We start from the raw sequence: 72,089 nt of genomic DNA on the forward strand, positions 1-72,089 counted from the left end.
TTCGAGGCACAGGCTGCCTCTTTTCACTTCTGCTCCAATACTGGTACATCCAGATCCTGAACTACCTTTCATCGTAGAAGTTGATGCTTCAGATTGTGCTGTGGGAGCGAATTGGAGAAAAGATGCAGCTTCATATTTGTGCTTATTTCTCTTGACTAATTGTTTCAGCTGGGAAGAATTATGACATTGGAAACAAGGAGTTGCAGGAAATTAAGGAAGCATTTTCTGACTGAAGGCATCTGATGGAAGGGGCTGAACACCCTGTAACCGTTCCCACGGATCATACAAATTTAGAATTTATTAATTTTGCCAAAAGGTCATCTAGACAAGCACACTGGACCCTATTCTTCTCCAGGTTCAATTTTGTTTTTCATTCTGCCCTGGGTCAGGGAAGAGGAAGGCTAATTCCTTATCTCGGATGTTGTCTGGGCTTCTCCAGGAAAGCTACTCTGAATGTACGATTCTGCCTTATAAAGAACATTCTAGGGGCAACTAGTTCTAAGACATTCTTGAATCATCTCAAGGAGGGATATAAGAATGACCCATCCTCCTAAGGACATTAACCTCAAGTACAAAAACAGCTTTTGGATTTATGCACATTGCCTCTATGTATCAGTTTGGGTAAAAGCCCTCAGGTTGGTTTACAACTCAAAATTTGCTAGTCATTTTAGGATTTCTAAGACAGAAGAACTCTTATCATGTTCCTTATGGTGGCCTGGGTTCAAGAAAGATGTCAAGAGTTATGTGGCCTCCTGTCTGACCTCTGTTCACAATAAGACACACAGATCTCCCTCTCTGGGGCTACTCCAACCACTGTCTGTTCCATCACAACCATGGGGGACAATTTCTATGGACATCATGGTCAATGTTCCCTCTGCAAAAGGGATGACCACTATCCTGATTGTTGCAGAGGTAATGATTTAAGAAGTTTTTAAACTACATGGAATTCCTGATGATGTGGTGTCTGATAAAGGAATTACATCAAAATTTTGGAGAAGCTTTTGCTCAGCTTTGAGTGTAACAATCAATTTGTCCTTGGCTTTTCATCCTTACTCTAACGGTCAGACCGAGAGGACCAATCAAACTTTGGAGTGATACCTTCAATGTTTTGTGAGTTATCTTCAGGATGATTGGGTGGACTAACTTCCTACAGCAGAGTTTGCTTATAATAACTTTAAACATAGCTCCACTTCCCAAAGCCCCTCCGGATATCATCCAGTTTTTATTCCTGATCTCCCTATCTTAACTCCAACTCCTGCTGTTACCAACAGATGAATTACATTACAGGAGATTCAGGAGATATTAATTCATACATTGAAGGAGGCTCAGGAACAAGAAGGCCGCTGACAGACATCATAGATCAATTCCTACTTTTCATGTGGGTGACAATGTTTGGTTATCTACCAAAAATGTGAAGGTTCATGCTCCATTTGCTAAACTTTTTCAAAAGTTTGTGGGACTTTTTCAGATTTCCGCTCAAATCACCCTGCTCACCTTTTGCTTAAAACTTCCTGACAGTATGAGGATTCCCCCTGTTTTTCACATATCGCTACTCAAACCGTTTAATGAAAATCCTATTTTTTTTTTTTTTTTTTTTAAGAATTCATTCACCTCCTCCACCTGTTGAGGTAAAGTGTGAAGAAGAATTTCTGCTGAAGAATAGTCTTGACTCCAGGATCTTTAGGAACAAATTACAATATCTGGTTCAATGGGAAGGCTATGGGCCAGAAGAAAATTCTTGGGAGCCCAAGGAGAATGTTCATGCCCATAGATTAACAAGGGAATTCAACCAGAGGTTTCCTCACAAACCTGGCCCTAAGACATTCAGGAGCCGTATTAGGAGGAGGGGAGTACTGTCAGGGTCTGGACTTGAACCTGGGATCTGCTGAGCCATTTGGAATGCTAAACAGCTCCCTGGAGAATTTCCTTGAATGATCCTGCCTTAAACCTTGTTTGTCTCAAACCTTGAAATCTTTGTTCCTTCCGTGTACTTCCTGATTCAAGCCGCAATGTCTCTGCACTTCCTGTTTGCCAGATTATTATGCTATCTCCAGCCAATATCTTGCTTTTGTTTCTCCTGGCACTGTCTGTATCTATGCTACCATTTGTTACCAATACTTTCGGCGAGTGCTGCTCTACTGCAAAAGCTACTGGCCTCTGAACTCCAGACCCTGACAACCTGATTGGTGGGGGTCAGACAGGAACAAGTGGAGTTTTAAGGGCTGGATACAGAAAGGTCCTTAAAGAGTCTTCAGTCAGGGAATAGCTGATGGTGGGAGTCTACCCACCTTCCCCTGCCGTTTATTCCCTATTTTTGTTAGTGTACTGCTTATGTAAAGTGTTTTAGGTTGGGATGTACAGTCATAACAGATGGCATTGCTTAAGGTGCTTAAGATGGGCAGTATGATAAAATAACACACAATGAGTCACTTCTGCTGTGGAGGATAAGTTCATCCGAGTCACCAGCCTCAGAAATCGCAGGTTAACAGCAGCTCAGATTACAGACCAGGTCAATGGCACATGGAGTTCTAGCAGCAGACACATCTCTAGAACAACTGTTACGAGGAGACTGTGTGAATCAGGCCTTCGTGGTAGAATATCTGCTAGGAAACCACTGCTAAAGAAAGGCAACAAGCAGAAGAGACTTGATTGGGCTAAAGAACACAAGGAATGGACATTAAGACCAGTAGAAATCTGTGCTTTGGTCTGATGAGTCCAGATTTGAGATCTTTGGTTCCAACCACTGTGTCTTTGTGCAACGAGGAAAAGGTGAACGGATGGACTCTACATGCCTGGTTCCCACCATGAAGAATGGAGGGGGAGGTGTGATGGTGTGGAGGTGCTTTGCTGGTGACACTGTTGGGGATTTATTCAAAATTGAAGGCATACTGAACCAGCATGGCTACCACAGCATCTTGCAGCGGCATGCTATTTCATCCGGTTTGCGTTTAGTTGGACCATCATTTATTTTTCAACAGGACAATGACCCCAAACACACCTCCAGGCTGTGTAAGGGCTATTTGACCAAGAAGGAGAGTGATGGGTTGCTGCGCCAGATGACCTGGCCTCCACAGTCACCGGACCTGAACCCAATCGAGATGGTTTGGGGTGAGCTGGACCGCAGAGTGAAGGCAAAAGGGCCAACATGTGCTAAGCATCTCTGGGAACTCCTTCAAAACTGTTGGAAGACCACTTCAGGTGACTACCTCTTGAAGTGTGACTCTACAATTTTCATAGTCATGAAAATAAAGAAAACTCTTTGAATGAGAAGGTGTGTCCAAACTTTTGGTCTGTACTGTATATATATATATATATATATATATATATATATATATATATATTGCACTTTTACTGCGGCAGGGTGGCTCTCCTGCACAAACCGACGTAGAACTACGTCGGTCACGTGCGGGAAGCTAGGGGGCGAACACGCGCCACCAGCGCCGCGCTCCCGCCCCCGCCCCCACTCGGCAGCGGGGAAGCCGATGCACAGCTCAGGTGGCTCCGATTGATGCCTGACACCCGCGATTGCTCCCCGCTGAGAGAGGAGTGATCATAGAGCCCCTGTGATCCTTCTACTGGATCACATATAGGATCACATGTCTCTGTGGTCATTTCAGAAGCCACACTCCCCACAGTTATAATCACTCCCCTAGGCTCACATTTAACCCCTTGATCACCCACTGGGTTAACCCCTTCCCTGCCAATGGCATTATTACAGTAAAAGTGCATATTTTTAGCACTGATTACTGTGGTAATGTCACTGGTACCCCCAAAAGTGTCAAAAATGTCAGTTAGGGGTTTGATCAGTCTGCCGCAATGTCGTAGTCCCGCAAAATGCAGATCGCCGCCATTACTAGTAAAAAAAAAAAAAAAACAATAAAAATGACATAAATCTTTCCCGTAGTTAGTAAACGCAATAACTTTTGCGCAAACCAATGAAAATATGCTTATTGCGATTTTTTTTTACCAAAAATATGTAGCAGAAAACAAATTGGCCTAAAATGTTAAAAAATTTTGATTTTAAATTTTTTTTTTTTGAGAATGTCATATAGCAGAATGTGAAAAATATTGTTTTTTTTTTTTTTTTCAAAATTGTCGCTCTTTTTTTGTTTATAATACAAAAAATAAAAATCGTACAGGTGATCCACCACCACCAAAATAAAGCTCTATTTGTGGGCAAAAAAGGACATCAATTTTATTTGGGTACAGTGTTGCACGACTGTGCAATTATCCGTTAAATAATGCAGTGCCGAATCGCAAAATAAGGCCTGGTCAGGAAGGGGGCAAATCCTTCCAGTCTTAGTGGTTAACAGGCCTGGCTAATAAAGCAATCATCAGTATATCTCTAATGTAAACTTTACATGGAAATTATTTTGTCAGGCTTGGCACACAAACCCCCAATTTGGCACTTGACAAATAATGGAGGCAACTTTGAATTGGCAATTTAGAAAAACCAAGGTATATGATGTAGTGCAGACAATTAATATACAAATATATAAAATATATATAAAGTTTCACAAATTCCATAAGGTTTATAATACTCCTCCAGTGAAGTTCCAGCCTGCATTTATATAGGCCAAAATGCTCTTCTACCAAATTGACCTTTGCAATGCAGGTGGCTCTGACTGACAGCTAAATTGATTAATCGCTATGCAATTTCTATTATTTTCTAAATTCTTTCACCTTTTATTCCAAGAGGTTACACCTGAGATCAGTAGAGCATAAACCTGCATTGCTGCAAGAGCTCTGCAAAGCTTTTTATGATGAAAAAAAAAAAAAACAAATACAAAATGTAAAAAGCTGTTTCTGACTTATAAGAACAGTAAATAATATGTATAAAGTGCAATTAAATTGTCATGACTTACAGAGAAAAATAATTTTGCAACCCACAAGTTATAATATAGTATTTTCAATTATTTGCCTCAAATGTTGCCTATTATGCAGTTTACTATGACATCAAATGATAGAACATTGCATAATCATAGTACACAACTGTGTTTCTATATTTGCATCTGATTTATTAATCTATAACGTAATACTAATTTGAAATATTCTTATATATTTAAACTTTGCAGCAATCTTTCCTCCACAGAAGCATGAACAACTAATTAAGTGAGGAAGAGAAGGAGCCTTGAGAAATTGTGATTGATTAAATAAGTAGTAGAGAGTTTTCTTCCCTTAAAGTCAATGTTTACTTAAAATATATCTATATCTATATATATATAAAGATAAAAAACCTTTTTATTTCTTTAGTTTTGGATATAGGGGTGAGGAGTTAGAACTCCATTCAGGTTTTTTTTCATTGTGTCTTCGCCTAAATTATTCAGGGAGAAATTTAGGGGGGAGATGATGAAAAACGGGTATGGAAAGAGAAAAAGAAAAAGAGAAAAGGGGGAAGAAAGGACCTGATGTCCTGCAGCCAGCATAACACCATCAACATTTTATATATAGTAAAGTAAAGTCAATTAATTAGAAACCTGAAATTATGTCAGCATATTGAACAGATGAGTTGAACTCGAACCAACAGGCCCATATCTTGGAGTGCCAAGAAATTGACCCCTTACTTATATGTGTAAGCTCTTCCAAGAGACATAAATCATCACCTTATGTAGTCATTGGGCTGAGGGAGGAACATAATTCTGTCTCCAAAAAGTAAGAATGAGAGATTTCGCTGTAATCAGCAGATAGGGGGTAATAAACCTCTTATATCGGCTTGTTGGGTCAGTTGCACAATGTAATTATTATGTCCAGTGGTCAAATCATAGACTATTGCCCTATATCAACATGATCAATCAATATACAGTATGCTTGTGAGATCATAGCACTGAAAGCTCTCCAGCATAAGGGTGAGTAGGATGGATATATTGCATAAAGTTTTAGGGGTGTGATGCCATTGGGAGATAAGCTTAAAATTAACTTCTGCCATTTTTTAAGAGCTAGAAGAAACATAAGACAACTGCGATATTTTGTCTTTCTGTTTATCTGTGAGAGTAGAATGGAGATCAAATTCCCAATGAGTGAGGCAGTCAGGGTAAACAGGACCCTGTAATGCGAGAAGGACCTTGTAGAACAGCGACACACAATGTAGCAGGGGGGCCTTAGGATAGAGAATTGTTTCAATTGAATTCAGTTCTCTTACAGAGTAGAGAGGTTGAGGTAGTGAGCGAACAAATTGGGAAAGTGGAGCATATCACCACTGGTCCATGAAGGTAGGATACGAGCCTCCACAGAGAGCTTGTAGTGATTTTATTGTAGAGTCTTGAAGGATGTGATGCAGTAGTTGTTAAAAAAACAAGATTCAAAACCTTTATAAAATAATCTTGGCAAGAAAAAACAATGACTAAGTAGAGGCATTTAAAGGGGACTTAAAACCCCAAGAATAACAAACATGTATTGTATCTCAAATGGGAAGGGAGGATATAGTCAAGGGAACCAACACTCTGAAAGAATGTGAGATCCATGGGGCTACAGAAAGGTCCAATTCCAAGCTCACCCAGAGTTTAGAACCCCGACATATCTCCAGTCAGAGATAGGAGTCAGCGCTATAGCAGGGTAATATAACTTAAAATTTTGGAGTGCTAGGTATCCTGCTCGTTTAGAGGGAAATAGAACATCAAGGGAGATTCTTGGTCTTTTCCCTTTCCACACAAAATAGGAGATAAGTGATTGAAGGGTGGAGAAGAAGCCTAAAAGAACACCCATGGGAATCATTTGAAAAACAAATAGAGCTCTAGGAAGAAAATTTAATTTTACAATATTAATTTTGCCCAGCCAGGAACGACAAAGGGAGGACAAATGACTAAGATCTGATTTTATACAGTTTAAGAGGGGAATATAATTACTCTTGAATAAATGAGAGAGATGGGCTGTGAAATATACACCTAGATAATTGCTCTTAGATTATTGCCACTGAAATGGGAATTGTGGTTTTAATAAATCAACCTCAGTCATGGGGACCGAAATATCACTGAAACTAGAAATGTGTTTTTAAGAAATCGACAGCAGTCATGGAGACCGAAATATTAAGTATTTCAGATTTGGCCATATGTATTGTAAATTTGACAGGCTTTGGAAAACACAAAAAGCAGCCAATAAATTTGGTAGGGAAACTCTGGGTTGCTGTATGTAGAACAGAATATCATCTGCATATGTTGAAAATGTATGGATTCTATGTCCTATCATATTGCCGTGGAGATCAGGATTATGTCTTACTGAGGAGAGGAAGGGTTCCAAAGAAATGGCAAATACAAGTGGGGACTAGGGATGATAGAACGGTTCGGGTCGACCATCGGTTCGACCCGAACATTGGGTGTTCGAAATTTGGCCGGATTTCCAAACTTTTTGCTGTAAAAGTTCGGAATTTGGGTCACCAGAACCGCCCAAAATGCAATGGGACAGGAAGTGGGCTTTAAAAGCCAGTGATTGGCCCAGAAACATCAGTAAAAGCCAATGAGGGGGCAGGAGTCTGCTAGGAACGTGATTGGAGTGACTAACAGAGGGAACAGAGGCCAATCAGGAGTGAATACACCCCCCAGTATATAAATCAGCAGAAGAGCAGTCAGCTTACAGAAAGATTGTCAGTGTAGTTAGAAATACAGCGATTGTGCTGTTTGAGTTAGAAAAAAAAAAAAATTTAAAGGGACAGTGTCAGTTAGAAATTATCTTCTGCTGTATGGCGCTGTTCTTTTAGTGTGAGGAAAGGGATATGCAGTGCAGTTAGGGTACTATATACCACTATAGTTAGATTCAATAATCTAGTTTTTGTAGGGATAGTTTTAAGTGTCAGGGTTCCGTCTAGTGAGCACGTTGCACTGCTGATATATCTACAGCAGGTATACGTGCTTGCTCGTCAGCTATTGTGCAAAATACATTTCAGCGATACACACATCTGCTGTATTTAGTGACAACTTTGGGTCACATAGCAGTGTGCGTCTTGCAGGTGATTTTCACATCGCACAGTTGATAAAGCCTCAGTGACAACTTAACGGCTGTTCTTGTTGTAAGCGTTAATTCCACTGCAAAAGGCTTTGCTACTCTGCGTCACACACATCTGCTTTATTTAGCGACAACTTTGAGTGGCATAGCAGTGTGCGTCTTGCAGGTGATTTTCACATCGCACAGTTGATAAAGCCTCAGTGACAAGTTAACGTCTGTTCTTGTTGTAAGCGTTAAGTCCACCGCTAATCTTGTTCCCAGTGCACTGCATTATGTTCCCATCATACACATTGGCTGTGCAGTTGATTAGGAGCAAAAGAAAGGCACGTTTAAGCAAAAAAGTCATTTTTGAAGGTTTGGCATGCTATAATTCTAAGTTCTGGACATGCTACAGAGCTGAAACTTCACAGGTACACTTTGTAGATCCCCCAGACACTAAATCCAAAGAAATCTGTTTTTTTTTTATTTTTTTTTCAATAATTGACTCTGTATCAAAAATGGCAATTTTTAAGAACTTTTTTTTGCCTGATTCATAGTCCCTGGGGCATGACTTAGAACCCTAGGCACTTTTTATGGGCATTTATTAGGTTTTAGGGCTTCAAAATGGTGTTTATTTATTCCCGAAGTTCGGGTCCCATTGATTTCAATGGGGTCTGGGAATCCGAACCAAACTTTCGGGAAATTCGGGTGTTATGGTCGAACCGAACTTTTCAAAAGTTCAATCATCCCTAGTGGGGACAGGGATGAACCTTGTCTGGTACCACTGTTCAAAGAAAAAAAGATCAATTATTAAGCCATTAAAACATCATGAAAATGCCTAGAACCATTGTAACAATCCTTAGCCACTATGGTAACATGCATACTAACTTGAAAAAACAATAAAGTATTAAAACAACTCATAAACAACTTCTATTAACAATAAAGTATTACGTCAAACTAATGTCAAATAAATTGAGAAGATAATGTGGTTCTTGAGAGGATATATTTCTTTCAAACACGTGGACAAAATAATATGCGTATATCATTTTGGGTTGCCAACCACCTGTTTTCTCATGGACAGCCCCTAAAGCTACTAGAAAATTAGTGATGTGGATTCAATGCTTCAATTTAAGCATAGACCAATGTTTTTTTTTTTTTTTTAACAGATTTTATTAAGATTTTCAACACATGAACAGATATAATAACAGGTATTACAATGCACAAAGTATGACAAGAAGGATAACCGGTACAACAATGTGAAAGATAATGATAAACCAAAAAAGTCTCAGTGGCATGGATCAGTGAGCTAGCAGGCAAGTCACTAGACGATACATAATACCATACAATGATGCATTGCGATCAACATTGTTTGAAAGGGGAGAGGGGGAGGAGGAAAAAGAGGGAGTGAGGATTGGGAAGGAGTAAGGGGAGGGAAGAGTGCTAACACAAGAGTTTAAGACCAGTATTCTTATTACCAGTAATCCAAGCATATGTGGTTAGGGAGGAATAGGGCACGAGAGGCCTGAGTTGCGGTCTGGGGTTCCATGAGTTATATATAATAATAGATAAGGCCGGACTTGAAGTAATCCAATGGTGGGAAAGTATGAAGAAGATGCACGGGGAGACTCAGTTTGGTGGGTTAAGGCGTCACAGGCTGGACTGACATAGGGTTGCAAGATTTCCGATGTGCGAGATGATTGAGTGCCCACCTATTGCCAGGAGCTGCAGTATTAGTAGAAGTTGTATAAGGACTTACTGTCGGTCTTTCCATAAATTCAAGCTAGGTGATGGCTCAGAGGCTAGTTGACCTGTGGCAAGCGGTGGGAGTTTATTGGTCACACCTTAAGGGCTCGTGTTCGTTAATGGGCATAAAAAAGCATTCCATTTGCGATCAAACTTGATAAGATTGGGAGAGTTGGTTGTTTTGATTTCAAGGGCTTCCCTAGCATATAGTTGTTGCAGGCCCACGATCACTTCCGCCAGAGTAGGGGGGGCAGTTTGTATCCATTTGGCTAGGATAGTCCTCCTGGCTATCATGTAGCAGGTTATTAGCCAAGATTTATGGGACTGGACGAGGAGACATTGACTCTTAGTTAGCTTGTAGAGAAGCATGTCCAAGTTTCTGAACAGGAGTGGGTAAGGGTCGCCAAGGGGTGCCAAGCCCGTGACGGCAGTGACATAGGATTCAACTGATGACCAGAAGGCGGAGATTTGAGGGCATGACCAGAGTCTATGGGCAAGAGTAGGTTTGGGAGTCGAGCAAAGTGGGCAGCAGGTCGAGTGGAGGTGTGGATTATTCCGTGAGTATGGTACATAGCTACGGTGCATTATTTTAAATTGTTGTTCCCTCCAAAATTCGTTGGTTATGGCTTTGTGGGTGGCCAGGTACCCTGCCAATATTAGTTGTTGAGCGACTGGGTTAGGGAAGTCCTTGTCCCAAGAAGTAGAATTGAATGCTGATTTGCTGATTGAGGGAGAAGACATCAGTGTTTTGTAAATGTCTGAAATTTTGTGGAGTTCCTGTTCTAGAAACTTGTCAGTTATGGTCCGCTTGAGCCGGAGTAGTCAGTTAGGGCATGTTTTGACTACAAAACTAATAGCCTATAAAATGCCCAGTGTGTGACCCTTGGGTAATTGAAAGCAATCCATGATGACTGATGTAGGTAGGGGAGTGCCCGAGTCAGGGTCAAACAGTTGGGCGAAATGGTGGAGATCCCGAGCCTGCCAATCTCGGAATGGGAGGTATCGCTGAGCTTGTGGGAAAAGAGGGTGACCTCTTATGGGTAAGTGAGGTGACATGGTAGGTGATGCTTGAGTCTTAAGGAGTATTTCTCTCCATGCAATGTTGGTAACCCTGATTAGGATATTATTCTTCAGTTGGGTCGGTAGGTCCCTATGGGTACAGTGCAAGAAGGCTGCTAGGTCATAGGGTGTGGACAATTGGGATTCTAGCTGGTAATTAGAGTACCTGGAAGTTTTGCCAATCCAGTCCAACCCCACTCTGAAAACACATGCAAGATTATAAAGATGGGCATTCTGAAGTGCCACCCCTCCCTCCCTTCCTCTCTCCGCCACAGATACAGTTTCTGAAGGGCAATGCGAGGCTTCCTGCCTTTCCATATAAAGGTGGTGATAGCTTTGGTTAGTCTTTGCATATCTTTGTGCCTTACCAACAGAGGTATCGTTTGAAGAGGGTATAGTAGCTTGGGGAAAGATGGCATCTGCCAAAGAGGAAGAGGGGAAGGCCCATCCAGGTGTCAAGTGCTGAGGTGATCTTAGAGATAGTAGGAGGGATATTTTGGTGGTAGTTGGATGACGGGGTGCGACCAATTTTAATGACCAAATAAGTGATGGGGGTCTTTGCTATAGAGAAAATTGGTGTGTAGGGCCAAGGGTTATGTTTGTCGTGACGGAGTGGCAGAATTTCGCTTTTAGAGAAGTTGATTTTGAGTCCTGACCGCAAACGGAAATCCTCAAAGATTTCATGAACCAGTGTGGAATCCCTGATCGGATCAGATGTAAAGATAAGGTCGGAGCTGACTATGGGGATACCATGTAGATCAGGGTGGTGAAGAATGAATCTAGCTAGTGGTTCCAGCGCTAAGTTGAACAGGAGGGGGGATAGTGGGCATCCCTGTCTTGTACTTCTACGCAGCAAGAATGGGGCTGAGATATGGCCATTAGCTACTACATTCGCCGAAGGGTTTGTGTACATAGCTTTGATAAGGTGGACAAAGGGGCCCTGGAACCCAAAACGCTGCAAGACCATATGAAGCCAATCAATGTCCACCCTATCAAAGGCTTTTTCAGCGTCTAGGGAGATAATTGCCAGATGATTGGTTAATTTGAGAAGCTTCCAGGGCCACTAATACTTTACGGATATTGGCTGCAGCCGATCTGCCAGAAGTGAATCCTGCTTGGGCAGGGTGAATCAGGGTGGGCATGATGGGTGCTAGTCTGGTGGCTATGATTTTTGATAGAATTTTACCGTCCAGATTCAAAAGTGATATGGGGCGATAGGATCCAGGTTCAGTGGGGTCTTTCCTAGGTTTTGATATAAATTTGACATGAGCTTGGAGACCAGTCAGAAAGTAGGAGTGGCCCTCAAGGATGTGTAGGTAAAGTGATCTAAGAGTCGACGCTATGACCTCAACTGATGCTTTATAAAAATCAGAGGTGAAGCCATCAGGTCCCGGCGCTTTGCCAGGGGGTAATTGTAGAATGGTTATTTGACTGCGACAGTTCTAATTGGGCAGTCCTCAGCTGGACACTAGCTTCAGTGTAGGCTTTCTTAATGGCTTTTTTCCGATCAGCGGCGTAGGAGAGAATGCGACCCCTTAGTACAGCTTTCCCTGTTTCCCAAAACAGCGTAGGATTCGAAAACATGCGACGCGTTCGTGTCTGCAAACTCCTGCCACGTCTCACATATTAGTTTTGCCAATTGGGCATCTTGGGCCAGAAAGGAGGGGAACCTCCAGCCACTCATCTGAGGTTTAGGGGATGGGTCTAAAAGGTCCACCGAGATGGGGGCATGGTCAGAGATTGCCAGGTCGTGGATGGTCGAGTCAGTGATCATGGATTGTATTAAGGAATTGGCAAAGAAGTAGTCTATGTGGGAGTTGTGTGGGTTGGAGAAGAATGTAAATTCCCTGCCGGCAGGGTGTAGCAAACGCCAGACGTCCGTTAGTTGGATGTGGTCAACAAAGTCAGACAAATGGTTGGGGTTGGAGGACCGGCAAGAGGGCGTGGATGGCATGGGGCGAGATCTGTCCTCTCTGGAGTTCATGACTGCGTTTAGGTCCCCTGCTAAAATTAGATGGGCGTGGAGATGTGGAGCTAACTGAAGCTAAAGCCTGAAAGAATTGTTTTGACAGGGAGTTAGGGGCATACGTTGTAGCGAGAACCCATTCCCTTTGACCTGAGGATAAAGTGACCGCTATGAACCTAACTTCCAAGTCCGAATGGGATGGTATGACCGTACATGGGAAGTGCTTATTTATAAGGATTAGGACTCCGGCTTTGCCCTTAGTTTCAGGCGAGCCCAAAACATGGCCCATCCATAGCTTACGCATACGTTCAAAATCTTCTTCTGGGAGGTAAGTCTCCTGTAGTACTGCTATGTCAGTTTTTAGCCGTTTCAAATGGTGAAGAACCGCCAAGCGCTTATGCAGAGGACGAAGACCTTTCACATTCCAAGAGACTAACCTAACCATTGGTGCGAGCTATAAAGAGCGAGATAAAGTGGCAGTGGTTGTATGACTAACCGTTGGTACATGTGAGATGTCGTGTAGAGAGAGCTTGGAGAGTATGTAGGTGAAAAGGCGTTTTTTGAGTGTTGGGATGAGAAGGTAGAGGGGGGTGGAAGGTGGAATGGCAAAACTTTTACAATAGAAATGAGACAATACAAGTAAGTAACATGACATTGCGTGTCCGTGGAAGCACGAACTTTACTTCTTCCCACATGTGAACACAACCGCCTACAGCAGCGCTACCGGGGAATGTCAGACCCAAGCCCGAACGATGCGTCCGCTACCCCACTCACGTTTAGATGAAGACTGTGAGATGGGCCCAGCACTCACATCCCAGTTGTTAGAGCAACAAAACCCCACTGTAAGTGGTTAGTCAAACCGCGGTAGCACCCTGTGAGGAGGTGGGTAAAAAAAAAAATAGAGGCAAAATAGTTATTAACAAACCAACAGTAGATAACATGAACCTAAAAAGAAAATGTGTTAGCCAGCATAGTATGCTGCATATTGGCAACAGGCATTTGTTAACAACACAAGATGTGAGCCATATCATTTAGGGGAGGGGGGACCCGCCTGCGGTAATGCAGATTGATTTGGGTGCACATGGGCAGTGCTATTGCGGGTTCCCACAGCAATTTCAAAATAGGTGGAGTGTGGCTGCGATTCGCAATGAATCACCAGCAGATCCTCGGCCAAGGTTTCATAAAAGTGGTGGTCACGCAGGCTTGAATTTCCCGGAGAGATCCGTGAGCCTTAGCTTCTTTGCCGGTTCTTTGCGGGTGCTGCGTTGGTCCCTGGGGTGCTGATGTCTGATAGAGGGCTGTGTGGGGGGTGTGGATGTGTCCATTGGTAAACGAAGGTGGGAGTTGAGGTAATCCCAGGCCTCATCCGGGTGAGTGAAAGATTTTGAGTGACCTGAGGGATCCGTAAACTGTAGCGTTGCAGGGAATGCCAGGGTGAACTTGATGCCCTGTTGATAAACGGCGTTGCATATGGACTATAGGGCTTTACGGCGTCGGGAAACATCTTGTGAGTAATCGACAAACATTAACAATTTGTGGCCATCTATTTGCAGTAATTTGAAGTTGCAATAGGATTTCATCAGGTTGTTTCTGTCCACAAAGTTTAAGTATTTCACTATCACCGGGTGAGGGGTGCGCCGTTCATTAGATGGGGGACCCAATCTATGCGCACGTTCAGCGACTCACATGTTTGTAATTCCCAGGGCCTGGGGAATACGCTGAGCGCACATATCCATCAGTGAGTCAGCGCCATAGGATTCCGGGAGGCCTATTATACGCAGATTGTTTCTGTGTGACCTGTTTTCTAGGTCATCTACTTTTTCAAGAAGATATTGCTGTGTCTGTTTAAATTGCTTCTCTTGATGAAAAGAGGCTTGTGTTTCCTCTTCAATTTCAACCACTCTGCTTTCTAGTTCAGTGAGCCGCAGTGTGTGCTCACTAATGTCCTTCCTAATTTGTGCTATCCCCACAGCCATAGCCTTATCCACTGCTGCTGTAATTGTTGGAGACAACAGGGCTGCAACTGCCTGTGCGATGCCTGCATAGTGGTCAGGCGATACCGCACTGTGGGGATCAGGGGGGGCCACCGTGGATGCGTAGCTGGGCACAGGGGGATGCTGACTGGATGACTGGGCCGCACCCTCCGCCATCTTGTCTGTCGGCGGGGGGATCGTCTATGCGGTCAGCGGGGGTGACGGTGGCCGGTCCGTGCACCAGGAATTTGTCCATCGGCTAGTCCCCGAGATGATATGGGTGGAGGAGGGTGCCGCTGACTCACCGATCGGGCTGAATAGCAGAATTTAGATGCCGATGCGCCCGGAGCCGCTACTTCCTGCTCATTCACATCTGGCACCGGAACCGGAAGTAGACCAATGGTTTTAACGCATCACCTTTATTCCCCTGCTGTGTGCCATGTATCATCTGTGCTTGTTTCTATATTTCCTGAATAAACTGTAATTGCATTGTATGGGAAGCGCAGCCATCCTTTGTTTTGTTTTTTTCCTAAGTAGAAGCCTGTGGCTTCTAAATGGCAACAAGCGTAGTCTGTATTTTTTTCACTGGGGAGAATCGCTGGAGAATTGAACTGCCCATAAACACAAGCAAATAGGACATGATAAACATTTTATGTACACATTTGACTATATTTCTACTCTTATTACATTATCCTATTGTCCAGAAAGTTGTAAAAATTGTGCTACACTTTATATTTTAGTTCAGCTCTAAATGTTATCCCATTTTATCTCTTCTTCCACATTCCTACAAATAATATCTGTTTCTTTTTCTAGTATATGATGGATGAAATGTCACAGTAATGATTTCAATTAAAAAAAATTGTAAAATAAGAAGTCAAAAAATTATGACAGTTAAAAAGTCTAAATGGTATTCGTCTGACTGGATGCTAAAAGTGGCTCACTTTTGCAGGGTCCTATAGTTGCATAACTAGCTGTCAAAATACAGATATCATTAAAATAGTTTTTTTTTATTATATACAGTTAGTTGTGAAGGCTATTTTGTTTCCCAAAAATATAAAGAAAATTTGTTTTCCTTTTTTTAACTTTACGTAAGTGATTATTATCAATTATCAAAAATGAAAAATGTGGGTAAAATAAAAGGAGTAAAGCAAACTTTCTCAAAGTGAATTTGTGTGATGGAGGAAAAAAAGAGAATAAGCATTCAGTAGTACTGGCAATTATCCAAGATTTCACAAAGAGCTCTGCTCAATTACTGCTGCAAAACAGTGTTTAACCTTGAAGGGTTCTATTACAACAGGCTCATTACCACAAGATTGACATACTGTAGAACTTATGTAGTGCATTATTTAATGGGAGAATGCCAAACCAATGATCCCAATATAAATCTGAAATAAGCTGCTTGAATCATTATTTAATGATAAAATGAATAAAAATTCCTGTCCATTAAATAATTTGCAGAGAATAGTTTATTAGTTGTTAATAAGGTATAATGACAGTATGGTTGTGCTTAATCACATCTACTGTACTATTGCAACAAGCATTTTCTAACTACTTTGAATGTTTTCTGAAGTAATAATGTACGCATGATCTACTTGAGTGCACATTTGTGTCCAAGGCAACACTTGAGGTTGGATTTCAATGAAACATTCACTCAAGGTACTTCAGCTCTTTAGCCTCTAATATGTTCGCAGGACTTTGCAATAGCGAAATGCGCATTGCAATAAATGAATCATATGAAATCAATGTAAAAATGATTAATTTATTAAATTCCAAACGTAACCTCACACCTGTTTATCTTTTTATATTCTTGAATCCCTGCTTGTTGTGATTTGTGTTCCCCTTAACAGAAAAAAAAAGTTTTGCATGCATCAAATTATCATTGGTTTTTGTGGTGAAAAAAATACATTTAAATGTTACCTATTTTTTACAATGCAATTTGTAGCCTCTAGAGGCACTGGCGATGTAGCCAGGGCCTTACTAATGCCTCCTAGTTGCCTTCTTGGGAAATCTCATGTATATACTGCAAGATCTTGTAAGATTTCTGGCATTTACATTTTTTTCTTTATCTAAATGATGTCTAGTGTCCCATAGGTAAGGGGATGGGTTAGAACTCCACTATGTAAGGTTATATTGAATCCCCTGCCCTTTCGTAAAATGTCCGCCAGCAGGAGAGTACTAGAAAGAAGAAAAGTGAGAAAATTCTTGCAAAGAAAAACCTGCAAGTAAATATGTCACATTTTTCATGTCTTTTTTAAACCTTTTGCATGGTGTCTTTACTTTATTTGTGATGATCTCAGGCAATGTCCACTTTAAAATAGCTTTACTTTTCAGAGAAAATATTGCTTCCAGTCCTTACTCTGCAATACTCTGTACTGGCAGAGCTGAGTAATAGACACACCACTCAGCGTGTGTCCTCACATGCAGGAAAGAGGAGGGGAGGCATCTGAACACGACTGCTACATTACAAGAAACAGTGAGGTTGATTTACTAAATCTGGATAATGCACAATGGGGTGCAGCTCTGCATAGGAACCAATCAGCTTCCAGCTTTTTTTTATATTGTCAAAGCTAAATTGAACAAGCTGAAGTTAGAAGTTGATTGGCTACCATGCGCAACTGCACCAGATTTTGCACTCATCAGTTTTAGTAAATCAGCCTCAGTGTCTTATTCTGCTGCCTACTGAACTTCACAATTCTATTTAGACACCCTGCACTGTTTCTGTAACAAGAAAGTGCTTGTCAGTCTATCTGACTGAATATATATTTCTATGTCTTCAAGTGGGTTTTAATATTGTCCATACCTTGTTTAGATCAGCCTACAATCCTATGAGATGCTGCTACCATACACCAGGGCAAATGTTTCCTTCCTACGTTCCATATGCTGAAAGGCCTGCTTATCCCATGTAGTGCTGATTGGGACATGGGAAGGTGAGCCTGGCAATCAGCATTCTCGGTTTTGAAAGACAGCTTGTCTTCACTCCTTGCCTCAGAAAGTTGTCTGGTAGGTAAACATTTGCTTGTGGCTTTTTGGTTTAACCCTAAAATCACAATGGGGAAAAAAGTAAAAATAAAGAAATGGAGCATACAAAGAGTCTTCTTGATAAACAGCATTACAGTAAATGGATTTCAGATTTCTATCCCCTCTCTTTTTGCACAGCCACAAGTTGAAAGAAAAAGAGTATAACCAGTCAACTGTGATTATAACTATTTTATTTTCTAAAGAGGAAGGCCTCTACAGAGGTTAAAAAAAAAAAAAAGTTAGGAGTTATGATGATTTGCACATTAGGTTCAAGCTTTGGATAAAAGGATCTATCGGTAGCTATCAATCTTTAATAGTTCAGCACCAATATCCTTCAGCCTAGAGAGGGGCTATTGTTAGGTTTATGTTGAGGATATAAGTAAAGTGTTGTAGAATGATAAGTGTTAAGGAACCACTTTAGGAGTAAGGGTTAAGATCAAGTGGTAAGGTCAGTTTAGGTGTTAGTATTAAAAGGAAAAGTGTCAAGTTATAAGGTATGTATTTAAGTTTATCTAAACTTAAAAACAAAGTGTAGTATATTGCAGCTTACCAGTCCATATGTATTGCTCTTGCCAACAGTGCAGAGTTCTTGTCTATTCTTCTCAGCTGAAAATACAGCTTGGTATGTTTCCTTTGTAAACTATCTAAAGTACTTAAGTACTATCAACTGGTCATAAACAAAGACAGACGTATTTGAAACTAATGATGTAGCCACCTCATCCCAGTACTGGTAAGCTGTAGTAAATATTTTTTTGGGGGGTTTTGAGCTTAGATATGCTTTAGGGGTTCAAGCAAGGTTGGGAGGATTAAGTGATAGGGGGTACTTTCGAGTTAGAGACACATTGCAAAAAAAACAATGTTTTGAAATACAGGATTTACAAATGTTCTTAGCCTTCAGCACTGTGGACAGCACATAGCATACCACGTTACTAAAACAACAGGCTTGATTTGGTATGCCGTATGTCCCATAACATTTATTTAGTGACCCTTTAGTATTTAAACTATACAATAATGGTAAATAATAATAAGTGTGAATAAAAATGCTACATCTGTTTAACAAAGCTATGTATCCATTTCTGTCCTGTTATTTTCATGAACAATGTTTAATGGAATTGTTAAGATAGATTTTAAGTTGTGTACAATATTAATGCTGTTTTGATAATTATTCAATCTTTAGGATTACTTAAACATATTTATCATGAGGCACTGGCTGCCAGGATTTTGGACTGTGTTTATATGTCACCTAGGTTGCTCACATACACGTGGTAAGGGGCTCCAGGTTTTGTGACTGGTATAGAGAAAACTTTTTGTTTTCTCAGAATCTTATAATTCCTGCAAAGCATAAAGTGTGCGGTCTGGTGTTCCCAGTGTTCATCCCTAATTTATATCCATAAAAAACACACAAGTATGCCCTGGCAGGTGCATCACCCACAGTCATTGTGTACATGGTAAAACATGGTTCACAGTTTATTGATAGATGAATAAAACTCTCATCACAAAAAGTTAAAATAGTTGAGTGTAATGCTGATTTTCAGTAAGTACATAACTGTACATATATATATATATATATATATATATATATAAAAAGTACAACATATTAAGACCTATGTATATGGCAGGTTGCATCTTGAAAACTCAACGCGTTTCGTGAGTCAACGCCCACTTCCCCAGGAGTAAGTGCAAATAACAAAACATGTCTGTAGAGTAAAATATCAATATAAGATATATGCCCCAATTGGTAAAAAAAAAGTATTATAGTTACAGACCTCAAGGGCCATCATACAGGACCTAGTACTTACAAATCAGCTATAATTGAATGCACATGGCAATGGCTCCAGAATGTGACCTCTTAATAATTCCTGTCTGAGTCCTGGAGCCAGAGGCTTTGTAGAGCTTTGAGTATGATAAAGCCTCCATTTCTAGGTGCACATGGTAGCCAGACTTCATTATTGCTCTCAGAGATGTATAGTAACTAAGTAGAACTACTTCACTACTGTACTTAAGTACCGAAAGGCGGTATCTGTACTTTCCTAGAGTAGAATTTTTTTCTCCTACTTCCACTTTTACTTCACTACATTTTGTCAATGATTTCAATACGTCTACTCCGATATTTTTTTTTGTGCTGCATAGTTACTAGTTACAATTATAAAAATTACCACTGCCAGAACAGTAGATGGCAGGTTTCATGAAGCTCAAAACATGTGTATTATCAGCGCATACAAAAATAAATGCTACTGTATGTATAAATAAAAGCTGCATTTGAAATAATAAAAAACAATATGATGTTCAAACTTTTGACTTCTTTCTTTAATAACTACATAACACAGTACTTGTACTTTTACTTTGAGTACTTGAGTAGCAATATTTTTTTCAAAACTACTGGTACTTTTACTTTCAGTACTTGAGTAGCAAAATTAAAAAAAAAAACTACTTGCAATACTGAAGTACAAAAAATGTTGAATACTTTATTACTTCTACTTAAGTCACTTTTTGATTGAGCACTTCCACTTCTACTCAAGTCACTTTTTAATCGAGCACTTGTACTTTTACTTAAGTATGGGTTTCGAGTACTTTATACAACTCTGATTGCTCTTAGCTATCCACATGCTTTTATTTATCTAAACTGATTGATAAACATGTCTGTAGTCTTGCTCTTCCTGCTATGGAAGCCTGCTATTGGATGAAATTGCTAAGTGCTAACAGAATGGTAAAAAAGTACTGTCTGTTTGTTTGTCATTGAAGACACCCTGTTAGTCAGGAGCTGACCTGAGTTTTGTTAGTGGTTCGAACAAGCAAATGTTTTACTTGTTTTGTGCTTTGGACTTGCTGTTCAAAGCCTTCCTACATTGAAACACAGTTTGCTGTCTTACTGATATAAATTGCAGAAAAAAACCTGCTTTGACTGCTCCTGAGTGTCCCTTTCTCGTTCCTTGTTTTACTGCTGCCAATACCAGTTGAGCATGTCCCTCTTACACCACCTTTTTCACCTTTTTTTTTTTATTTCTTTCACTGAAAGCAATGGTCTTCAATACATTATACACATTATATACATATGCAGTATTAGCATTGTATTTAGCTTGGAAATGTCTGCTTTTGCAACTTGCTTTTCACATCAGGGAAATCAAATTTTTTTTTGAGAAGTGAGTGCTATAATTTTCTCCAGGTGTCACAGGAAAACAGCAAACTTACAGAGTATAATGTAATTACAGCACTTTAGATTTTAGGTTCTGTTCAGTGATAGGATCAAAAATTCAAGTCTCATTTGAGAAAATCTGGAACTGAAAAATAAGAAGTTTGTTTACATGGCTGGTGAAATACACAAGCTTAACACATTTTCCTGGAACATTTATGAAACTCTAAAACACTGATGACATTAGTCAAAAATTTGAATGCTCATACCAAAACTGAGTAGGTTTTGATACATAAATATAGAAAGCATTGCATACAGGAGTAATGTAATTGTTGGCCCCATTCACCAACAGGGAACAGGAAAATTTAGCAAGATTTAAGTGGAACTCCAACTAAACCTTTTATTTTGAGCAGGAAAAGGGGTTAAAGTCATTGTTTTTATTGCTGTTTGTGTACCCATTGGAGAGGTTTACCTGCAACTCCTACCCCAGAGACAAAACAGAAAGTGTGAATTTCTCCAAAAACAGGGGAATATGCCACATATAATGCAACCCACAGCTGTGACCTGAACCTCTATTGGGAGGCAACTACACATGTCTGATGTATCTGCATTCAAAAATGCTTTATGCACAAATATCAAATTGGCAGCGCAGAATTTAGCTTGGCTCAGCAAAATCTCAACATCTCCTCTTTGCTGGCGTGTAGTAAGGCCTAGCTGAAAGCACTTTGATCTTTGGGCAGATTCAGTGAACACACAAGTGGCCATTGATTTCCTGCGTCAACTTAATTTACTCACTTTCACTTCAAAATCATTAGCGACTCTAATGTAGGCATCACAGTGACAAAAAGCTTTTACAGTGGATGTCCATGGTCATGACTTGATTTTGATTTGAGGGCTATATCTCCTTTTTACAGCAAATCTATGACTTCCAGATAGCCAGGGTTCTGAAGCGAGGGGCATTATTTTTATTTTATTTTACAAAAAAGCCCACAGCAAGGCTTCCCATTGTCACATCTTCTCTTCAATTAAGCCCTAGATTTCTTTCTTGAATTCTTAATATGACCCCTGATTTACATGGGGTGAAGTCTGTGGACCAGGAGCTGAGGATAGTAATATTCACTTATGTCAATCTCATATTTACTGAACACCCCACCCATGAAATACCCGCCAGTTAACTCATATTCGAGTACTACTGTACCTTCGCAGGGTTACACATCAACTTATAAAAAAGTGAAATGCTTCCTATTATGCCATACAGAGGTAAAACATGGAGCAATCTTACAGGCTAGAGTAGAATTCCGCTTCCGAACTTGACCCCGGCTGTTCTTGACTTTGCTCCTCTCTCTTGATGTGCAATTATTATTGTTGCATAAATAAATCACTTTATTTTACGTGCATCTTCGTGTGGTCTGGTTTCCTTGCACCCTAACAGTACGCAAGGGCCATGAATCCTGACGATGCGGGTGCTCCTAAGCTTCCCATGCTGGTTACCAGGCTCGATCAAAAAGATCACCTTTTGGGTCAGTTCACTCAGGCGTTGCAGACGTTGCTTGCATGCACAGCACACCTTGCTCCTGGTGCTGCTAGGATGGTGGTTCATCCTGTTATTGTACCCACTGCTGCTCCTGTTGCCGCTCCTGCTCTTGCAGCTGAAGTTGCTGTTACCAGAGGGAAGACTGGTTCAGCCCCCCTCCCGCAGCGCTATGGGGATGAACCGTGTCGTGGCTTCCTAAACCAAGTGGGCATTTATATTGAGATGGTTCCTCAGGCATTTCCCTCTTACAGGTCCAAGGTGGGCTTCCTAATCACGTTGCTCTCGGGCAAGGCCTTGGCTTGGGCGAATCCCTTATGGGAGAATTGTAATTCCGTGATTCTCAATTACTCAAGTTTTGTTGCCTCCTTTCGTAAGGTATTCGATGTGCCTGCTCGCTCTGTTTCTGCTGCTAAGCTGCTCCTGTCCATTCAACAGGGTATTTGAACCATTGCTGAGTATGTCATCGAATTTCATACCCTGGCAGCAGAGGTGGGCTGGAATAATAAGGCTCTGGTGGTGGTCTTCTCTCATGGTCTTTCTGATGCATTGAAGGATGAGATTGCGGCCAAGGATCTCCCTGATGAGCTCGAGGCTCTGATTTCCTTCCTGATTTTGATTGATACCAGGCTCAGGGAGAGACCATTGTTTAAGGAGCGCCTGCAGGGGGCCTCCTACCAGATTGGCTCCTATGTTTTCTTTCCCACCCATTCCTCCCTCACCACCCATGCCTCCTGGGGATGGTGTGTCTGGCTGTGAACCCATGCAGCTAGGGTCCACTTGCCTTTCTGAGGCTGAGTGGGCCTTTAGGAGGAGGGAGGGCCGGTGTCTCTATTGCGGCCTTGGTGGAAAAGGCCGCAATAGAGGCTGAAATCTTGTCCTACCCATCTGGGAATAGCTCGCACCTAAGATCCTGTCAGGGGTAGATCTTAGGTGTAATTTCCTCGGCCCCAGTTTCCCATAAAGATAAACTGCTAATCACAGTTGTCCTCTCCTGGGCAGAAGGCTCGGTGGTTACCCAGGCATTGGTAGACTGCTGGCGGTTACTTTATTGACAGTACGTTTGCTGCTGCGAATTCCATACCCTTGCAGCCCTGTGTTGCTCCACTGGTCATCGAGGCAATTGATGGCAGACCTCTGCAACCGGCACAGGTTACCCACGAGACTGCTCCAGTTGACATGGCTATAGGGGCTGTTCACAAGGAGTCAGCCTGTTTCCAGGTTATATCGCCCCACACTACTCTGTTGTTTTAGGGTACCCTTGGCTTCAGAAGCATAATCCAACCTTTGATTAGCAGTAGGTTGAGATCCTCTCTTGGTCTCCACAATGTGGCGGTGTTTGTATCCATGGGCATGTTAAGGTACTTTGTACCTCCTCAGATTCAATATTGCCTACTGAATATCATGAATATCAAGATGTATTTGACAAGGTGCTCGCTGGTACTCTTCCTCCTCATCGGCCGTAGGATTGTGCCATAGACTTGCAACCTGGTGCCATTCCCCCATGTGGCAGGGTTTATCCTCTCTCGGTTGCTGAGAATAAGACCATGGAGGAGTACGTGGTTGATGCGCTTGCCCAAAGGCACATTCGCAAGTCCACTTCTCCAGCGAGTGCTGGATTTTTCTTCGTAAAGAAGAGGGGGGGTGTGAGTTGAGACCTTACATTGATTATAGGGGTCTCAATCGCATCATGCATAACCGATTCTGTTGAATACTGAATTGTTCGACCACCAAGCTTGACCTAAGGGCCGCATATAACCTCATAAGGATCAAGGAGGGCGATGAGTGGAAGACCGCGTTTAATACCAGAACCAGTCATTACGAATATTTAGTAATGCCCTTTGGCTTGTGCAATGCGCCCGCTGTCTTTCAAAAGTTCATCAATGATGTCTTTCGTGATATGTTGCAGCAATGCGTGCTAGTCTATTTGGACGACATCTTGATTTACACGGACTCCTTGAATCACACTACCTGGATGTCAGATGGGTGCTGCAACGGTTACGTGAGAATGGGCTTTCCTGTAAGCTTGAGAAATGTGAATTTAATCTGTCTCAGGTTGCCTTTTTGGGCTACTTAACTTTTGCTGAGGGGTTCTCTATGGACACTGAGAAGGCTTTGGCTGTTCTACAGTGGCCTCGCCCTAGTGGTCTCTGTTCCATCCAGCGTTTCCTTGGTTTTGCCAACTACTATCGGAAATGTATCAGGAACTTTTCCTCTTTGGCCAAACCTATCTAAGATCTAGCCAAGAGGGGCAGCAATCCCCACAATTGGACGCTTGCTGCTATCCAAACTTTCAAGGCTCTCAAGTCTGCTTTCGCTCCGGCTCCCATTCTGTTTTATCCCGATCCTGGTTTGCCCTTTGTCCTAGAGGTTGATGCATTTAAAACGGGAGTAGGCACCCTCCTGTCTCAGCGATGAACACCTGATGGGCCCTTACTTCCTTGTGGGTTCTACTCCAGGAAACTGTCTCCAGCTGAATGCAACTACAAGATTGGAGACAGAGAGCTCGTTGCCATTATCCTGGCTCTCAAGGAGTGGAGACACTTGCTCGAAGGTTCTGTGGTTCCAGTTCTCATTATCATCAATCATATAAATCTGACGTATCTCTTGGAGGCCAAGAGGCTCACACCCCATCAGTATTTGTGTTGTGTTTATTTTGTGGTATGGTCGGAGTTCCCCTGTTTATTTGTCTTCTGCCAGAAGATGGCGCTAATGTCCCCCGTGGCTCATTGTGACCATTTTCATATATCAGCTTTATTAGCTCTTTTTGGGCTTAAAGTTCGTTTTTGTAGTTGATTATTTCCCTACCGAATAGATATCTGATTGATTTTGGATATGTGGTATTGTTATTTGTGGTTCCGTGTGTTGACACACATGTGTACCGCACATTGCATTTAGATATCCTGGTTGGGGTTATAATCCATTTTGTATATGGCTTACTTCAGGTTCCGTGCTTTGACACGCATATATGGACCGCAAAGTAAAGCCCGGATATTCTTATGATGCTTTTCCTGTTCCGGTCGTTTGCATAGCAAGCGTCTCATTTCCGGGATCGGGACCTGCCCATCGTTCAGCCCTTCCCTCCTTTTCTCGGCGTATAAATGACAGACGCTCACCGCAGGCCACACCCCCTGACGAAACGCGTAGGAGGAGCCTGCGGTGCGTCACGCTGAGTCCACGAGGGAGACGCGGCGGCCATTTTTTCGGCAGGAAACAAACCACGGGGACGCTCCGGTCCATGCAAACTATACATGCCTGTTTGTATACTACTAAACGTGAGTTGCCATTTGTAACCTTGTGTCAAATAAAGCTGAACATACAGTATTATGCTATGGGAGTTGTCCCTTTCCTTTACATGTGACACTATCCAATTGGGAGTGAAGCGGTCAGTGAAGGCTTTGGCACCGGCTAACTAGTGGATACTTTACAGGCTGAATCTGATCTCTGTAATGGGGGTCAAATCATTGTGGTAAGAGGCCAGCTTATGTTTTGGTGGCGGTTCTCCCTACACACGGTGATTGGAGTTTGGAATGTCCTTTGGAGCACCCTGTCTTTTTCCTGTTGGAATTTGATTATACAGATTTGGACTATCTGTTGTTAAGGACTTTGTAGTTCTCATATATTCACCTTAGCGCCACACCTATTTGTTTTTAATCTTTCATGGGGATCTACTGCTCTAATTCATAGATCAACGTGTTGGCAGCTCATTCATTTATTTCTTTTGTTTCTTATTTTACCTCAGTTTTAGATGTGCGCAGCATACCCCACAATCCATTTTGTTTTTTGAATTAGTTCAGTGCTGCAGCTGATGGTACAATTTTTGTGCCAAATCTACTGGTGTTTTACATATTTTATATATATTGATACCTGTATTCGTGTAATTTGTCTGCTGGTGTTGAATGTCCATTATGGACGTTTTTGACTATAGGAAAACCTATTCCATTAATTTGGAGGGTATTTTTTCTACCACTGATGAACCCACCGATGATCTGAATGGTCTATTTGTGAGACTCAAGAATGTCATGACCACTGAGTTACACACAGGGTGGGATGTGGCGTTCTTTGAAAAATACCTAGCAGATGAAACGGTGCCCAGGAGTCTGTGTTGGGAAGTTGCACCCCAAAGAGATATCCTGGACACCACAGAGTGGTATCAATATTTTAACAAAGCGGGGCTTAATTTGTTGAGATTTATGGTATCCAAAAAAAGGCTCAAATTGAAAAAGCTTGATGAAGAGATCAATGTGATTAAGGGCAAATTGGAGGAGCATAAATCCAAGGACTTATATAAAACTAGATCTGATGCTTTGAAGAGGCACCTTGAAAAGGAAGATATTGACCAGAAAAATAAAAAAAGGAAAAAATATCTGAGAGATGTGGGAGATTACAAGAGTCAGTTGATTTTCAAATGGCAACAAAATAAAGGGCCGGTTGGATCTGTGCCTGTTATGACACAAGATCCGACTATTGTACCCCCCCTCTCCCTGGTTGACCCGATGGAGGGCATAGAACAAAGTGCTCAGTTTCAACCCTCCTACACTGTGCCCAATTCTTGGACACAGCCCAGACGGGGTCGGGGATGTGGTAGAGGCCGAGGTAGAGGTAGAGGTCATCACCCATCACAACCCGTAAAGAACAACCGATTTCTCCCATTACAGGAGGAATTTGAGGGGGCTAGGCAGTATATGACCTCCCATCCCTATGAAAGGGAACAGGGGCCCCAGCTGCAACCCAAAGCACCTTACTATTAAAATAGTAGAGACAACCAGTGGAGTCAAAACCTTAGTGGTCAACAGAATCCTCAAATCCACCCTAATATCAGTGGATATGCCTCTCAAAATCAGGTTAATACTCCTTTTCGGGGTGGCACCCCGAAAACCAAGAGGCAAAAAGACACACGAGAGGGAGCAGAGGGGGGAGGAGATTCCGCAATAAAAAGAAGGCGGCGTTAAGGGACAGGGGTTTGTTCAATCTGAGCTCTGCTCCCCTATCCAATGCCGAAAAATGCGTGTTAAATCACGGACTCAAATATGCCCCCCCTCGTCCTCTTAGTAAATTCGATACGTTTATCGATTTACAAAAATATGTGCGCAAGCTAAGTATTAAAAGGCATATGATTGGGAATCCTATTGTTCCCATGTTAAATTATACCATGGGAATTAAAAATACCCCCTTTTCAAATGACTCCCTCTTCAATCCTCCAGGCCCTATGGCCCCCACGTTGTCCGTTTTTCGAGACTCGGTGGCCAGGGATCTGGATCGGCTGACTTTAGCGAAAACGCATCACAAACGCATGTTTGATGAAGGTCTACACTCTCTCACTGAGCGGAAAGATATCATTGTAAGGCCAGCCGACAAAGGGGGAGGCATTGTTATTTTGGATACCTCTGCATATAATAATGAAATGCTGAGATTACTTTCCGACCGGGATACATACATCCCTCTTGGCGGGAATCCCACCGTGGCTTTCAAAAAAGAGCTAGTACAACTGGTTGAGAATGGTTTTCAGCGAAAGCTGTTAACTAAGAAGGAGAAATCCTTCTTGGTTCCATCTGCACCGAAAGTGCCCATTATGTATTACCTGCCCAAGGTGCATAAGGATGCGATGAACCCACCCGGGAGGCCGATTGTGAGTGGCATCAATTCGGTTACCTCCAGGGGGGGTAAATACATCGATTTCTTTTTGCAGCCTTTGGTGATCAAGACTCCCTCTTTTTTGAGGGATTCAACTCAGGTCATCAATACCCTCAACGGTATAGAAAGGAAGGAGAGTTACACCTTGGTCACAGCCGACGTGTCCTCGCTCTATACTGTGATTTCACATCAACACGGAAGGGATGCAGTTGAATATTTTTTTGGTCAGGGCACTCTCTTAAATTTTCAAAACCAGTTTATCTTGTCATTATTGGACTATGCCATGGCCCACAACTTTTTTTGGTTCGGAGGAACATATTATAAACAAAATAGGGGTGTGGCCATGGGCGCAAAATTTGCGCCCAGCATGGCCAATTTATTCATGGCCAAGTAGGAGGAGGATGTCATCGGTGACGTTCCTAGGCCAGAGATCATTCTCTGGCGGAGGTACATCGATGACATCCTCCTCCTCTGGGATGGTGATTCGACTTCATTGGACAACTTTATAATGATGCTTAATAACAATGATAGAGGCATCAAACTTACTCACGAAAGCAGTAGGTCGGAAATACACTTTCTGGACCTGAGAATAAAAGTTGTGGGTAACACTTTGGAAACTTCGACCTTTTTCAAGGAGACTGACAGGAACGGATTTATTGATACATCCAGTTGCCACCATGTATCGTGGCTCAAATCCGTTCCTGTCAGTCAGTTCCTTAGGTTGAAGAGGAACTGTTCCAACAGGTCGGACTTTCTCCGTGAGTCTGCTATGCTGAAGTCAAAATTCTTGGAGAAGGGTTATAGAGAGGAGGAGCTCCAGCAAGCCCTCATAAAGGCTGATAACCGTAATAGAGAGGAGCTGTTGCAGCCTCGAGTACGCAGAGAGAATGATGATTTTCAACATGCGTTTTTTTCCTCCTACTCTATTCAACATTTCTCGGTAAGGAAAATTATCCAGAAACACTGGCATATTTTAAAAAGTGACAGTGTTTTGGGATCAATCCTACCAGACACTCCAAAGGTCATCTTCAGAGGCGTACCACCGCTTCGACTTCAGATAGCCCCAAACATTGTAGATCCCCCCAAGGACAGTCTCCTTTTTTCAACAAAGGGGAGGCTTCTATCCTTGTAGGAAGTGTCCAATTTGCAAAATTAACACCTGCAGATCAAGGAGAGTTGAATCCTTTCGTTCAAATGCTACACAGCAGGAGTATAAGATCAAACCCTTTGTCACATGCTCCACATGATATGTTGTGTATCTATTGCATTGTCCGTGTGGCCTGGAATATGTGGGCCGCACGATACGCAAATTGCATGTGCGATTAAATGAGCATGTGGGCAACATCATCAAAGCCTTTCCCAAACATAGTGTGTCGAGGCATTATGCCACATGCCATGATAGTGATCCTAAAGGCACCATGTTTATGGGGATTGATAAATTTCCTGGTGATTGGAGGGGTAGTAATCTTACGAGAGGAGTCTCTAGATTAGAGACCAGTTGGATATATCGACTGAAATCTTATGCTCCCCATGGGCTTAACATAGATTGGGACATCAATTCCTTCATTAATAATTCTTGAGTGATGTTCAGAATAAATTCTCCTTGAGTGCCCGCTTTTTAATTATCTTTTAAATTTTTTAGTATTTTATTTCTTTACATATTGTAAATTATTTTTATATTTGTGTAATGTTGTTATTTGTGTTGTGTTTATTTTGTGGCATGGTCGGAGTTCCCCTGTCTATTTGTCTTCTGCCAGAAGATGGCGCTAATGTCCCTCGTGGCTCATTGTGACCATTTTCATATATCGGCTTTATTAGCTCTTTTTGGGCTTAAAGTTCTTTTTTGTAGTTGATTATTTCCCTACCGAATAGATATCTGATTGATTTTGGATATGTGGTATTGTTATTTGTGGTTCCGTGTGTTGACACACATGTGTACCGCACATTGCATTTAGATATCCTGGTTGGGGTTATAATCCATTTTGTATATGGCTTACTTCCGGTTCCGTGCTTTGACACGCATATGGACCGCAAAGTAAAGCCCGGATATTCTTATGATGCTTTTCCTGTTCCGGTCGTTTGCATAGCAAGCGTCTCATTTCCGGGATCGGGACCTGCCCATCGTTCAGCCCTTCCCTCCTTTTCTCGGCGTATAAATGACAGACGCTCACCGCAGGCCACACCCCCTGACGACGTCAACATCTGACGAAACGCGTAGGAGGAGCCTGCGGTGCGTCACGCTGAGTCCACGAGGGAGACGCGGCGGCCATTTTTTCGGCAGGAAACAAACCACGGGGACGCTCCGGTCCATGCAAACTATACATGCCTGTTTGTATACTACTAAACGTGAGTTGCCATTTGTAACCTTGTGTCAAATAAAGCTGAACATACAGTATTATGCTATGGGAGTTGTCCCTTTCCTTTACATGTGACACTATCCAATTGGGAGTGAAGCGGTCAGTGAAGGCTTTGGCACCGGCTAACTAGTGGATACTTTACAGGCTGAATCCGATCTCTGTAATGGGGGTCAAATCATTGTGGTAAGAGGCCAGCTTATGTTTTGGTGGCGGTTCTCCCTACACACGGTGATTGGAGTTTGGGATGTCCTTTGGAGCACCCTGTCTTTTTCCTGTTGGAATTTGATTATACAGATTTGGACTATCTGTTGTTAAGGACTTTGTAGTTCTCATATATTCACCTTAGTGCCACACCTATTTGTTTTTAATTTATTCTATCTAAGATCTGACCAAGAGGGGCAGCAATCCCCACAATTGGACGCTTGCTGCTATCCAAACTTTCAAGGCTCTCAAGTCTGCTTTCGCTCCGGCTCCCATTCTGTCTTATCCCGATCCTGGTTTGCCCTTTGTCCTAGAGGTTGATGCATTTAAGACGGGAGTAGGCACCCTCCTGTCTCGGCGATGAACACCTGATGGGCCCTTACTTCCTTGTGGGTTCTATTCCAGGAAACTGTCTCCAGCTGAATGCAACTACAAGATTGGAGACAGAGAGCTCTTTGCCATTATCCTGGCTCTCAAGGAGTGGAGACACTTGCTCGAAGGTTCTGTGGTTCCAGTTCTCATTATCATCAATCATATAAATCTGACGTATCTCTTGGAGGCCAAGAGGCTCACACCCCATCAGTAGGGATGATCGAACTATCCCGAAAGTTCGGCCCGGATTTCAGAACCCCATTGAAATCAATGGACCCGAACTTCGGTAATCAAAAAACACAATTTTAAAGCCCTAAAACCCAATAAATGCCCCTAAAAAGTGCCTAGGGTTCTGGGTCATGCCCCAGGGACTATTAATCACACAAAAAAAGTTCTTAAAAATTGTCATTTTTGATAAAAAAAGCCAATTATTGAAAAAAAAAAAAAAAATGCCTGCAACAACACACCCCAAAATAAAGATCATATAGGTGTAAAAGGGGGGTCCCACCATCCCTGCTATACTGAAAAAAATATCTTTTTTTCTGGTTTTGGACATGCTACAGAGCTTAAACTTCACAGGTACACTTTTTAGACCACCCAGATACTAAATCCAAAGATTTTTTTTTTTTTTTTTTTAATTTTTTCAATAATTGGCTCTCTATCAAAAATCTATCAAAAATGACAATTTTTAAGAACTTTTTTTGTGTAATTTTGTGTCTGGGGGGTCTAAAAAGTGTACCTGTGAAGTTTCAGCTCTGTAGCAAGAACAGAACCATTAAAAAAAAGATAATTTGTATTAGTGCAATTATAGATCTGGAATATGGCTTCGCTCCTTTCACACCTTGCCAGTTTAGTAGCAGGCGTTTTTTTGGGCATTTTTTTGGGTTCTTTAGAAGCAGGCTAAACATCTGAACTTGTGTATAGTGGTGTATATACACACATACTTATATGTATATACACACCTACACATATATAGGTGTGATAGGAGCAGAAATATATTGGTGTTAATTATTTAATTAGCGCAAGTAGTTTTTTCTGCTCCTTTCACACCTATATATGTCTAGGTGTATATATACAGACATGGGTGTGTATATATACCCCCTATACACATGTTCAGATGTCATGTCTGACTCCAAACATGTCCTCAAAAAAGCACTAGCAACGCCTGCAGCATAGAATGCTGACTGGTGAGAAGCCATATCCCTGAAGCGAAAGTGACTTGAGAGAAACTAGCTTTTCTCTATTGCGGTCACCCTGCTATGGAAGGGTTTGGTTTGCCATAGCAGTCACTGTCAGTTCACCCTACACTACATTACGGTCACCCTGACACTTCACACTTTCCCTACAGAAACTAAATTTTTGAAGCTAAGTAAAGTGTAAAGGAGCACTCTAACTACACTAGATATCCCTTTCCTCACACTAATAAATGCTAAATGACACTTTTAAAGTAAAATTAACAGAACTGCTTCCATTCTCTTCCATGTCCTGTATAACAATGCTAGGAATTTGGCGGGGGCTATCTTATATACTCGGGGGCGTATTCACTAATGATTGGTCTAGGGACCCCCTAGTCACTCCAATCACATTCCTAGCATTCTCCTGCCCCCTCAATTGGCTTTTGCTAATGGTTCTGGTCCAATCACAGGCTTTTAAAGCCCATTTCCTGAACCATTGCATTTTGGTCGGTTCTGGTTGCCGAATTCAGAACTTTTTGGGCAAAAAGTTCTAAATTCGGCCGAACCTCGAACACCCAATGTTCGGGCCGAACCGATGGTCGACTGAACCGTTCGATCATCCCTACCCATCAGGCCAGATGGGCCTTATTCTTGTCTCGTTTTAACTATGTGGTCTCCTATTTGCCCGGCTCCAAGAATGTTGAAGCTGATGCCTTGTCTCGCTTGTTTTCTGAGTTGTCCGAGGAGGACTCCGTGCCGACACCAGTCATACCTTCAGATCATATCCTGGCTGCCATCTGCACCAACTTAACCTCTCTTCTTGGGGAACAGATCTTGGCTGCCCAACCTGTTGCTCCTGCTGAGAGACCTGCTGGCAAATGTTTTGTACCTGAGGGGTTGCGCATCAGACTGTTGCTCACATACCACAATTCCAAGACTGCAGGTTGCCCTGGACTATTTTCCATCAGTTCTGGTGGCCATCTCTCCGCACTGATGTTGCTGCATACATGGCTGCTTGTTCGGTCTGTGCCCATAACAAATCTCTGCGGTACCTTCCCTTGGGCCTACTGCATCCCATTCCCAATGGGGAGCGTCCCTGGTCTCACCTGGCCATGGATTTTATTGTGGAACTTCCCGCTTCTCGAGGTAACACAGTTATCTTCATGGTTGTCGACCGGTTTTCCAAAATGTGCCATTATGTTCCTTTTAAGCGGCTGCCTCCTGCTCAGGAGCTTGCCTCAGTGTTTGCCAGGGAGGTTTTTCACTTACACAGGTTGCCTAAGGAGATTGTCTCAGAACGTGGGAGTCAGTTTGTCTTTAGGTTCTGGTGTGCCTTTTGCTCTCAGTTGAGTATTTGACTCTCCTTCTCCTCAGCCTACTATCCCCAGTCCAATGGTGCCGCTGAACATTCCAACCAAGCTCTGGAGCAATTTCTCCACTGCTATATCTCTGACCATCAGGACAATTGGGTTGATCTGCTCACCTGGGCAGAGTTTGCCAGGAACTCTGCCGTCAACTTGTCCTCCGGAATGTCTCCATTCATGGCCAGTCATGGGTTCCAACCGGCTGTGTTACCTGAGTCATTCTCACCACAGGACATTCCAGCTGTGGAGGATAACCTTCATGCCCTCCGTTGCTCTTGGGTGCAGATTGAAGAGTCTTTATAGGTCTCTGCACAGCGTCAGAAGCTCCAAGCAAATCGGAGATGTTGATCTGCTCCTTTGTACTAGGTCGGGGAGAGGGTGTGGTTGTCGACCTGTAATATCAGCCTATCCCCTTGGTCTTCCTCCTGGCATGCGTATCTCCAATGTCTTTCATGTGCCACTTTTGAAGCCACTGGTTTGCAATCGTTATACTTCTTCACTTCCTTTCCCTCATCCAATTCCTGTAGGCAATCATGAGGAGTATGAGGTCAGCAACATCTTGGATTCGCATCTGTTCTGAGGTCAGGTTCAATACCTGGTTCACTGGAAAGGTTATAGTACTGAGGAGCGCTCCCGGGTTCCCTCCACTGATGTTCATGCTCCCGTCCTTCTCTGCGCTTTCCATGCTCGCTTTCCTCCGAATTCGTTTTTTTCTCCGCGGAGGAGTTGCAGTTGAGAGGAGGGTACTGTCAAGGTTGCCTTCCTGTTGGCAGCCATCTTGGACATGTGCAGACTGCTGTCTCTTATAAACTCTGTTTTCATCATCACTTGTCTGCTGCCTGGGCGTCGCTCAGTGATGATGTTGCACACCTGACTATATATTTCACCTGATGTTTTTCAGACCCTGCCCTTGCGTTTGTGCTCCAAGGTGCATCACTGCTAGCAGTCCTCTGGTCTCTGTGGTTTCTCCGTGCATGACTTGGCTTGGCTCTGGATTCCACATCGGCAGACGACCCCACATCAGATGGCGACCCGGCTTCAGCAGACTACCCGCTTCTGGACTCTATCCCTGCTTGGATGACTACCTATTTCCGAACTTGACCCCAGCTGTTCCTGATTTTGCTCCTCTCCCTTGCTGTGCAATTATTATTGTTGCATAAAAAATCGCTTTATTTTACTTGCATATTCATGTGGTCTGGTTTCCCTGCACCCTGATATCTATGCACAATAATATAATCTTCAGAGACACTGGTATTGCCTGGTACGAAGTCAGAAAAAGATTAAAACTTCAACTACATATTTCCATCAACTGTAGCCTTCCAGGCAACCCAATGTTTATGCAAGGAAGGGAATATGCAGCTTTTTCCACAACCTAAAGAACCTCAAAGATTTGTTACATCTTCACTTTCAACCATTCAGTTATAACAACCCCTGGAACAAACTAATGTCAAAGAATGACACAAAGACTTTCCTACCTTGACTTCACAGGATACAATAAGGCTTGACTACTCACAATTTACTCTTATTAGGAAACTCAATCCAAGATGGGGTCAGCAACCCGTTGATCATAATCTACCTGTCGATCATGGTCACCTGACAGGTAGATCACCATCTGACATGTCCACCAGCTCTGACCACTCTTGCCACCTGTGCAATTTACATGTAAAAGCCAAGCTAAATTAAAGTCCCCCATTTGGAGCAGAGCTGCAGCACAGTGCCGAGTGAGCTCCTGCACCTGGCACCAGGCTTGAAAGCATACATAAACTTCTGTCAGGCAGAGTGATCTCCACCCAACAGATGATTTTTAGTCCCCCTGGCCGGTCTTCAGAGGCCGATAGGCAAGAGAGCAAGAGAGAGTGGCACTGGCACCACGAAGGAGCATTAATAAAAGTAAGCAATAGCAAAGGCAGCAGGCACTGGCTGGCAGATTTACATTTGACAGTGTATTGTTGTGTTACAGTGACAGTGGGGGACCATGGTGATTGGGAAGGGGCTGAAGGGGTTAATTAGTAATGTACAGCATGAAAGGCTTTATGTGCTGCCACTGGTCACTGATGCAATGGTGACCAATGGTACTTAAATAAACTTTTTGTGCTGCATTAGTGGCACCAGTGTCAGTGTTAATTTACCTCTTCATGCTGCAGCATGGAAGAGTTAATAAACACTGCCACTGTCCACCAATGAATCATAAAGGGGTTAATTAATATTGACACTGCCCACCAATAGAAATGGTAGTTTGAAATAATTATATCACTGCCCATCAATGCAGAAAGATTAAAGTAGAATTACAGCTCACACAAAAAAATTGCCCCCCTCCCCACCTCTTACCCCTAACACCCATGCTGATTACCCTATTTTCAGGCTTCTCCAATCTGGTCACGTTATCTCAAATGGGTGATCCAGTAGTGCATGCAGGGGAGAGGAGGGAGCGCTTACAATGGCTGGGATATGGGAACCTATAGTTAACACTACTGTTCCAGGCTTTATCAGCCATCATCAAGTGCTTTCTCCCCTATGACCATGCCCGAGGTAGGCTAAAAATTGGTAAGTATATACATTTTTTTTCATGGTGACATTTATTTTATTATATGTTTAAAACTTTTCTTTATGCCATCCTTTCTATTAAGGCCTTGCTAGCTATTTTTTTTTTTAAAAACTATACATTTTAATTATTTTAATTTTAATTAAAACAATAGATAAATAAAAAAAGGGTGCAGCACCCTGTGATCTCTTTGATCCTTTGAAATCATGTTACTCAGGTAGATCTCCACCTCTCAACAAATGCCTACCCCTGATCTAAGATGCTTCACAGGGCATTTGTCCTGTACATCTGCCTCACACCCAGAGGGACCTTTAACATCTACAGTATCTCACATTTATTGTAAATATTTTATTATATATTTTCATGTGACAACAATGAAGAAATTATACTTAAAGTATTGAGTTTACAGCTTGTATAACAGTGTAAATTTGCTGTCCCCTTAAAATGACTCCACACACAGCAATTAATGTCTAAACTGCTGGCAACAAAATTGAGTACACCCCTAAATGAAAATGTCCAAATTGGGCTTAATTAACCATTTTCCTTCCCCGGTATTGTGTGACTCGTTAGTGTTACAAGGCCTCAGGTGTGAATGGGGAGCAGGTGTGTTAAATTTGGTGTTATGGCTCTCTCTACTTATGGTACTGGTCACTGGAAGTTCAACATGGCACCTTATGGCAAGGAACTCTCTGAGGATTTGAAAAAAAGAATTGTTGCTCTACATAAAGATGGCCTAAGCTATAAGAAGATTGCCAAGACCCTGAAACTGAGCTGCAGCACTGTGGCCAAGACCATGCAGTGGTTTAACAGGACAGGTTCCACTCAGTGCTGCTAGCATTGCTGCAGAGGTTAAAGGGGTAGGGGGTCAGCATGTCAGTGCTCAGACCATACACTGTACACTGCATCAAATTGGTCTACATGGCTGTCATCCCAGAAGGAAGCCTCTTCTAAAGATGATGCACAAGAAAGTCTGCAAACCGTTTGCTGAAGACAAGCAGATTAAGGACATGGATTACTAGAACCATGTCCTGTGGTCTGATGAGACCAAGATAAACGTATTAGATTCAGATGGTGTCAAGCGTGTGTGACGGCAACCAGGTGAGGAGTACAAAGACAAGTGTGTCTTGCCTACAGTCAAGCATGGTGGTGGGAGTGTCAATGTCTGGGGCTGCATAAGTGCTGCTGGCACTGGGGAGCTACAGTTCATGAATGCTAACATGTACTGTGACATACTGAAGCAAAACATGATCCCCTCCCTTCAGAGACTAGGCTGCAGGGCAGTATTCCAACATGATAACGACTCAAAACACACCTCCAAGACGACCACTACCTTGCTAAAGAAGCTGAGGGTAAAGGTGATGGACTGGCCAAGCATGTCTCCAGACCTAAACCCTATTGAGCATCTGTGGGGCATCCTCAAATTGAAGGTGGAGGAGCGCAAGGTCTCTAACATCCAGCAGCTCTGTTATGTCATCATAGAGGAGTGGAAGAGGACTCCAGTGGTAACCTGGGAAGCTCTGGTGAATTCTATGCCCAAGCGGATTAATGTAGTGCTGGAAAATAATGGTGGCTACACAAAATATTGACACTTTTGGCCCAATTTGGACATATTCACTTAGGGGTGTACTCACTTTTGTTTCCAGCGGTTTAGACATTAATGGCTGTGTGTTGAGTTATTTTGAGGGGACAGCAAATGTACACCGTTATACAAGCTGTAAACTCACTACTTTACATTGTAGCAAAGTGTAATTTCTTCAAAGTTGTCACATGAAAAGATATAATAAAATATTTACAAAAATATGAGGGATGTACTCACTTTTGTGAGATACTGTACATGCCCGAAATGCTGTCAAGCTCATCCCATTGTAACACACTGCCTATGGGAATGCCCAAACATATCTCTCTACAGTATGCAAGCCAAGCTCTGACTTACCCTTCCCCTCTTTACCTCCTTCTCATTCTTTTTAAGTTTACCTCATTCTCAACTCTTAATGTACTCAGAGACTACACAAAGGTACAAACTGGTTGCCCATATGCCTACTCACAGATTTGAAAAATACTGTAAGTGTACTTCATGTTTCATTAAAAAAATATCGTAGGTTTATTGAATTTACAGGGAAGACATTCAAAAACTGGTGTTACCATTCCACTACACTGAGTGGTATATGGAGGCCTACTTCACCAACTCAATAGCAACCATGAAATGGATTCATAATCGAAAATACAGTGTAATTACAGGGGACAAGACTGTTATGCTTTTATGCTCTCCTTTAGATGTTCCACTTTCCTTAGAGATGTAAAATTTCCAGAAATTTTTAAATCATGGGGAAAAATGTTTTCCCCTGTTTTTCCAGAAAATGGTAATTTTCAGAAAAATTAAAAAAAAATTTACTGTGGAGTAGTTTTATAAATTAAAAGTCATTTTGTTACACTGGGAAGGTGAAATGCAGTGTATATCAAAGAATTAGCCTTTGAATTAGAGTACAACATATTCATTTTAATACAAATGGAATAACAAGGACTTTATATGTTCAGAACATTTCAACTATACATGAGAACAGGTAATCCCGCCTTTTCCCTCGTAATAATTTGAAAGCTTCCTGCCAATATGAATTTTCAGGTATTGACAATACTGATCCAGAAGCATGTGTTGCTGTTGTAAGAGCTTGATCAATTTTTTCCTGATTTTTACTAGTCATTTTATCTATAAACGAAGAGATTGTGTATTTTTGGGAGGCCATGGTTAACACTTCCATACTTGAAGATGCTGCTGGTGAAGAAACACTTTGTGATGATCCAGTGTTTCTGGAATTAGAACTCTGGAGGGAAAAGCTACTTGCACATTCATTATGGCCCTTATCATTTCATTCCATAAAGTGTTTTTTTAATGTCTTTAGGGCATCTCTGGCGTGGCAGGATGTGTTTTGTCATCCGTGTAGCATTTGAAAATAATATTTCTTCTCACGATATTCGCTTCCAGCATAAATTGCACTGTGGAAATGTTGCCAAACTCCAGATGTTGGTCTCACCATTTTACTGAGAGGAGCAAAAGTAAAAACAATTTATTGGCCAGACTATAGGAAAACATTATGATGTGATGGTGGAGAACATTAATAGTGAAGCACTGCCCCCTAGAGGACTGCTGGATATAACACTTTCTGGATTCCTTTGGGTTACCCGTAGAAACTGGTTGCAGAAACTTATCACTTTAAGTCCTTGGCTCAGTCAATAAGCAGTCCAGGGGATGTTGGTTTGTAGTTTTATTTAGCACTTGGATAGGAGAAGGGATGAGTGGGATACTCCAACTAATAACTATTCACAGTATTGAGGACAACTAACTTTAGGATGCGGCAAGGCCGCTGCTTCACTCAGCCACTGAAGTGAAGATATTTCTTCCTGCTTGCAATTCTCTTCAGGGTTTCCAAAACTTGGCACCCCCTTTCTCTCTCACTGTGTGCACTGACACACGTCCACTGACTCTATCTTCTGGAGTGGTCCCCTTCCTGGGCAGACCCCCGGGCAAGTTCCTCTGTACTCACGGACACTGTTTTTCCAGAGCCACTGTTGCCTCCAACTCCACCAGTCAGCTTTTCCTGGACCTCTGGATTCAGCCACACACTCTGGTTCACCAGGCCAACTGCCTGTGACCACCATCCACAGCTACAGAAGGAGAGACAGCAATCACCCTCCTTCCGGGACCTGGCTTCCCACCCAAAGACCCCCTGTCTCACATGCTCCTGGCTTTTATACCATGATGCACCACTCTCTGTGCCAAACCCATGAGATGGTATCAAAGGCTGTGTGTCATTCGCTCCATATAAATCACAATGGAACACTTGGAACAGGCCTAACTAGTAGATCCAGCTCCCTGATAAGCAGAGAGCTCAAATGCTTTACCTACGGCTTTCCTGTTAAGCAGAGAAAGCCAAAAACTATACCTGCTATCTAGCACCTGACTAGGAGGGTGCTACAATAGGAATAATTTAAAGGTTATAAAGATAAACAAATTTGTCAGACAAATGTACCCTCTTACCTGTCATTTAAGGCCTGGAAGGACAGAAACTATCATCTACTGTATCCCAATAATTACCCAACTGTAGGAGGTGCAAGATGGAAACCACAAGCAAACTACAGTGTTACTTGAATCGTATTACATGATTTGCTTGTTTACAGCTGAGGGACCTTGCAATAATTTTGCATAAAGTCTCAGAAACACACATGGTATTCATGTTATATAATTTGAATACCATGCCATAGATGTATTATTTACCTTTTTTTTTTAGTTTTTTTTCTAGGCCTTCCCATCTCTAGTTCCATTTCCATGTCATTTGGAGAAGCCATGTCTTCGTCATACAATGTTTGTTACTCATTGGCGAATACGTCAGCTGCACTGACCAATTTGTATGCCATGTGCTACTGAGTTCACTACCTTGTACTCATAGTTGCGATATCTGCATCTCATATGGTACATTTAATACCTAATTTCTGCATTGTATAACTGTCCTTAAAAGAAACTTTGAATTCTGTACTCTGTTCTATGGTAAAAACATGAAAAAAGTTTATTAAAATTTGTCATAAAAAAGAGACTTGTTACATTCCAAAATATAGAGCTCAGCAGGAGGAAATAATGAGAGCTACGGGGGACCCATGAAATCAGCTATATCAGAAATGTCATTCCCTGCAGACATTATGAGACCAGATTTCTGTAACACAGCAGCATTTAGCGGCATGAGCAGCAGAAAAGGTAAGTATGAACCTTCTTCTTTAGCAATATGGGCATAGATTACAGTAATGCATATCAGATGTCTTTTTTTGTGTGTTTTAAAGCAGGAACTTAGTAATGGCAATCTACAAACAGATACTTATAAGTAATTACATGATTTCCTATTATTTCCATACCTTATTTATATTTTCCTCCCAATTTGCCTCATAGTGGCAATTTTTACTAGGGGCAGATGAATTCATCTACCTTTACTTCCTGGAACTCTGCCTAGAACCCTGAAAATCTGTACTGACTGACAGAAAATCGGCCGTTGTGTTGACGGCCAACAAAAATTTTATAGCCTGCACACCAGATTTTTTCGGCCGAAAAGTCAGATTGTCGAAAGCATCATACTAACACGCCGAAAATTGGCCGATTGGCTGAAAATTCACGGCCAACTATCGACGCGTGTGTACGGGGCATAAGTCTGCCTCCTGGAACATGTGACAGGAACTTCCCAGGAGGCAGCTGTGAGGCCAGAGTTAAATCACCTGTGCCTTAAGGATGCGGAAGTGGTAAATTGCAAATTATAAGTAAAAGCAAAACATGTTTATATTAACTATTGTAAGTTGATTTCATATCAGCATGCAGAGCTGCATGCTAATGTGATTTTTGGTGAAAGAAGGGAAAGGTTTGCTTTACATTTAATTGTATAGCAGAGATAACTGGATTGATTTTCCCAAGGAGTTTGATAAGGGTGACACAATGTGGTCAAAAGTTAAAGGCAGATCACAGATCTGGACAAATCTACTCACTTAGGTAGGTCCTTGTGTTTCAAGGTGTTCTCACTATGAACTAAGTGCTATTCTCCCAAAACCACCACTTGTTATTATACGTTTAGGGCAGGTATGATGTTTGTTGGTTCCTTTACTGGATCATTATAAATGTAATGTGAATTCCAATTTGTTTGCCACTAATAATATGTATCATTTATTGACAGAAAAATTTATAAAAATTACCTCTTTTTTTTTTTAAGTCTAATAAAGTATACATTGAATATGTTAATGTAACCAAACCCTCTCTTGGCACTGAAAGAACTCCAAAATGATGTAGTTATCTCTTTCTTCTATACATCAGTCAGATTACCCTGTAGGCTCTCCTGATCTTCCCCTCATACTACCTGCTACATCATCTGTGATATTACCACTCCTCAGTTCCCCTATTCTGCTATCATCTATTCTCTTCCTGTTCACTTGATCAGTTGCCTGTCCTCTAATACATCATGCTGATGGCAACATGTCAACACTTATGTACTTGCATGCCAAACTGAGCACTTTTAAGACTCATGCGACAGTGAGGAAAATGAATACTTGATTTGCACCCTCATGGTGTCTCCATTAGACCAAGAGGTTAACTGTGAAGACATACGTATATATATATGGATTATGATATGTAATGATTAGTAAAGCAACAATGAATACATTTGCATACATTTTTTATGTATCTTTGTAGTGCAAAGATCATGTGAAATTTCTTTGCTTTGGCAATGATGCTTATAAACAGAGTCTATTGTGAAAGAGTTTGTTACAGAGATGTTCTGAGCTGCTGAATGTCATCTAAGCCTGTCACACCTGACAGCCTGTCACAGGTTAATCTGCAAGCAGTGCCATGGCAACAGACTAACAGCATGGAGGAACACAAGACCACAGTAGGCCTTAAAGAATACCTGCATTGTAGTATAAAAAAACATAATGCTATGATGGAGTGTAAGGGATGTAGAGACTGTGATGAAGGCATTATGTATTTTGATTATGTCCTGCTCTGTTTTTTGTGCACCCATTATGTTTGACTTTCGCAGCACAAAATATTTAGGCTATTGAAGAGTTAAGGAGTATTTCTAGCCCCAGGCATGATCTCCACCGGATATGTGCCTTCCCACACAACTTAATGTAATTTGTTATGCGATGTGCAACTGAGGGTGGTCGGGTGTTAAAGATCAAAGGTCCAGTGTTGCAGATACAGAAATAAAAAATGTATTTACCCATCAAGCAAGCAAAGCAAGAAGTGCTTTGGTTTGTGGACACCTTTAATTTCATCTGTGCCTATCGAACTTCCAAGATGCAGCTACTCAAGCTGAAGTGGAGTAAATGGCCTCTATCTAACATTTAGAAATATATATTGTTACATAGAACATAGTTGCAGCTGTCGATACAGTACTTAAAACACATATTGAGGGCAAGTCTTGTTCCCTGTTGCAGGCCGAGTGCTTTGAATCGCCATTTCTACTGTTCCAACAAAACAAAATCCCATGGCCCAGGATCTGCAGCCTAGCAAACCATAGTCTTGTGGGTAAAATGACACACACCCTGTATGAGGTACATCCTCCCCCCCCCCCCCCCCCCACAGTCATTGCCTTGGTTAAATATGTACTGTATTTATAAGACTTCACAGCACATTTAAAGACACGCCAGACAACAAGGTTATCAGGCTGGCACTTGCATATATATATTTTCCCTCTGAGGACTAAAGTATCTGTAAAATGACAAGTTAAATGAGTTAAGTGTAAGAACTTATACACAATTTTAAAATATTATCCCTGTAACAGCTGCTTTTAAACAAGCATATATCACTTTGGGGAGCTTTAGGCCAAGAGCTGGGCAGTATAGAATGGGGATTAAAATGGGGCTTAACATGTATCTAAACCCAAAAACAAAATAGATTGCAGCTTACTAGACCTTATATATGGTGTCTGGGTTTTTTTTATTTTTTTCAGGCCTTTTTTTCCCTTTATTTTAACCTGGGGATCCTGCAAAAAATGTACTTCTGGTCCCTGGGTAACTACGCATACTCCTCCACTGCATCAGTGAGGAGCCATGGTTGTTTCCCAGGCTGGATATCATACTAGTCTGTCTTAGTTCATCTTTATTTTGCTTCCATCTCACAGGAAGTGACAACACTGTATTTCTGGCAAGATCATCTGGCATTTTCTGTACTTGCTAATAATGTTTATAGCCTGAAAAAAAGAAAATGAATGCAGCACCCACATCTAAGATCTGACAAGCTGCAATATATTATATTTTTGTTCTTGGTGTTAGTTACACTTTAAATAGTACCCCTTTGCATATAGCTTTAATTTGCTAGCAGCTTTCAGTTAAATATATTTTATTCTCTGTTTTATTTAGGTAGAAATAGTGAAAACAAAATGAGAAAATGCACCTTTGTGTAAGGTTTCCTAGCACTGTTTTAGACAAAATACAAAATAGAGTTGATAAAGTCTTTTGACTGAAATAATATCAAATATGTTTGATTTATTTGTAATGAAGCAGAGTATGGAAACACAAAATCAAGTTTACTTTTAAAATTAGGGATAGACTCCCCCCCCCCCCCCTTTTTCTTTTTTAAAAGATTTTATTTGAGTTTAACAATTAAGGTATAGACAGTTAAAATGTCAAAGGTAAATTAAATGTAAAAGAGAAGAGAAACACTTGACACAAAGGTGTGTAGAATACATACTATTAAGCTGCTGTAGGATGAGATGGGGTGGGGGAGGGAGTGGGAAATAGGGAGGGGGAAGAAGATTCTACTGCTTTGCATGCAATGAGCTTTCAGAGAACTCAGATCGTCTGATGTCCAAGATATAGATTACTGAAAATACTGCGTTGATCTAATCATCAGTGCCCCCGATCATAGATGTGAACATCCAAAGGTGCAGGGTGTAGTAGGCTCTGAGAAGATTGGGGGGTTCTAAGTAGCAGGAGTGAATAGACTTCCATTGTCCTTGGTGGCTGTTATGGGGCAGGGGGGGGGGAGAAGAGAGAAAAGGTGAGAGTGAAAAAGAAGTCCCCCCAGAAGTTGATGATGTACCGGGACAGTAGTGCCTTTGTTCGCCAACTCTTTGATGATGAAGGGGTCCCATTTTCTGCAAAATCTGGCTTTCTTATGGTTATAATTCAGGACCTTGTCAAGATATTCTTTCCTCAGGAGGTTTAATAAGTCAGATTTTATGTCTTTGATCGAAGGAGATGTTGGCGCAGTCCATAGTTTGAGGATACATCTCCTGGCTACCATGTAGCAAGTAGAAACCCAAGCCATGTTGTTCTTGGTGGCCTTGGTTTGTGTGATAGTTAGTTTTTGGTGAGTAGAGTCCAGGAATCCAAAAAGTAGGGAGTAGATGTCTTTTTGGGGCTGAAGTCCCGTGATATTCTCCACAAAAAAGCTCAAGTTGGTACCAGAAGATCGAAATGAGAGGGCATAGCCAAAGTCTATGAAGTAGAGAGGGCCTTCTGACTTTGCATAGAGGGCACAATTGTGCATCAGGAAGATCTTTTGAAGTCAGGTGGGGTATGTAAGCTCTGTGAACTATCTTGTATTGTCGTTCTTGCAAGAATTTGTTTGTGACAAACGCACATGTAGAGTTGTATCGAGCCATGATGTTGCTCATCACACTTGGGGAGTGGAGGTCTTTGCTCCAGGAGGAGGACATTTTGTAGAGTGAAGGTTCCGTGGAGAAGGAGATCAGGGGTTTGTAAATGTCGGAGATCTTTAATCAGTGTTTTTCTATGAGGGTGTCTAAGAAGGCGGTTTTAAAGCGCAAGTCTCTGAAGGGGCAAGTGCCGCACACAAAGCTTATCGCCTGATAAGCGTGTATTAGATGCTGGATAGGTAGGTTGTGTTTTTGAAGGGTCTGCAGAGGAGGTAGAGGTTTGCCTGTTGTATCAAACAATTTTCCAAATGTAGACAATCACTGCAGGTTCCACATCTTGAGTGCTGTGTACTGTTGACGTTGTGGGAATGAGGGGTGGCCGAAGAAGGGAAGGTGGCAGGAGATATGGGGCGATAGCTTCAGCAATTTTCTAATTTCCCTCCAGGCCACCACGGTATCTCGGATGAGTAGATTGTACTTTAAAGGGAGTGGTAGAGAGCTAATTCTGCAGTGCAAAAGGGCGGACAGATCATGTGGGCTAACCATTTGGAATTCCAACTCATAATTTGAGTGGGTTGAGGTTTGTGATATCCAGTCCAGACCCACCCTCAGGATAGATTATATAGATGGATGTTTGGGAGGTTTATTCCTCCTTCCTGCTTGGGGAGGCAGAGTTTTTTGAGGGATATACGAGGCTTATGACCTTTCCAAAGAGAGGCAAAAAGAGCTTTGTGTATTTTTGGAACATCTTTGTGTTTAAGGAGCAGCTCGAATTGTTGTTTGGCATCATGTCACAGTTTTCGAAGGGCCGATGTGTTGTTAGCCGATAGCTGTAATTGGGCCGAGCCAAGATCTTTGCTCGCTTCACAGTATTCCCTTTTGACTTTCTTTTTGTGGGCAGCGGCGTAGGAGATGATCCTGACGCGCAGAACGGTTTTTCCAGTCTCCCAGAATAGATTGGGGTTAGCGGGGCAATCTGCATTCGTGAGTGAATAGTCTGCCCAGGTATTGTGGATGATATTTTGGAGGTTCGGGTCATGTGCCAAGTAGGAAGGAAAGCGCCAAGTTTTAAAGGAATAATTAGTTATGAGGCCTGGCAATTCTATGGAGATAAGGGTGTGATCAGAGATCGCTATTTCTTGAATGAGTGGGTGGATGGCATGTTCGAGGAGGAAGGAGTTGGAGAATAGATAGTCTATTCCTGAAAACAAATTGTGGGGGGGGGGGGCAGAAGTAAGTATATTCCCTCCCTTCAGGATGTGTGAGGCTATCGGAAAAGAGTAGCAAGGTTGGGGGTGGATTAGAGAGGGTTTGACTGCTGGGGCGTGTGTTTTGGGATTTGTCTTTGAGGGGGTTGAGGACAGAATTTAAATCTCCACCAATCAGGAGGGGGAGGTAAATGTGTGAGGCTAGGGTTGAGGTTAGAGTATGGAAAAAACTTTTCGTAGGAGCGTTCGGGGCATAGATATTGGACAGAACCCATTCTCTGGTGGGAGTCTTAAGTGTGGCTGTGAATATGCAGCCTTCATCATCCCCCTGGGTCGAAAGTACCTTGCAGGGAGGTTGCCTGTGAATTAAAAGCAGAACCCCAGCCTTGCCCCTAACTGCCTAACTGCGGGGGAGCCATAAACCTGCCCCACCCAGAGTTTGCGCATGCGGTGGAAGTCTTCAGAGCTTAAGTGTGGCTCTTGGAGGATTGCTATGTCTCTTTTCAAGCATTTTAGATGACGGAGAATTGCAATGCATTTGTGATCTAAGCCCTTTGACGTTCCATGAAACTATTTTCATGTTATAGAAGCAGAGGAAGGGGATGTGATTGGATGGTGTAGTAACACTGTAGGGTAGGCCCGGGTGACTGACCGAAGCGTGACCGTGATGCCACTAGAGGGACAATGTTGGAAGTGTTAAATCTTGTGTCCTGAGGGGGAGGGTCTGGGGAGGACAATAGCGTGGGCCTAAAAGTAGAAACAAAAAGTAAAAACAACAAACCCAGGTGAGCCTGGACTTCTCTTTTTTCCTCATGTGACTCCTTCTCTCACGAGCAGCATTACCGGGGGATGCAAGATGGTTGCCAGCAACTGTGAAATTGTCCCTCACACTGGGCCATGCCCAGGGAGTGTGAGCACTTGAGCATCGCAGAAGGGCCCCAGCCACCTCAAAGGGAAAAAGACATCCTTCTATAAGGTTGTGCGTGGTCCACTAAACATCACCTAGAAAGGAAGAGGAAACCTTGAATAATTAAATAAAAGATTAAACAGCGAATAAACAGAAAACAATTAGCTGCAACTGCATTATGTAAGTGGGAAAGGATAAAGACTTGTCAAGGAGGCCTCGAACTCAGAGTCAGCGGGGTCTGCCACGTCCAGAGAGGTTGGAGAGACGAGGTTTCTTAAGCAAGTCCTTCCTCAGACTGCTTTGGTCTTTCGGGTCCCTCTCGTGAGATTGAGCTGGTGGGCTGGAGGTATCCATAGGTAGGTGCAAATAAGCTTGCAGGTAGTGTGATGCTTCCTCCGGATGGGTAAAAGATTTCGGGATCCCTGAGTGGTCAGTCAGGCAGAGCGTTTCCGGGTAGGCCAAGGTGAATTTCACCCCCTTTTGATAGAGGGCAGCACAGACTGGTTGAAAGGCTTTTCCCCTGCAAGAGACTTCCTGCAAACAATCTGCGAAGAGAAGCAATTTGTGCCCAAGTTGGAGTGATTTGGAGTTTCTGAAAGAGCGTAGTATATTGACTCTGTCCGAGTAATTTAGATAACGGACAATGACTGGCCGTGGAGTGCGTCACAGGGGTGTGCCCTTTCAACTAAGCATTTAGCAGTGATTCCCAGCACCTGAGGTATGTGTGGGGTGCAAATGTCTTGCAAGGAATCCAAGTTATAAGTTTTCAGGAAGACCAATAACACTCAGATTATTGCGTCATGAGTGGTTCTCTAGATCATTCAATTTGTCTAGAATATATTGTTGTGTATTTCTGGCCTGTTGATCAGATGCAAAAGAGTTTTGTATTTCATCCTCTATATCTAACATACGGTGTTCCAGCTCTGACAGGCATTTACTTTGTTCCCCAATTTCTTGTCTTAGCTGAGATATACTTGCAGCCAATATGGTAGGTGAGAGAAGGGCAGCCACTGCCTGGGCCAGCCCTGTCAGTTGTTTCTCCATTGGTGAGGGGCATAGTGATGGACAGCACAGTGTTAACTGATAATGCTGTGTGTGAGGTGGCGAGTGGAATGTCTGGTGCCTGGGATGTTAATGCAGGCTGCGGTCTCCCTGTGTTGTCTCCAGCCTCTGCCATGTTGGCTGGTTGTGAATCGGGGGAAGCGTGCAGCAGAAGCTGCGGGTCTGCCTGGCTGGCGGGGCCCTGGACGAGAAATCTATCCATGTTCATTGTGTTCCGGGGGGAGTGGGGTGCAGGCAAGGGGGACAGATCGCCGACGTCTGGCTCTGTATATGCTGGTTTTCTAAGCCGAAGAGCCCGGAGCCGCTGTCATTCCCTCTTTGACATAAGGCGCCAGAACCGGAAGTATTTTTTTTTTCTCCCCTTTCAATCTTATGTGATGCATCCAGGAAAAAAACTGATCTGCTTGCCAAAAAATTGTTGTAACATTATATTAACATATTTTTTACAAGCTTGTATTTCCGTAGTTATGCCATTCTATTTAACAATAATATGTGTGGATTTTTCACTAGAGGGAGCTCTCACTGGCTCAGTATAGTCAGCAACTCTATTTTGTTCCTAACAGCTGTTTAAATAAGATATTACTGACTCATTGTTAAATGCATTATTTTCAAGAGTAATTTGGCTCACAGACTTGGGTTGTGAGAAGAATAAAGTAAATTGCCATAATTGTGCAGCTCTGCAAAGCAGGATGGAGAGCCTGCAAATGTTATTTGTTGTAAATATGGTTGCCAATAGATTATTTATTGTTTTTACATGTATATCTTTCAGAAAAATTCACACCTTAGGCCACAGGTGTCAAACACAAGGCCGAATGTGGCCACCCAGGCCACTTTATTTGGCCCTTGCACCTCTCTTGCTGCTGCGGCACCCCCTTCTCTCTGCCCCCAACTTGTCTCTGTAGTCGGCAGCAGAGAGGACAGAACTCCTTTGCCAGATCCTGCACTCCTCTGTGCAGCTGCAGAAAGGCTCGTCTTTGCCCCCCCCCTTCTCAGCAATTTGCAGCAGAGAGGAGGGCGGAACTCCGCCTTTATTCACTTTTTTCTCCCACAGAAGGGAAAACACAGACAGTAAAAATTACACAAATAACGATTAAATATACCAAAAAAACACACACAAAATCAAATAACATTGAAATAAATCAAATATCCTAAATACAACCCCGAAAACCACTTTCAAGTTAAAAAGTGTAATTTTTTTTTTTTTAAAAAGCACATTCATCTTAAACAGTTGAGAATCTGAGTGCAAAATTGAGAGATTAGGTTTCTGCAAAATCAGCAATTTTGCAACAAAATCAATTTCTTCTGAATGACTCCACCATCTCTGCTCAAAAATCAAGATTAGGGTGAGATGAACCTGGGCTCCATTGGAGGCAAGTTTGAAGGTGTAGGATCTGAACCCCAATAAAGCAGGATTCTGCCCCCCATGAAAATACTGTAGCAGCTGACTCTAAAATAATAGAACTTACCTGTCCAGGGAGCCCGCGTTGCTGGCACCCAAAGCCGATTTTCGTATCGGCTCTCAGGTGCTGCCACCGCCATCCAAGGTAAGGGAACCTGGCAGGGAAGCCTTTCAATGATATATAAATTTAAACCCGCGCTACGTAAATATAATGGTATGATGAAAAATATATAAATAAATAAATAAATATATAACAATATAATAATGCAGCTGCTGTTCACCAAAAAAATAACTCGGACAAAGTGAACAGAAAATCACAGCGCTTGCAAACAAAAAATGCCCAAATGTATGATAAAGTAATTGCAAATATCCAGTGTATGAAGTGCAAGATATAAATACAATTAATAAAGTGTCCAAAATATAAAGTCCACAACTTTTGAAAGAGTTCAAATAGCATATGCACAAAAGGTGCAATATATGAAATTTAAATAATAAATAAATCCAAAATACAATAAAAAGTGCTTCTTTGCAAATATTTAAGGTGCTCTTAAGATGATCACTGTGCAGGTATTAAGGTGCTCTTAAGATGATTACTGGTGCCAGGTGACTTGAACCCCTTTGAATACCCCACTCACCAGGCAGGGTGGACCCTTATCAGGGGTCAAAAACGATTGTGGGGAAAACGGATTCTCCAATCTGTAATCCTAGCTAATTGGAGATTATAGCATGTCAAATCTTCTCCATGATGAGAGGTATAATAGGCTGGATACTATACCTTCACTGTAATGGCCATGGGCAGCAATTTTTGCCACTTGCTTTCATAAAACTGACTCTGTGGATCTGTGTCTGTACAGATGTCCTCTCGAGAGAGGACATCTGTACAGACACAGATCCACAGAGTCAGTTTTATGGAAGCAAGTGGCCAGAGAGAGGACATCTGTACAGACACAGATCCACAGAGTCAGTTTTATGGAAGCAAGTGGCCAAAAATAGCTGCCCAGGGCCATTATGAAGGGATAGTATCCAGCCTATTATACCTTCCATCATGGAGAAGATTTGACATGCTATAATCTCCAATTAGCTAGGATTACAGATTGGAGGATCCGTTTTCCCCACAAGCATTTTTGATCCCTGATAAGGGTCCACCTTGCCTAGTGAGTGGGGTATTCAAAGGGGTTCAAGTCACCTGGCACCAGTGATCATCTTAAGAGCACCTTACTACCTGCACTGTGATCATCTTAAGAGCACCTTAAATATTTGCACAGAAGCACTTTTTATTGTATTTTGAATTTATTCATTATTTTAATTTCATATATTGCACCTTTTGTGCATATGCTATTTGAACTCTTTCAAAAGTTGTGGACTTTATATTTTGTACACTTTATTAATTGTATTTATATCTTGCACTTCATACACTGGATATTTGCAGTGAAGTCTTTCAGCTTCACTGCTGGTTTCCTACTGTGCATGCGCAAAGCGCGCTGTACTTTGTAATTGGCCTGGCTGCTGAGGAAAAAGGAGGGGGCCGAACCACCGAGGGACAGTGCCGCGGCGCTGTCTCCCAGAAGTGAGTAAGGGTAGCTGTCAAAGACAGGTACCTCTTCCCCCCTCCCCCCTGAAAGGTGCCAAATGTGGCACCGGAGGGGGGGGAGAAAGCATATAAGCAGAGTTCCACTTTTGGGTGGAACTCCGCTTTAAAGTCAATAGGAACTGAATGTTAAAAACATTAATGGGAATTTTCTAGGCTTAGAGGCAAGAGATTGTCAGAAAAATGGTATTTGGGGCTTGGCACTGCCCTGGGGAACATATACCAAAGCATATTTTTTTTAAAAGTCCAATTTGGTAGGAAGAACTAATTTTACTAGGACTTTAAGGGCGACAATAAAATTGCAAAATTCCCTGACATTGACTTTGACTTTCCTGTGCAGTAGAACATGTGTCTGTACAATGATAGCTTTCGAAGCTTTACTTCTGTTTGCAAACAGAACAGCTCGGGATTCCTGCACCTCTCCTAGATGAGGGTCTGATATCTAGGGGCCTGTACATAAAATGCACTAAAAGTGGTCTGGGGCCCCCCTAGAAATTCCATACAAGACTCTTACCTGAGCTCCTGCCTCCTGAACCATACCAGGCCGCATGCCCTGAAAAAAATGGCATAAGGTTCCCCCTAAAAATACATACTATCCCTTATCCCTTATGAGAGTCTAGTATGGATGTCAAGGAGGACCCCACAAGAAAAATGGTGTGTGGTTCCCCCCAAGTTCCATACTAGACCTTTATCAAAGTAAGCTGTCTGACTGCTAGGGAAGGGGGATGAGCATGTGCCCCTCCCACCTGAACCATATCAGGCCACATGCATCTCAAAGCACCTTTGGCTCATGTTGATGAGGAAAAGGGCCTCTTCTCCACAACCCTGGCCCTGTGGTTTGCAAGTGTGGGGCTTAAAAGAAAAATATTGAGTATAAAAAAAATATATATATATATATATATATATATATATATATATTCTCACCTAGATGGATTCAGCATCGATTCCATATCCCTTTGTTTATATTTCACTCTCAGCTCATGGTTGTTAGGACACCAGCAATTGCCAGCTTCCTTACCACCAGCACGAGGGGAAGCTATCACAGCAGTAAGGGTTCATGCTGCCACCAGAGGTTCAACTAGACCGAACACCAACTCAGACTGAACAGGTAGATCTTTCTTAGTCAGGAAAGTCATTGTGCAAATTGCAACAATGAAGGCACAACCTTTATAGTTCCTACTATCTAGCAAGGATACAGGTTTTGTTTCAAGGTAATAAATTAAATAAAAAAATATTTAAATTCTAAAATATCATCCAATATATATTGATAAAACATTTTAAAAATGATATTAATCTAATACAATAATTTATAATTGCATACATATAATTGCATACATATACATATATCATTTTTGGCATGATTATGAATTATTGCTTAATAAATATATTCTAATGCAAAATGATGTACTATGATCACATATGCTAATGTGGTTAGATTGTTTTCTTTGTAAATTGGTAATTAATCACTCTCCTTCACTTTTGGCAACTATTGTTTTTATGTGTTATCTGAAATATTAAACTCCCTGATAAGATGCAATGTGGGAAAAAGCCATACATAGCCTTACATGAAGGATTTACCTCTGAAAGTAATGTTTTGGCCTTTGAATTGGCTTTAACTATCCAGGAAGTCACCAGAATGTAACAGCGCTGTGAGAATCTGTATAAAAATAAACACTGCTTTATTTCAGGCCTACTCCCTGGAGAAAATTAGACAGAATTAGTCAACTGCATGGGCTTAATCTTGACATATGAAGGGAAGTCAGTAACTATTGCCAGTTAACATGGAGAGTTGCTCAGGCAAGATTTTTAGGAAGGCAAGTTAACCAGGTGATTTAAACACATCCTTGCTAAGAATTTGTTTTATGCAGACAACAGGTAGAAATGTACTTACCTATCATATATTTTCTTTTTGTACTTATATAGCACAAATATTTTACACAGCACTGTATAGATTACATAAAACTCTTTTACGAGAGTCTATGTCCTCCACAAGGGCACATAATAAGTCACAGTCATATACATCGGACAACTTTTGTGGGGAAGTCAATTAACTTGTTAGTGTACTTTTGGCTGCTGAAAGAAATGGATGCAATATAGAAGGAATGTATAGACTTTAAGCAGTTATTGTCTGTCTGTCTGTCTGTCTGTCTGTCTGTCTGTCTGTCTGTCTGTCTGTCTGTCTGTCTGTCTGTCTGTCTGTCTGTCTGTCTGTCTGTCTGGGCAAGGCAGAGTACAGAAACACAGTCAATATCCACCATCCCTAGATGTACAGAAGACTGAATGTTATTTAGTCATAGCGACCATCGTAAAACTGAACCTGGTTTTCATTAATATTATTAAAATTAACCAATTAAGACAATCAACCATTGTTCTTCCACCTGGAAATTCAAAGCTCTCTCTGCAGCCCACAGTTTATGAATAAATCCTAACTAGGAGGCAACAGTGTATGTAACCTAACATAGTATAACCATGAGCCAGTAGCAATATCTGTTTTCCATTTTAAATCAGTCCTATAATATTTAACTCTATACTTGCCTCCTAGATTTACTATTAAGCTGCCCATAGATGGATCGAAGTTTGGCCAGTTTAGCAGGGACTGGACGAATTTCCATCCATCTATGGCAGTTCCTGCTCAACAGCAGTCAATCTAACAATCAACTTTTTTTTAAAGGGATGTTGGAAAGATTTAATTCAATAAGGAGGAGTCCCTGTTGTCAGAATACAATAGGACAACTGGGAGGATTCTTCCATCCACCTTGCTTGTGTGCATGGGGGAATTAGTTCATTTATTTTTTCAGCCCACTGACAGATCGAAAAAACAATCCATCTATGGACATCCTTAATCCACCCATAAATTAGCACATTGAACATAAACTTATCCCTATGAAAATATATAAATCCTCACGCTATGTGCTCAGTTTGGTGTATCTGATGTCCTGTAGCCACTGTTCACTAAGTGCTAAACCACTTATACCAAAATCGCTAATTTCACCACAGCGTATACAGTATAAACCACATTTTCTAATAAATCAAACAAATCATAAAGATATACACTATATTACCAAAAGTATTGGGACGCCTGCCTTTACATGCATGTGACCTTTAATGGTATTCCAGTCTTAGTCTGTAGGGTTCAATATTAAACCGGAGTTCCGGCCACATACACATTTTTGAGATAAAAATACCCCCCTAATCCTAAACTATCCCCAATTACACTAATACTATTCCCACATTACAGTAGAGTACAGTAAATTAATATAGATAAAATCTTACCTTTAAAATTGATTGAAGAGCACGGCCATCTCCAGTGTGGGCGTCTGAAGCCGCTGTATCCCCTGCTGTGTCCTTCTTCCTGGTTTCTGGCTACCCAGAATGCCGATCGCAATCTCGCGCATGCGCTGTAGATTGCGATCGGCAATCAGAGTAGCAGCCGGCCATTCCCTTGCATCCTGGGATTGATGACTCACATCTCCCAGGACGCAATGCGAAACCAGAAGTGACATCCGGGGCAGCGGCGGCAGAAGGAGGAAGTCGGACAGAGATGCCCCTAAAATATGGTAAGTGACCCGAAAAAAAAATGAATGTCCAATTGTTTTTTATTATGATTTTCCCTACAGGAATCAGAAAAGAAGAAAATGAGGCCGGAACTCCGCTTTAAGTTGACCCACCCTTTGCAGCAATAACAGCTTCAACTCTTCTGGGAAGGCTGTCCACAAGGTTTAGGAGTGTGTCTATGGGAATGTTTCACCATTCTTCCCGAAGCACATTTGTGAGGTCAGGTACTTATGTTGGAGAGAAGGCCTGACTCGCAGTTTGCGCTCTAATGCATCCCAATGGTGTTGAGGTCAAAACTCAAATTTTCACCAAGCTCAATGAAAAGAGTTCTTATAGCAGAGATCCTCAAACTACGGCCCTCCAGCTGTTGCGGAACTACACATCCCATGATGCATTGTAAAACTCAGACATTCACAGACATGACTAGGCATGATGGGAATTGTAGTTCCTGAACAACTGGAGGGCCATAGTTTGAAGAGCCCTGTCTTATAGTGTAGTATTTTAGAATTTATTAAAAACACAACATATAGAAATCCACTTAAAGAGTTTCAGACAAAAACACACTTTGCATAGTAATAGGGCTCTTCCTGGTTCACCACGGCTCAGCGTGCATTCCATGGGTGGCAGAAGTGAGGTCTTTGGTTAAGGAACCGGAAATTACGTCAATGTGTTTCGCCCCTCCCACAGGGCGTCATCAAGGACATGTCCATATTTTGCATTTTTATTAAATTGTAAAATACTACACTAGGAGGACTCTCTCTTTTTATTGAGCCTGGTGGACATTTTAAGCAGCAAGTTAGGAATATAGACAGAAAAGAGAAGATCTGTGGTACCTCCACCGCCAGATATAAGCGTGTTTGACCCACAGACTGAGGGACTATTTCTTCTAGTAAGTAGGGGTGCAAGAGGGGTGTTTGCCACACTGCACGTCATGTTTACCTGGGGCACTTCAGCACTTTTATCATGAACTTTTGAACACCCAGCACTTTATTGGAGGATGGATGTACACTAAATGGGTCACTGTTGAAATTAAGACATTTTTCACATTTTCAGTTGGACTCATTTTTATAAAATATGTATCTTTTTTATTTTTTTGGTTAATTAGAAAATGTGGTTTATACTGTATGCATTGTGGTGAAATTTGCGATAACCTATCCCTAGGTTAACACATTTATCTTTACCTTTAAAGTCCATCTCTGGGCAAAGTCCTCCTTCCTCCCATCTGTCTTATTACTATTTAGGGTACCTTTAGAAGCCTATTTTATGCTTTCCTAACCCTGCCACCTGTGTCCTTCCCTGGCACCATTTGGGGGAACTATGGCCGATTGATCCCATACAGGTTATATCTTCCGGAGGTCATCAGTTCCTGCCATTTTCAACGCTGTCACTGGACAACCAAAAGGAAGATTCCACATTACTCAGGCAGAGATTTGGACAGCCCAAGAAGCACTTTCATCTACTACAGGAACAAAAAAGAAAAGACAACAGGCTAGAAAGCATGACCACAGAGTATTTAGAATATATTTTATTAAATGTAACCCTAAATATTAGTTGGTAGGGGGAAGAGGTCAAGGAGGAGGGGGATGTGCCCTTAATTCAGGTTTAACCTCTTCAATACAGGGCACTTTCACCCACATTCTGAACAGGGCAATTTTCATCTTTTAGTGCTGTCACAATTTAAATAACAATTGCGCGATCATGCTACACTGTACACATATAAAATTGGTATCAATTTTTTTTAAGACAGATAGAGCTTACTTTTGGTGGTATTTAATCATCACTGATAGGTGGCACTGATGCGCTGCACTGATGGACACTATATGTTGCACTGATGGACACTGATATGCTGCACTGATGGGCACTGATGGGGCTGTGCTGATAACTAGGGGACTAATGATCAGTACACTGATTATAAGTGTAAATGGCCCCTGTAAGTAAAAAGCCAGTTACTGGCTTTCCTTTTCTCAGATGCTGACAGTGCTGAGGAAGGGAAATGGTGATAACCGACTTTTGTTTACATGTGAGCAGCTGTAACTGGACACAACTGATCACATTGTAAAGAGCCCATGTCATCCGCTCTTTATTCTAATCAGTGATACACTGTGCCTGAGTGACACAGCTCACCACTGATTGCCCCGCTGTGTCTCCCCGAAAGCATGCACGAGCGGCACAATGTGAAGGATGTCATATGACGTCCAGTAACAGTGGTAATCTTGAAAATTATTCTTTCAAGCTGAACTGGATAATTGACATAAATGACCCAAAATATTAATAGTGCGTCATCACATTTATTTTGTTATATATATATATATATATATATATATATATATATATATAATACATACACTATATTACCAAAAGTTTTGGGACGTCTGCCTTTACACGCACAGGAACTTTAATGGCATCCCAGTCTTAGTCCGTAGGGTTCAGTATTGAGTTGGCCCACCCTTTGCAGCTATAACAGCTTCAATCCTTCAGAGCAACCTGTCCACGAGGTTTAGGAATGTATCTATGGGAATATTTGACCATTCTTTAAAAAGCGCATTTTTGAGGTGAGGACGAGAAGGCCTGGCTCACAATCTGCTCTCTAATTCATCTCAAAGGTTTTCTATCGGGTTGAGGTCATGACCCTGTGCAGGCCAGTCAAGTTCCTCCATCCCAAACTCGCTCATCCATGAAACCCAACATTTACTGTGACATACTGGAGCATGATCCCCTCCCTTCAGAGACTGGGCCACAGGGCAGTATTCCAACATGATAACGACCCCAAACAAACCTCCAAGATGACCACTGCCTTGCTAAAGAAGCTGAGGGTAAAGGTGTTGGACTGGCCAAGCATGTCTCCAGACCTAAACCCTAGTGAGCATCTGTGGGGCATCCTCAAATGGAAGGTAGAGGAGTACAAGGTCTGTAATATCCACTAACCCAGTGATGCCGTCATGGAGGAGTGGAAGAGGACTCCAGTGGCAATCTGTGAAGCTCTGGTGAACTCCATGCCTAAGGGTTAAGGCAGTGCTGGAAAATAATAGTAGCCACACAAAATATTAACACTTTGTGCCCAATTTGGACATTTTGACTTAGGGGTGTGCTCACTTTTGTTGTCAGCGGTTTAGACATTAATGGCTGTGTGTTGGGTTATTTTGAGGGGGCAACACATTTACACTGTTATACAAGCTGTACACTCACTACTTTACATTGTAGCAAAGTGCCATTTGTCACATGAAAAGCTTTTCTAAAATATTTACAAAAATGTGAGTTGTGTACTCACTTTTGTGAGATACTGTATATATATATATATATATATATATATATATATATATATATATATATATATATATATATATATCCTTTTTTTTATCACTGGAGTTCTGCTTTACTAATTATTGTGACTCAGAAGATTTTTCCTTAAACAAAGTATCAAAATTAGCTCCATTACAGGGTTCCTGACATATTCATAGTAACACCAAAATACATTACTTGTGCATTATAGTCTGCATTCAAGAACAGATGTATGTCTGAGAAACACCAGACATGTGCATGTGCATGTGCATTCAAATTTCATTGTAACAATTTAGTACAATGTTCTGAATTTCAACCTTCACTGCCCTTTTTAAATATATAACTGTAGCTTTTAAATCACAAATATTTTTCTTCAATATGATTTTTCACTAGAATTCATTGTATGTATCCAGATAAAAGGTTGTATAATCAAGATAGAAGTGGAGAGAATTCACTGTTTGTTGTAAAAGTTTGTTACTGTTCTGACAAAACTAAAAGACCTTGAGTACTTTCTTTGCTATGCCAACGACAGCTGAAACAGGAAATTATAGTTCACAAAACGGAGATGCCGACATCTAAGTGAGCATACTCATTACCGCACCCTCAAGCAGCACACTATAAAAAGAAAATGTATTATAATTTGTAACAAAAAGAGGCTGCAATACAGAAGATGTTAATTATATTTTTGTAATTTTAGCAAGAACCTGTTAAGTCATTGTTTTGCTCACATTTTAAAATTCCCTAATTTCTGAGCTTTAACAATATGAATTGTGATTTCTTGGGAAAAACCACACCTTTTACATCTACTGCTATTAGCCACTCAGGTTTTTGTGAATCACTTTTTTTTACATACTTCAATTACTCAGAGTTATTGGAACATGTAAAAGCCAATTGCAAATTGACATATGTCTACACATTTACTGTCAATAAAACTATTCATTTAGTTTGTCAGAATTATTTTCAAAATGTATACATTGAATTTAATAACCCATTTTTTAAAAAATACAACTAAGAAGAGAAATATTGGGGCATGGCCGGGATGTAAGCCTTTTCGGTCACGTGGTGCTGGAGCTCTGATCCTGTTTATGATCCTGCAGCCCTTTCCATCACCTTTACCTGCCTCCTGTGACCTGGTGTTGTGCTCTTTCCCCCCCCCCAGGTAGTCTGCAGCGTTCCACCATTGGCCACCATATCCCATGGCCCCGCAGAAATCCCGATCCACTCAATCCCAGCCCAGCACTCCCTGCCCTTCTTCCTCATCGGTGGCCATTTTGCCCACGAGGTCACCAGCCAGCACAATGTCACCCAGCACACAGACCCCTACAGTGGATGGTGTGGAGGCTTCCCCATCTACAGCAGACCATCATGACTTGTAGAAAAGAAGGCAAGAAAGAGCAGTGCCAATCTAAGTGCAGTAGATAGGTAAAAGCAGATTGACACGTTATTGGGGTACACTTACAGGATGACAGGGTAACAATAGCATATACAGTGTGCCACATCATGTGGGTTGGTCTGGGTGGAAGGCTGGGGTCCACAGAGTCTCAAGTTACCGACAGTGCCCTGTGGTGTCCAGAGCTCCGGGTCAGTGGGCGCCCAATATGCTTTTACCCATATACTGCACTTAAATCTGCGCTGCTCTTTCTTGCCTTCTTTTCTACAGAGCCCCTTCCTACTCTGACATGCTGACTGACAATCAACCGCCATCCACCCTACCCTATTATATGGACTTCTTTTGGACTGATCATTGATCATTCACATGAAATATAGTCGTGCACTGCTCACTTTGTGTTTAACTTTTTATCTCTGTGACCACCTATCAGCAGCCACCTATAAAGCGCTCATCACATTCACACATCACGGCTTGTAGAGAGACCCTTACAGCCAAAATAGACTTTCTGGCCACTGATGTCAGCCTTATCAGGCATGACATGGACAAATTTTGTTACAGTGTATCAGAGGTGGAGGACTGGGTCTCAGTGCTAGAAGACACAGTCCACTCTGATCCCAGGGTTTTGCATGCACTGCAGCTACAGGTCAAGGCTCTGCAAGAAAAAGCCATTGATACTGAAAATATATCCGCATTCTCGGTCTTCCAGAAAAAGCTGAGGGGAACAGACCCGCAAGATTTGCAGAACAACTACTCCTTAAGGTATTCAACTTGGAGGCTTTCCACCTACCTTTGTGGCTGAGCGGGCCCATAGGGTCCCCCCTTCTCCAACGAAGCTGGGGTCGCCCCTGCACCCTTTTCTTCTGCGACTGCTCAATTACCATGACAAAGACTGCTTTCTAGCAGAGGCTTGCACTAGAGGAAACATCAAGTTTTTCCCCAATTATTCTCCAGAGGTACAACAACGTCACAGGTCCTACACTGAAGTTTGCAAACGTCTTTGAGAAAAGGACATCGGTTTCACCTTACTTTACCCAAGCAAGCTCCGAGTAGTCGACAGAGACTGCGTCCAGTTGTCTGACACTTCTGAAGCAGCGTCTGACTGGGTGGATTCTCGCTAATCGCCTTCTACCACCAGGTCTTTGGATGACCCACTACTGGATTACACTGGATTACAGCAAGTATACCACAACTCTGGCTACCATAACTTGTTGCAGCATTTGTCCTTGTAAAACATAATAAAAAGTGCAGTGCTTAAATGTAAAATGCAATCAAGAAGATAGTGCATGTGAATAATAAAAGTCTAGATAAAATAGTGAATCCCAGAAATTCCTGGAAACCAAAACATGAAACTGTAATTATGATCCACCGAGTTGATCAGTGGAAAAAAAGACCCAACACCAGTGTGGAAAAAATATATATGCGCTCGCCAGAAAGTATAGACCCAAGTGCTGTATAGCAAATCAGTCAACCAAGTGAACCAAATGATAATCCTCATTGGATGTGAAGGTCCACTTGTAGGGGATGGTGAATCCGAGGATATCGATATGTTCCTGAACTGAGGAGGCTGTTTGGTCTAACATGGAGAAAACCCCATGCTGTTCCTAGGGTGGCTGTGTGTTCAGGATGGAGATGGAGAATTTTGTCAATTTTGTCAGTTGTCAGTTTGTCAGTTGTTGTACTAGCAGCTGTCTTCTATTGTGATAGCGCAGTGATTTCCTTTTTTATATATTGTTGCAGCATTTACCTTGCTTTTTCTTGACAATTACTTTTTTCCTTTTGTTAAGATTTTTCGTTTGTATTTTTGCCTGTGTTCTATGGGCTCCAGCATTGCCTAGTTATAAGACACTCATATTTATTCATCCTTTTGCTGTTTGTCTATCTAAAGTCCCCCCCCCCCCCCCCGTTGTGTCCCATGTCTGAATCACTCACCACAGAAGTGGACTCCCTCCTGGACCTCAAGATAGGATTCCCGCTACTACTCTTTGGGTACCAGTTCCCTGTCTCATCCTTTATTGGACATAGTTCTTTTGGCTATTGGCAGTTTCATAGTTCAGGTTTTAGTTATAGGCCCCTGCCGATCTTCATTCGGGTTGCTTTTTGTTTTTTCCGTGAGGGCTTAGGCAGAGATTGCACCACAGTACATGGGGTTTGTTTTTGACTTTATTGTTTTATTGTGTTTTTATTACTATTCATATACTTCTACATATGGTGTTTTATTTGCTTTGCTGCTACTGAGATGGTCCTATACAACAGCTTACTACTGCACAGGTATGATCTTCATTTATCACCCTTATGGCACCACATCCCCTGGACATCTGTAAAGTAATCTCCTGGAATGTCCGTGGCCTCAACTCCAAATTCAAACGTGCCTTGCTCTTCCAGTATTTGAAAATCCACTAACCCCACATACTACTGTTGCAGGAAACACATCTCACTGCAGTCACTCAAAAGACCCTGGGTCCAAAAAGCTTATCATGCATCCGATTCAGCCTTCCCCCGGGGGGTCTCTATCCATGTCTCTTCCATGTTTCAACAAGTCTCTTCCATGCATTGTCGTGGCGATCCATACAGACCCCCAGGGAAAAATTTGTCATTGTGGTTCTCATGCTTTGGGGCCTATGACATGTCATAGTTGCAGTATATATCCCTCTGCCATTTCTCCCAGAGATACTTAGTATTATTCTGAAGAGGATTTAACCCTACTCCTCAGCCAAATTACTTGGCATGGGCGACTATAATGCCATCATGTCAACCCACTCCTATTCCTGTTTCTCCTCCACCCACCCTCTTCACACATAGACATGGTTTTTGCAAACCCTTCACTGTTAATTGATTTCCAAGAGGTCACATACCTATCCAGAGCTTTTCTAGACCACGAGCCATTGGAGCTGCTCCTACGCACCTCAAAAAACAACATCCATATTTCTCTATGAAGCGCTTAGAACAAGGCTGTATATGTCAAGGGTTTGTTGTACCTCTGATTGAGCTTAGTCTTAAATCACCAGAACATACAAGGAATAAAATTATGTGTATGAAAAACAGTTTATTAAACGTATATAGGTCACTGATAGAAACCATAAAAATAATAGGAATACGGGACTAAAAACTGGATGGTACCCATTCCACCAACAGCCTGATATAATGCAAAATCCAGTGGCTGTATCAGCCTACTTGCCCACATATGGAGATGTGAAGGATGGATCCTCAGTTGTAGCAGGATGTGCTGTGAGGATGTCTCTTGCCTAGACCCACTGATGGGGCATAAGGGATGATCTTGGGCTGCTGTAGAGAATGCCACTTGCAGCACCAAGAAACAAACTGACCACCTTGATGTGCCCTATTAATTAAGGGGGCCTGACTTTCCCCTGATTGCCATAAATATTTTTTGGCCACACAGCTAGTAATAGCGGCCCAGTGGTTTACCCCCGACTGCTCCAATACTTTTACCATGTTGGAGGCGGCATTGGTTTCTTCCCTTTAGGCATTATAGCTCCTCTTGTTCAGAGGCCCGAAAGCCCCATACCTACTTACTCTATCAGTGTTTACTACCATTAGAGCCTGGACAGTGGGCCTGAGGTGTGAACACCTTCCGGTGGGCTCACTCTCGCTCAATGCTCCACTTTGGCTAAACCCATCCATGCCCCATTTCTATATGCTGCCTGAACCGGGTGCGTGGGCCAAACACAACATAAAACTTCTCACACATCTCATCAGGTGGCTCACTAAAATCACTGTCACTGCTGTCTTCAGTAGGGATGATCGAACGGTTCAGGTCGACCATCGGTTCGACCAGAACATTGACTGTTCGAAATTGCAGTGGGACAGGAACTGGGCTTTAAAAGCCCGTGATTGGACCAGAAACATTAGTAAAAGCCAATTGAGGGGGCAGGAGGATGCTAGGAATGTGATTGGAGTGACTAGGGGGTCCAGAGGCCAATCAGTAGTGAATACGCCCCCCAGTATATAACATAGCCCCGCCAAATCTCTAGCACTGTAATACAGGGGCTGTGGAAGAGAGTGGAAGCAGTTCTGTTACTCCTGCTTCAAATGTGTCATTTAGCAATTATTAGTGTAAGGAAAGGGATATCTAGTGTAGTTAGGGTACTATTTTCCACTATAGTCAGATTCAATAATCTAGTTTCTTTAGGGAAAGTGTTAAGTGTCAGGGTGACCGTAGTGTAGTGTAGGGTGAACTGACTCTGACTGCTATGGCAGGGTGACCAAACTCTTCCATGTCAGGGTGAAGGCCATAGAAAAAAGATTGTTTGTCTTAGAATTGCAGTAGAGCAGGCATAGGGCTCTGCTACTTTCACACCTGGCCGTTTTTGTTGCAGGCGTTTATTGGGCTCTTTTGTGGACGTCTTTGGAGGCAGGCATGACATCTGAACTTCTGTGCAGGGATATATATACACACACACATATATGTATATATACACATACACACATATAGGTGTGAAAGTAGCGGAACCCTATGCCTGCGCTAATGAAATTATTTGCAGGCATGTGGCTCCGCTCCTATCACACCTATATGTGTGCATGTGTATATATACATATATGTGTGTGTGTATATATACCCCTATACAGAAGTTCAGATGTTATGCCTGCCTCCAAAGAAGCCCAAAAAATGCCCAAAAAAACGCCTGCAACAACACACCTGGGCGTTTTTGTTGCAGGCGTTTTTTTTGGGCATTTTTTGGGCGTCTTTGGAGGCAGGCATAACATCTGAACTTCTGTATAGGGGTATATATACACACACACATATATGTATATATAAACATACACACATATAGTTGTGAAAGTAGCAGAACCCTATGCCTGCACTAATGAAATTATTTGCAGGCATGTGGCTCCGCTCCTATCACACCTATATATGTGTATGTGTATATATACATATATATGTGTGTGTGTGTGTATATACCCTTATACAGAAGTTCAGATGTTATGCCTGCCTCCAAAGACGCCCAAAAAATGTCCAAAAAAATGCCTGCAACAACACACCTGGGCGTTTTTGTTGCAGGCGTTTTTTGGGCATTTTTTGGGCGTCTTTGGAGGCAGGCATAACATCTGAACTTCTGTATAGGGGTATATATACACACACACACACACATATATATGTATATATACACATACACACATACAGGTGTGATAGGAGCGGAGCCACATCCCTGCAAATAATTTCATTAGCGCAGGCATAGGTTTCCGCTACTTTCACACCTATATGTGTGTATGTGTATATATACATATATGTGTGTGTGTGTATATATACCCCTATACAGAAGTTCAGATGTTATGCCTGCCTCCAAAGACGCCCAAAAAATGTCCAAAAAAACGCCTGCAACAACACACCTGGGCGTTTTTGTTGCAGGCGTATTTTGGGCATTTTTTGGGCGTCTTTGGAGGCAGGCATAACATCTGAACTTCTGTATAGGGGTATATATACACACACACACATATATATGTATATATACACATACACACATACAGGTGTGATAGGAGCGGAGCCACATCCCTGCAAATAATTTCATTAGCGCAGGCATAGGGTTCCGCTACTTTCACACCTATATGTGTGTATGTGTATATATACATATATGTGTGTGTGTGTATATATACCCCTATACAGAAGTTCAGATGCTATGCCTGCCTCCAAAGACGCCCAAAAAATGTCCAAAAAAAACGCCTGCAACAACACACCTGGGCGTGTTTGTTGCAGGCGTTTTTTGGGCATTTTTTGGGCGTCTTTGGAGGCAGGCATAACATCTGAACTTCTGTATAGGGATATATATACACACATACATATATGTATATATACACATACACACATACAGGTGTGATAGGAGCGGAGCCACATCCCTGCAAATAATTTCATTAGCGCAGGCATAGGGTTCCGCTACTTTCACACCTATATGTGTGTATGTGTATATATACATATATGTGTGTGTGTGTATATATACCCCTATACAGAAGTTCAGATGTTATGCCTGCCTCCAAAGACGCCCAAAAAATGTCCAAAAAAACGCCTGCAACAACACACCTGGGCGTTTTTGTTGCAGGCGTTTTTTGGGCATATATACACACACACATATATGTATATATACACATACACACATATAGGTGTGATAGGAGCAGAGCCACATGCCTGCAAATAATTTCATTAGCGCAGGCATAGGGTTCCGCTACTTTCACAACTATATGTGTGTATGTGTATATATACATATATGTGTGTGTGTATATATACCCCTACACAGAAGTTCAGATGTCATGCCTGCCTCCAAAGACGTCCACAAAAAAGCCCAATAAACGCCTGCAACAAAAACGCCCAGGTGTGAAAGTAGCGGAGCCCTATCCCTGCTCTACTGCAATTCTAAGACAAACTATCTTTTTTTTTCTGGCTCTGGACATGCTACAGAGCTGAAACTTCACTGGTACACCTTTTAGACCCCCCAGACACTAAATCCAAAGAAATCTCTTTTTTTTTCAATAATTTTTTCAATAATTGGCTCTCTATCAAAACGACAATTTTTAAGAACTTTTTTTGTGTGATTAATAGTCTAGGCACTTTTTAGGGTCATTTATTGGGTTTTAGGGCTTCAAAATGGTGTATTTTGATTACCGAAGTTCGGGTCCCATTGATTTCAATGGAGTTCTGGAATCCGGACCCGAACTTTCGGGAAGTTCGGGTGTTCTGGTCGAACCGAACTTTTCAAAAGTTCGATCATCCCTAGTCTTCAGATTTCAGAATTTCCCTGTCCTATTTGCTTCAATATCTGCAGCTCTCCCATGCCTTTCTCAGTCAATTTCCTCTAGCCTCCCTTGTATTGGTCCAATCAGCCCTCGAACAAGTGCTTCGCACTGACTGTACGAGAAAACCCACTTCACACTACTACTCTACTACTCTACTTACAACATCTCTTCCCACCCTGACTGGTCTGAGAGACAAGTGGCAACCGTATATCCAACACCTGGAAGATGATGATTGGGATGATATTTGGGCTCTTCCATTCCATACTTTGGTTTCTTCATAATACAAACTGTCAAAAATTGTCCACAGGGCCTACTTTACACCCTCCAGATTATATTTGGGCTCTTCCATTCCATACTTTGGTTTCTTCATAAAACAAACTGTCAAAAATTGTCCACAGGGCCTACTTTACACCCTCCAGATTACATGTCTTATGTCACCCCCATCCTCCAGAGTGTTGGAGAAGCAGCCATTCCCTTGTCAATTTTTGCCATATTTTTTGGTCCTGTCTGGTTATCACGGGATTTTGGTCAGAAGTGCTATCTGTCATTATTACGGTATCAGTAACTAGAATACCTCTCTCCACAGAGATTTGTATACTGGGTTTGGTAGAAAATGTGCTTCCTATAGTTGCACAAAGAATGCTGGTTAGACTTCTTCTTTTCTACACTAGCAAAGCTATTGCATTACATTGGAAGAAGCAGACCTCCCCCTTTTATCTCCTTTTGGAGAGGCTTAGTAAACAATAGTCTTCCACTCTATAAGGATACCTATGTGAGTAGGGATTGTCCTAAGAAATATGACAGGGTTTGGTCTAAAATGGTTAGCTGATCCTGCTACAGCATCACTGTGACTGCTCGCTACACTACCACGTTTTCTTGAGTTCCTCCAACAACTAGGTTGGGGCCACACAGTGTTAGTTCCTATTCAGGGACGGTGTTATTTTGCACTCTACATTCCTACTCGATGTAATGTTTCTTTTTTTAACCGCACCTTAATAATCCATGTGCTATTTGTAAATACATTAGTCATCTATGTGATACTGTTGATCCAGCACCCCTGCGTGGGTAGCACGTGCTTCTCATATTTTGGTTTGTTTTGTTTACTTTAGTTGTGTTTTTTGTTCTCTTGTGTATGTGAAGAAAACTTCAACAAACACATTAAAAAAAATGAATAGAATTATCAGTACTTTATTTGTTGACTTGTTTTAAAAAATGCATGTTCCAAGGCTGCCATCTTTATTCTTCTTTTTCAACTTGCAAGTGCACTTACTTGGAGCAAGTTTGCTACCCCCCACTAAGTTTTTACTCACTCACCCCCCCCCCCCCAAAGCTAATAGTCAAGTAGAAAAAAATTATCTAAATGCCCAAAATACCTGAATCTGTTGTCACAGGACAGGCCGAGTACTGAGTAGTCATGAAAATATAACAAAAAGAGCTTTTAATACAAAAGATGTTAGTTATATTTTGCTAAAATTGTAAAATATTTTGTTATGCATCTTAGAATAGAAATATTAGTGTTTTAGCTACTGATTTATTTTTGAAAGGGACAACCACGCCTATAGGGCTTATGTACATGGATGTATTGTTTTTAGACAAAATCTTGTTGGCAGCAAGATCCTGCCTACAAAGTTGTCTGAATGCTGTACACATGTAACATACTCTATGTACTATACTTTACATGTGTATAGCATACAACATAAATGGATCCTATTGGACGATGAGCAAAGAGGGCAAACATGTACATATCAACAATGTATTGCCAGAGGTGCCCCCACTGCTGATTATACACTATTGAAGTTTACACACCCCTTCATTCATGCAGCAGCTAACAGTCAATATTCCCATCACTCATGGAATGAGCTCTCAAAAGTACCGGGTGCTGCAGCGACCACCAGCTGGATACTGGAGCATACAGTACACAACAGGATGTAAATATTTGCCTGCACACCAAGGATTCTCAATTGTGTCCAAACGGTTCTTATTGAAGAAAGATCTCATTACAAACAGTGTAGTGCAACATTTTGGAACCGCACAGGACCCCTTTGTCAGGCATGTGACAATACCCTGGCTAAAGCTGGCTTTTCTGCAGGATGTGAGAACCCTATGGACATAGCCCAGCATACTGAGAGGCTGCTACCCATTGTTATGCTGGGTAAACAGCAAAGGAAATTACACAAAAGAAAAAAGAAATGGGGCTGTCGAGCAGGGATATTGGTAAGATTGCAAGCACACATGCCTCCTTTGCCCAGCCTCCTCCAAACAATTGAAATTGCAAATTGCCACCTACAATGTGATTCAAAATTGCTGTGTGATGATTTTTTAGGAGACATGGCTTCACAATTCCTTTCCAGATACTGCTATAAAATTACCTGGAAGGACTTTTCACCGACAGGACAGAATGTTGGACTCGTGAAAGAGTAGGGGTGGGAGGTTTTGTATTTATGTTTTGAATGCCTGGTGCTCAGACAGCAGGATTGTGGACAATCACTGTCCTCCAGACTTAGAATTTTTTGTTATGAAATGTAGACCTTTTACTTGCCAAGGAAATTTGCGGCAGTATATGTCGTTGTGGTATACGTACCACCGGGGGGGAGGGGGGCAATAAAGTGTTGTATTAGCTTATCTTATCGTATCTTATCTTATCTTAAGTGTCCCCACCTATAAGAGGCACTGGGAAAACATAGTTTTCCACATCAAATTATTATGTGGTCACAACTATTGTACATTTATTAAAAATATTGCAGCGCTATAGATGCAATCCAATACAAAAGCATAAAAGTAATCTCTAATGAACAAAAAATGTATAAAATGGCATGCAACAGTGATGAGTGGATTAATCACAGGATGAAGTGTCCTTCTATAAGATATCAAATCCAGGTGCAGATAATTGGCAATCTCAAAGTGTCACCTGTGGTGTCTTGCCTCCCCCATATGAATGAAGTGCAAATTTACCAGAGCCAATTTCTGTCTAAGGTATATGACAGCAAAAACACATTCAGCAATCATTGATCAGGTTCGGGGGCTTTCTGGAGGGTAACCCTGTATGCAGAAGACCTTCTGTAATTTTTGAACAGGTTACCCATGCTACCTTAACAGATCTACATAAACTTCAAAATGACTATTGGACATTTGAATGAAGAAGACTGGACTGAGGCATGGAATTAATACCAGAGACAAACTTAAACTTCTCCATCGGCCTACTTTACCCCAGAGAGACTCAAAAAAAACAAAATTCTAATCAGGAAGTTGGAGATGTGAACACCCTGAGGTTAACTCTTTATTTATTTCTTAACCTGCCCCAGAGTTGCAGGTTACCGGTGAGACATTGACACATACTCCATGGATATCACCAATATAACATTGGCTGTAATAAAGATCTGTGAAAAATATAAGACCATCTTCTGCTGCTGCTCTTAAAAAAATGAATAAACACTAATCCACTATTGTACCAGGAAACCTATAAAAGCCGAGGCTGTGCTCACAAGTTTACCAATGTTTGGACATCTCAGAAGGAAAACCCCTCTATGGCTATACACTTCATATCCTAATAAAGAATATTATATACTGCTTAACCACCATAAGCTGATTGTTTGATTGCCACTCTAAAACCTTCTTCAGTTGTTGTGAACACCTTCCAATTCCCCACCCCACTTTCTCAGTTTAAATTTTAAAGAAGAAATCTAATGGGAAAAAATTGAGATTAATATACTTACCGTAGTAAACTTTTTGTTGTGTTAATCAAATCATTGTATGGAGATTAAAAATTGTTCTTATCCCATCTACCCCTCCCTCATTTCCCGCCCGAATGAGGCCTTTTGGAGTTTTTTTACTCTTTCTTGTTTTAAAGGTCAATGAAAAAGACTTCAAAGAAAATTGACTGCTGCTTGAAACACTTCTGTCCAGTAATGTACAATTTATGTCCATTATTTTTGTTTACTCTCTTCTCCTCTACTCTCTATGAAACAATTGGTTGCATGTATTAACCCTTTTATGAACTCTTCTGCCCTATTCTGCACATCTGCATATGAACCTCTTCATCTCCACTTCTCTACTGTATGGGAACTGTAAATTAAGCCTTTCGCCTCCTACTCCATCTGTACATGACTTGCACAGTATGTGCATTATCTACTTCACTATTACTAAGCTCCATGGTTTGACCACCTCAATGCAAGCATGTTTATTTATTTCCAAACAATTTTGGCCAAATTTGAGATCACCTTGGTGTGTCTACTTCGAAAAAGGTCATCTTGGTGGTGTTTGCACTATATTGTCATTTTTAATTTAACAGAAAGTAAGGAAAGCGGGTTTGAAAAAAAGATTCCTTTTGTATTGTAAAAAATACAACCCAAGTACCACAAAAATAAAGATCCATCGTTAAAAAAAAAAAAAAAACGTACAGGGTACAGTGCTGCATAAGTGGATGATTGTCAGTCCAACTATCACAGCACTGGGAACTGAAAAATGGCACAGTAATAAAGGGGTATTACAGGCTGGTACTCAAGTGGTTAAAACAACATATATATTAGGGTAGATGTATAGTGACTCTGTATCATTTGTTTGGAGCACGTGTAGAATGGTAACATCCATCATTCCAATATACTTCAGGTAGTATAAAAGGTGCTGACACTCAGAAGATGGTGGGCAAATTTCATACATATTTTTAGCATAGGTAATTAGACCATCACTGTCAAAACTGTAATTTTCTCAAGGAAGCTGTAATGCTTAAAGAGGTTGTAAACTCATACACACTTTTTTTTTTTTTTTTTTCGACCTGAAAGAGAAACACATAATGAGCTAGTATGCATCGCATACTAGCTCATTATGCAATACTTACCTTAGAATGAGCCCCCGCCATGCAGTCCGCTTACCTCTATGACGGGCGACGTGTCCAGTCGCCCGTCTTCCGGGATCGCGGCATCTGACCATCTGATTGGCCGGAGCATCGGTGATGTCACTCCCGCGCACGCGCACGGGAGCCGATGGTCACAGCACGGGACTCTGAAGGAACGGCACCAGCGGCCGTTCCTTCAGAGCGCATGCGCCAGTGACGTCACTGACTGCATGTAAGGTAAATATCTCCTAAACGGTACATGTTTAGGAGATATTTACAGTACCTATAGGTAAGCCTTATCATAGGCTTACCTATAGGTACAAGTTACAGAGGAAGGTTTACTTCCTCTTTAATTGGTGATATGCCTCAGCTTTCTTTTGAAGATGAGGCATGAATCTGTATCATATCCTCAAATCGGTCTTTGGAAGTCAGCTTTCTATGTCCTCTATGACTATTGGCTGAAAACAAGATACAGTTCTATTATGTTGCAGATTTTAATGCTTGCTTCACACTCCTCCAATGCAGACATTTCTTTGGCTTTGTTTTCAAATCTGCCATATACATATTATGCCTGTGGGTTAATCTTAAACATTAGATTTTCCGGGGAATGGAGCTACTCATCTACTATCTAATCCAAAGTTCCAATGATCTCTTTCCTAAACAAGTATGCATAACTTCTTCCTGATCACCTTGTACTGAGCAAGCCCAATATTACTGCTTGCTGATCTTTTTTTCACATATAGAATTATGAATGACAATTGGTCCATAAGACCAGATCCAGGTGTTGCATCAACCGTTATGGGGAAATATTAAGCTTTTAGATTTCTTAATAATACATCCAGGAACATTGACAATAGGTTATCAATCTACTCATAACACATTTTTTAAATAAATAGGATGTTGTTCTGGAACAGCCTGTCCCTATTTCTTAATGTGCTCTTTCAAAAAGGGATCATAACCCGCAATTGCTTCAAACATCATAAGATAATTGCCATTTGTAAGGGAGCCAAATTTCTTATTGAAAC

Source organism: Pelophylax lessonae (genome assembly GCF_965119305.1).
Source record: "Pelophylax lessonae genome assembly, chromosome: 1".
In the NCBI taxonomy this organism is placed as follows: Eukaryota; Metazoa; Chordata; class Amphibia; order Anura; family Ranidae; genus Pelophylax; species Pelophylax lessonae.